Genomic DNA, 72,089 nt, shown 5'->3' with positions numbered 1-72,089 from the left:
GCGGGACATATACTCACAAGCTAGGCACTTTACGGTGATGTAGTGCCCGATATCGTCGATTCTTCCCTTAATTCTGTCCCTTTCTATAAGCAATCGTTCTATTTGTTGATTCCGCGTCCCCAGCATCTGAGCGTTGTAAAGGAGTTGATCCTGAAACTCATTCATCTGTTTCTCCATTCGGTCCATTAGATCATAGTGGCGCTTCCTATCTGCTCTGGCATCTCGGGCTTGTCTGAAGATCCGTTCTTCGAGAGTGGATATTGTTTCTCTCAATAGAGCGATGCTCCTTTCGTAGTCCCTCTTCATTTGTTGCATAGACCGCGCTCGCTCTTCTGCCCTCTTTATCCATTTTACCTGGATTCTCGCTAGACCAGCTTTAGATTTTCCCAGGTCTTCTTGATACTCGAGGACTTTCTTCTTCAGACCGTTTACGAGCTTTTCATCAGCCCGACTTCTCTTCGGGTTTCTGGAAGCTATTTTCATTTCCCGGATTTGAGCTTTGAGGATCTTGCTTTCCCGAGCTAATTTGTTCTTCTCTCCTTCATCGACAGCAACTTGCACCTTGTTCTCAAATTTCAGATCCTTAATCTATTGTTTCAGCTTGCCTATTTCGGCCCGGTATTTGCGCTCTTTGGCCAACCAGTCCCATGGTTCTTGTGATGCCTCAACGAACTCTTGAATGTGAGGTTTTTTGGTTGGCCGTTCTGGCTCATCCCTTACAACGTCTGTCTTCCTGTACCAGGCGATATAAGCAGGTGAGACTTCGCTTCTGGATAGGTCGCGCACTCGAGTGTTTACCGTTAAATACTGGCATTCATTCCATATAGAACGAACGGTTTCTTCAGGGAATTGGCCGTTGGTGCTAACCTCGATTGCATAAGCACTGAGATCTTCATCTGGGTGTACCACATGACACCTCCCTAACTGTCTCATCACCCGGTAAGGCGCATAAGGCTGAATGCCTCGGAGTCCCATTAAGAGGAAGTAAGGACCCGTGGCGGGCATGTACACAATTTCTTCAACAGGAAGCCAACCCAATGTCCACCCTATTTGTGCTGCAGTGATAGCGCGAAGGCAAGATACCCAGTCTTCAGACCCTTCTGGAAGTTCGAACCCTGAAACCCTTGTGTTATATCCTTCAATACAACCTTCGTTTGTAGACCTATAGCTCATATACTGAGGATGATGACACAAGTGCTCGATCATCCACATCTGCAATAACAAATTGCCTCCTTCGAAAAAATTTGCCCCAACTTTACAGGTTGTGAGAGCTCGGTATATCTCGGACACTATCATAGGGGCAAGCGTGCTTTTGTTGTTGGTAATCAGGACCTTGACGACTCCAGCCACCTTCAAATCAATATTTCTGTCTTTCCGAGGAAACACCACAATGCCCAAGAACGCTACCATGAAGGCGAACCGCCTATGTTCATCCCATTTTGTCCGATTCCCTCTGCTGCAAACCCCGCTTTCCAGATCGTCGAACCCTCCTATATGCCCATACCTCTGGTATATGAACTGCAAAGTAGAAAAACCCCTATCCAATTCAGAGTACGGGACTCCCTTGCTTATCTTCAGCAGATCCATGAACTTGTGCGAATTGACGGCTCTTGGAGCAATCAGATATTTGAGCTTTAGCCCCTCAGTTATATCCATATAACCTGCTACCTCCTCTAAGGTTGGGGTGAGTTCAAAATCCGAGAAGTGGAGTTCGTTGTGGGCCAGGTCCCAAAATGTAACCAAAGCTTTTATGATGTCACATCTGGGTCTGACGTTCAACAAACTGGTGAGGCCTCCCAGATGTGATTTGATCTTATCTCGCTCTGACTTTTCCAAATCCTCCCACCACAAGCGCAACTCCAAAGGGATCTTGCTCCTAACTGTTACCGGTAAACTTGGACCCGGGCTCATTTTGCATGTTTGTTTGTGGTGATTGCCACTCATTGGACTCAAAGCAAGAATAAACTAAAATTGACACATATTTAAATAAAACTCCAGTCTTGTCAATACGGCCTTTCAGCACTTTGAAGAAGATTTAAAGGTTGTGTATTACCAACCGGACAAAACCTTGAAAATGACCAAAAGTGGCTATTTTCGCAAAAACAGCCTTCCGATGTCTTTTTAGGGACATTCGGCTATTTTTACAAGAATGAAATTACCCGACTTATTTATAACGAAAAATTAAAATTTTTGACATTTTTTGTCTATTTTTGCAAAAGGGGATGTCGGACCCGATGAGGGTTGCCTACGTATCTCACATCCTGTGAGAATCAAACCGGCGTAGTTTGGGCCACGACAATAAACTAATTCTGACAACAAGACTTGTTTAAACAAATTATCCTAATTTTTTTTTCATTTTCACAAAATTTTGGCAAAGTATGCCGGTAACTCAGAATTATCTCTCTACACCGCTATTTTTCCTTTTTTTCTTTCAATATTCCAGTATTTTTAGAAGCCGGTCAGTTTGCAAGTCTGCGGCAAATAATTGCATAAAACAAACAGGATGCAGCAGGATGGTCTTTTCATTTCAGGTTGCTTGTCCTAGACGGACCCAACACCTGTGTTGAGTCCCCTAAGTTAAGTGCACATGATGCAAATAAGCGTTCCTACTAGGGATCCGACATGAGGTTTTGTTATACTAGGTTTATCCAGGGTGTTTGTTCTAGACCTGGCTTACCCGAGCGGACAACTCGAGCCGAGGATGGGAACTGCGTACCGATAACCAAAAGATCATCCGATTTTGCTACTCCTCCGAATCCTCGTTCTATTTTGGGATATGACACTAACAAAAAGAAGTCACGACCAGTTTGCAATCCTCAAGAAAGAGAAGAGAGGGATTTCGTAGCAGTTTATATATACAGTTCAGATAATATCAAAGCGGTAAGAGCAACATTTTGCACATTTAGGCTAAAACATGTAATAAAATCAGATAATAAATAAAGCCAAATAATAACAATTATTCTAAGCTCAAATTTTTGAACCCTGAACCAAAGATTCTGGGTTAGGTCCCCAGCAAAGTCGCCAGATCTGTCACACCTCCTTTTTCAGCCGCGCTATCGCAAAGGGGCACAGAGGGAGTTTTTCCAATTAAAGGACAATCGAAACGGGATTTTATTTAAAGATTCAGAGTTGCCACTTGGGAGATTTATAGTGTCCCAAGTCACCGGTTGAATCCCGAATCGAGGAAAATATTGACTCTGTATTACAGTCCGCGAACCAAAAATCTGAGTAAGGAATTCTGTTAACCCGGGAGAAGGTGTTAGGCACTCCCGAGTTCCGTGGTTCTAGCACGGTCGTGAAAATACATCTCGAACCACGTCACATCAATGCACCGGTGGTTATTGACACATTTCAACTCTGTTGAGATTTAGATTTGGGTCACATAAATATGCACCCGAGTTTAAGAAGATAACATTATTAAATACGCGCCTAAAGCGACTAGCGTATCATTATTATGGGTAGGGCCGCGAAATTTTGCTAAACGGCCCATCCCGAAGTCTAAGTAATTTTACCAACACGTATAGAGGGCCCCGCAACTTGTGTATTTTTTGTTTGTCGAGACTCGTTTCATTCATTATTTTTAAAAAAAAATTTGAAACATCGTGGAAATACATCTCGAACCACGTCACAATCAATGTACCCGTGATTAGCGACACATTTCGACTTTGTTGAGGTTTGGATTCGGGTCACATAAATGTGCACCCAAGTTTATGAAAATAACTTTATTAAAATATCGCCCTTAAAAGCCACTACGCGTTTATAACTTTGCGCAGCCGTGGAAAATTCACTAAATGGTACACCTTGATTTCTAAAGGATTAAAGTTAATTAAGGGAGGGCCATAATTGTTGGCCTGGCTAATATGGCACATCTCAAACCAATTGAAAGAGTTTGATTAATTAAGGTGAGTTTAAAGGAATTCTAATTATTTTTAGGCTAATGTTCAAACTAACTTAATAACTATTGGGTTTGTGTTAAATTGAAGCTAAGCGTTCAGCTGAAATGGCATTGGGCTGGCAGCTGGCCCAAATGAGTTGCAAGGCTATACAGTCCTTATTTCATAATGGCCTTGTGGCTTAAACAATTATCGAAACGGCTCATTAACAGAATAATTCAGAACCAATATCAGCACAACCAAACAAATATTATATGACATCATTCAAAATCTCAAGTTCGTTCGCCTCTGTTTTCATCGCTTTAGACATAAGCTTTTTTGGTAATAATAATCAACTAGTATTCAAGCATGAAGAAATGGGTTGTTATATTTCCTTTTAATGGATTTTGTTGCCTGGACTCCTGAAAAGAACATGTTATAGACATAAAAAATAATAATAGAGTGTACCCTTTGTCAATTAGCAGTAAACAATAAATCACAAACATATTTCAATCAGTCACCAAGATGGAGCCATAATAGGAATCAAACTTCCAACTAATCCAGAAGGCCAACAAAACCTTATAACAATTGAGTTCTACCTTAAGATCACCAACAAACAGATATGCTAACCAATGGCTGAATACGTTCTAATGCCAACAATCACAAAATCATCCTTTAAGTAAGCTCACTCCTAAAATACCGGTGCAGCAGTTATAACCACAAACTCTAGCTCAAATCATGTTTAGGTAAGGCATACTGACAACCTAGCAGCTCAAAGTTGTAAACTAATAGCATGTCAACATGAGCCTAGCAGTTCAAATTTATAAATTAAAAACATGTCAACATGAACATAGCAGTTTAGTTAGCTCTTAATTACAATCCGTATGTCTCCACTGTTCATATAATACAAAACACATAGCCAATATTGACTAGTTATAAGTGACTAACAATTCATCCAATTATAAACAACAGACAACCTACTAATGAATAGAAATCTGTGAATATTTCCATTTTTTGTGAACTTCAAGGAACTACATCAAAGGAGTTCGAAATATGCACCTGGTATTGACAACACAAGAAGAAGAAGAAGAAGAAGAAGAAGAGAGTTAGCAGTAGCAGTAGTAGCAAACAGAAGTGGCAACAGCAGTGCAGCAACAAATAACCAGCAACTATAAACTTCCCCGAGTATAGAGCATAAGCAAAAGGAAGAAGGTTCTAGCTATTTCAGATTCTAAACCAGGCAATAAAAAATAGCTATTCTTTTTCAACTTTTTCAGCTTTCAGAATTCAATTCCCCCCTTCTACAGACCTCCCTCTGCCTTCTTATACTTATTGCCTTACCCCCCTTTTCTCACTAAAAATCTGAATTTTTCCACTTTAAAACCCACTAAGGAAAACTTTTCCTTATTTTCAGCCCCCCATTCCCTTTTGTTCCCCATTACCATATTAATTTAAAGACACTAATATCCCACTAACAAAAACACTAACATTAAAATATTATCCTAACTGTTTCATTCCCAAATCACCCCTGAAACCCCTTAATATTACTGCCCCTAATACAATTATTCAACTGTATTAAAACTTTTAATTTTGAAATCTTTTCAAGCTAACAAAGATTTAAAAACTAAATCTGACTAACAGCTATAACCAAACTTATTGACAGTTAAATGACTAAGGTCGAATCCCAATTGAAACAAAAATGAACTGAATTTAAATTACCATACAGAACTCAACAAAATCATTTAAACTGAAATTGAAAATTGAATCAATATGCACATGAATGCAGGTAACATGAATGCAGGTTCATTGTCAGCCTATTGACAATGCCCTGAAGCTAAGTGTCCATAGATCAAGCATACACAACAACCATTTGACGAGCTTATTGGTTTACAAACAAGAATGAGCTAATCGACGAAACTATTTATAACCTATGTTATTAATCGACAGAACATAAACTGATGGAGAAGAGAGAAAATAACGGACAATAGACGAATTACAATGAACCTAATCTAGGTAAACCAAGAGTTAATTGAACTACTCAAACAACATTGGAATATTTAATTTAACCAAAATCAGAAAAAAAGAAACAAAATATATAGACTGGATTAACTTAAACTAAAAACCCTAAAGAAACGACTAATCACACAGACAAACAAACACATAGAAAAAAGAAAAGAAGTTTAAGAAGAACTCACTGTTCTTTTCTCGGATTTCAACCATATGCGCTTTCGAACTTGATTTCTAGTTAGTATTATACATCTATTTCATCAGAAATAGACTTATAATACTAACCAGAAACCGTTCGACCCTGACAGCTTCGAAACAATCTCGAACTGTTGAGCCCTAGATCCTCCATTCGATGAGTTTTTTACTCGGATTTGAACCAATCTGGTTAGGGATTAGCAACGAGGAGGTCAAGGGGATTATTGGGTGTGATTTTGGGGTTAAGTGGACCAGCTAGGGTTTGGGACGGGGTCTTTGATCGAAGATTCGAGAAGCTGGGATATGATTCGAGGACAACAGAGTGGGGATTCAAGTTGAGGGTAGTTAGAAGGCTCAAGGGTGTTAATTTCATGGCCATCGGAGCTGGCGCCGCCGGGTTTACGATGAAGGGATAAGGTGGCGGCTACTAGGGTTCCTCGTCTCTGAAAGAGACGAGGTTTGGGAGAGAATGAGAGGGGGGCTTGGTTTGGGGGGCGGGGTTCGTTTTGAGGTCTTATATACGTACGTGGGGATTGGATCCAAGCCATTCGATCAGATGAGATCAACGACTTGGATTGCTTCATTTAAGAGGAACGACGTCGCTTCGTCTACCCTTGAGACCGGATCGGTCTTGGATGGGAACGGGTCGGGTGACGGAGGAATTGATCTGGACCGTCAATCAGCTAAGATCAACGACCCCGATTTTTCATGCCCAAACGGCGTCGTTCCATTCGTTCCCTAGGCTGGCTGGGTTGGACCGGACACGAGGGTGTTTGGACTGGTCCTGGACTCTCTTTTACAATTGGCCCAGTCCGATTTTCTCTTATTTTCCTCTTTTTCTTCTATTTTCTTAATTCAAAATTCCTAAATTGAATTGAAAAACCAAGATTATTTAAAAAGATATTAATTAACCCTTAATAACAATTAACACACAAGATCGAAAAAAATAAAATCGCACAATTAAACAATAAAATGACAAACTACCGGAATTCATATTTTTTCACGATTTTCATTCTTTAAAATAGGACGTGGTTTAATTAATTCCAAAATACATAATTAAACCCTAAATGCACATGCAACACATATTTTTTGTACTTTTTCATTTAAAGTAGAAACAAACATGTGCAGACAAAATACAAATAAATCGCAAACAACACAAAACCATTTTATTTTGAATTTTAAGGAGTAGTTCTCATAGAGCAAAAATCGCGTGCTCACAGTGATGATCACCTTCGGGATTCCAAATCGACAGATGATATGTGAGTGAACAAAATCGACCACTGCTTTCTTGGTCACATATTTGAAGGTTTTGGCCTCAACCCATTTGGTGAAATAATCAATGGCTACCAGACCTATGCCCGTTGGATGCCGCTGCTCAATTGGTCCAATAATATCCATGCCCCAAGCAACAAATGGCCATGGTGCTGACATTGTATGCAATTCTGTCGGCGGAGAATGAATCAGATCTCTGTGTATCTGACACTGATGGCACTTCCGTACGAAACTGATACAATCACGCTCCATAGTGAGCCAATAGTACCCTGCTCGAAGAATCTTCTTTGCCAATACATATCCGCTCATATGTGGCCCACAAACTCCAGCATGTACCTCTGTCATAACTGTCATGGCTTGACCAGCATCTATACATCTCAGCAATCCTAAATCTGGTGTTCTTTTGTACAACACTCCTCCACTGAGGAAAAATCCATTTGCCAATCGCCGAATGACTCTCTTTTGATATCTGGTGGCCTGCTACGGGTATATCCCCATCCTGATGTATTCCTTGACATCATAAAACCATGGCTCGCCATCCATTTCTTCCTCTATCATGTTGCAATAAGCATGCTGATCATGAACCTGGATATGCAATGGGTCAACATAAATTTTGTCTGGGTGGTGCAACATCGATGCTAAAGTGGCCAAAGCATCAGCGACCTCATTATGAACTCTTGGGATGTGTCTGAACTCCACTGATAGAAATAGTTTACTCAGATCAAGCAAGCATTATCGATATGGTATGAGCTTCAAATCCCTTGTTTCCCATTCACCCTAAATCTGATGCACCAGGAGGTCCGAGTCTCCCAAGACCAAGACGTCCTAGACATCCATGTCCGCAGCTAACCTTAAACCCAAAATGCATACTTCGTACTCAGCCATATTGTTGGTACAATAAAAACAAAGCTGAGCCGTAACAGGATAGTGATGCCCTATTTCAGAAATAAGCACAGCTCCTATTCCGACTCCTTTCATTTTAGCAGCCCCATCAAAGAAAAGTTTCCAGCTTGGTTTTTTGGCTTGTTCTAGTTCATCAATATGTATCACCTCTTCATCAGGAAAATAAGTCCTCAGTGGCTCATACTCTTCATCGACCGAGTTCTCGGCCAAATGATCGGTCAATGCCTGGGCCTTCATCGCAGTCCGAGTCACATAGATTATGTCAAACTATGTGAGCAGAATCTGCCATTTTGCAAGTCTTCCTGTCGGCATAGGCTTTTGAAAGATATACTTCAATGGATCCAAGCGTGAAATAAGGTAAGTAGTGTAGGATGACAAATAATGTTTCAACTTCTGTGCCACCCAAGTTAAGGCGCAATATATCCTTTCCAGGTGAGTGTACTTAACCTCATAGGCTGTGAACTTCTTGCTAAGATAATAGATGGCTTGCTCCTTCCTGCCGGTGACATCATGCTGCCCCAGTACACATCCAAATGAATTTTCCAAGACTATCAAGTAAAGAATCAAAGGTCTCCCCGGTTCTGGCGGAACCAGCACAAGTGGGTTTGTCAAGTAACCTTTTATCTTGTCAAACGCTTCTTGACACTCATTAGTCCACTTGATTGCAGCGTCCTTCCTCAACAACTTGAAAATAGGCTCACAAGTCGTCGTGAGCTGAGTGATAAACCTGCTGATATAGTTCAACCTTCCTAACAGACTCATCACTTCAGTCTTGCTCCTTGGAGGGGGCAATTCTTGTATGTCTTTGATCTTTGATGGGTCCAACTCGATGCCTCGCCAACTGACTATGAATCCCAACAGTTTTTCGGATGGAACACCAAATGCACACTTGGCGAGGTTTAGCTTGAGGTTGTACCTGCGAAGCCTCTGGAAGAATTTCCTCAAATCCCTAACGTGGTCGGCCTGATGCTTTGATTTTATGATCACATCATCTACATATACCTCAATCTCCTTGTGTATCATGTCATGAAACACAGTAGTCATTGCCATCATATAGGTTGCCCTAGCATTCTTTAAACCAAATGGCATTACCCGGTAGCAATAAGTTCCCCAGGGTGTGATGAATGCCGTCTTTTCTACATCTTCTTCATCCATTAGAATTTGATGATACCCGGCATAGCAATCCACAAAAGATCCGATCTCACGCTTGGCACAATTATCGATCAAAATGTGGATATTGGGCAGTGGGAAGTTATCCTTCGAACTTGCTTTGTTGATATTGCGGTAATCGACGCATACTCTGATCTTGCCATCCTTCTTCGGAATAGGCACGACATTAGCCAACCAAACAGGATATCGGGTGACCCGGATAACCTTTGCATCCAACTGTTTGGTAACTTCTTCTTTAATCTTCACACTCATATCAGTTTTGAATTTCCTCAACTTTTGCTTGACGGGAGGGAACGTTGGATCAGTGGGAAATTTATGGACCACTAAATCAGTGCTTAACCCTGGCATGTCATCATACGACCATGCAAAAACATCTTTAAACTCAATAAGTGCTTTGATTAGTTCTTCCCTGATATTCGGTGCAATGTAGATGCTTATTTTAGTTTCCCGGATATCATCTGCATCCCCTAAATTGATGTCTTCTGTGTCATTTAAGTTGGGCTTGGATTTCTCTTCAAACTGGCTTAACTCTCTGTTTATCTCTTCGAAGGCTTCATCCTCATCGTATTCCAATTCATTATCATAATCGACCTCCCGTACAATTAGTTAGGAATCAGATTGATTTTTTAGACTGGGTTGAAGATCCGTTGTGCATGCCATGTCATTAGAACCAATATAAAGAGAACAAGACTCCCTCCGGGTAGGAAGGGGAGTAGCCGTCCAATTGTTGATATTGGCCCTAGGCCCCACAAACTGTATATCTAACCTACTGGACCCTTCTCCAGTTTCTATCATGTTGACATCACTGAACAGCCTTTCCAAGCCCTCATTCAAATCTCCATCTGGCCCAATCAGTGGTCCGAGAATTTTCGGGACCGACAACTTTCTGATACCTACTCTGACAAATGATCTGGATAGGCGCGGGATTGGCTTGGGAAGGACCCAGACTCTTTTCTTCAACTTGCGGGCCCGCCTTACGTCTGCTACCATAGGCTTGAACGCCAACCCAAAGGTATCCAGATTTTTGGGCAAAGAAACCGGCTGAACAATACCCTGAAGATCAGCCCCTAAACCTTTGCCTAGCACAAACCCGTTCTTCAACATCTCCGAGGCTACCATGACAGCTGCAGCTGCGATCCTGTGAAGTGGAAGGTCCTCGCCTTCAGAAATTTTATCCACTGAAACCGTATCGAAAACCTGGTAAACCCACGGTCCCTTATCATCATCAGTCTCTATGAAGGGCACGATGGCATCACTTACGGCGCTTGCATTGTCTTCCCCATGTACTACGGTCTCTTGACTATCCCACTCGAATTTGACCATCTGATGTAAGGTATAAGGCACTGCTTTGGTGGTGTGGATCCAGGGTCGCCCCAACAGAAGATTATATGACTCTGCCATGTCTAACACTTGAAACTCCATGGTGAACTCGACCGGACCAATTGTTAATTCAAGTATGATGTCACCCACTGTGTCTGTACCACCACTATCAAACACTCGAACATAGATGTTGTTCTTGGGAATCCTGTCACCATCGACCTTCAGTTTGTTCAATGTGGCCAAAGGACAGATATTGGCACTGGACCCATTATCAATCAGTACTCGAGTGACTACCGAGTCTTCGCACTTCACGGTCAAATAAAGGGCTCTATTATGTTCTGTCCCCTCCATAGGCAACTCATCGTCTGAAAAAGTGGCCCTGTTGACCTCGAAAATCTTGTTTGCTACTTTCTCCAGATGGTTCACAGAGATCTTATCCGGAACATGGGCTTCGTTCAGAATTTTCATCAATACCTGGCGATGATCATCTGAATGGATCAACAAGGATAACAATGAGATCTGTGTCGAGGTCTTCCTCAACTGCTCCACAATGGAGTAATCTTGCGCCTTCATTTTCTTTAAAAATTCTTCCGCCTCTTCCTCGGTAACTGAATTCTTTGTTGCTATAGGATTGGCCCTTCTTAACTCTGAGGGAGCAAAACACCTTCCCGAATGAGTTAGACCCTAGGCTTTACACACTTCTCATTTGACTTCTTTCCCTTTGTAAATCACCGTCACCCGTTCATAATTCCAAGGAACAGCCTTGTTGTTGATCACTGGAAGCTGAGTTACCGGTTTTATAATGACCGGCTCTGTGCGAGCACCCTTCACGATCATAACAGGTTTACTTGCAACCCATGGCACTACCACTTTAGCTTTCTCGGTTTTCACTGCAACAATGCTTGACGACCCTCTCTCGGCTACCACAGCTAACTTATCATCTACCCCTCTCAACTGGGCCACTGATTTCCCACAGGTTACTTTTTCCTTTGAGTTGGTTTCGCTGGAACGGATCATCATTACCGTTTGTGAGGGCTTCATGGGCTCCCCCTCTTTGTGTATCAACTCAATCATGTGTGTCTCATGGTGAGCTGGCAGTGGATTCTGATTAATATTTGGTGCTTCTGGCGCTTGAACCTCGATCCGATGAGTATCGATAAGCTCTTGCACAGCTGTTTTCAGCTTCCAACATTTCTCTGTATCGTGCCCTGGTCCCCCTGAACAATACTCACAACTCACCGAATGGTCAAGATTTCTAGGGGGAGGATTTGGCATTTTAGGCTCAATTGGATTCAACATGCCCAACTGTCTTACTCTGTGAAAAAGACTGGTGTATAATTCCCCCAGTGGAGTGAAAGTCTTTTGCTTCTGTGACCTCTCATTCTTGAGGGCTGGGTTTGGTCGGAAACCTATCCCGGGGGGATTTCTGTAGGCCCTTGGGGGTGAATATGTGTTTTGTGGAGCTGGGTAGGGATTTTGTGGAGATGGTGCACGCCATTGTGCGTGTGCCGGAGTTTGGGTATAGGTTTGTGCGTGATGGACGGAAAAATGGGGATCTGGCGGTGGGTGGTATGGTTGTGGATGGATATATGGAGTATGGGGGTAATTTTGGTGGTAGGGTCGTGGTTGGCTATAGTAGGGCGACGGGCCTCTAGATCCGAACCAGGCTTCGGACTCAACAGTCGTGACATCTTCTTTCTTCTTCTTCCCAAGTATACCCCCAGTGTTGCTTTGGATGGCCTGAGTGGTCGCCTTGATCGCTGAATAGCTCATGATTTTGTTGGACTTAAGCCCCTCCTCGACCATGTCCCCCATTTTTACAACCTCGTTAAAAGACTTGCCAATTGCGGATACCAAATGACCAAAGTAAGTTGGCTCCAAAGCCTGCAAAAAGTAATCAACGATCTCGCTTTCCTTCATTGGGGGATCTACCCTTGCTGCTTGCTCCCTCCACCGAAACCCATACTCTCTAAAACTTTCACTATGCTTCTTTTCCAGTTTGGTCAGGGACAGTCGGTCTGGAATAATCTCAAGATTATATTGAAAGTGACAAGCGAATACTTGGGCAAAATCGTCCCAGGTGTACCACCTGTTATGATCTTGCCTGGTGTACCATTCTAGCGCCGATCCACTCAAACTTTGGCTGAAATATGCCATTAGTAATTCATCTCTTCCGCCCGTTCCCCTCATCTTGCTACAAAAACCTCTCAGATGAGCCACCGGATCGCCGTGTCCATTGTACAAGTCGAACTTGGGCATTTTGAACCCTGCGGGTAGTTGTACATTTGGGAATAAACACAGGTCTTTGTAAGCCACGCTTACTTGACCTCCTAGACCTCTCATATCCCTGAAGGATTGCTCTATGCTTTTCATTTTTCTGAACATCTCTTCCTGTTCAGGATTTTTGGTAAGTTTTTCTGCTTCTCCGGTAGGTCAGGATGTGGATCATATGGATAGGCTTCGGGTGCTTTGAAGGTGAGCTCCGGGGGACAATACTGGTTGTCCTGAGCTTGGAACACAGGTTCACTCGGGGATTTATGGAGTGCAGCTGGTGGAGATGCCACAAAAACAGGGGTGATTGGCGAAGGAAGGTATGGAATTGATTTTGATGGTGGAGCTTGCGGCGTATGAGAAGTAGTGCCATGGTAGTGTTGATAAATGGGAAAACCCGGATCGGTGGCGGGATGATCCTGAGACTGAGCTAATGGTGGGTAAAAGCAGGGTTAGCAGGGTAAGCTGGCAATAATTGCCCTTTGGACCAGGCTTGGTACATTTCGGCCATCTGTTGCTTAAGCTTGAGCATCTCCTCTTTCATTTTGTAGACGTCCAACTCTTCTACCTCAACACTAGTGTCGACATCTGGAATAGACATGATTTCCGGTATTGGTCCCTTCGATCTGGTTTGGTAATGGTAATGTGCCAGTATCCTCTAAATAAACTAACTGCTTGAATTCTCTGGAAATCAACAAACTTGTTAGTTTTTAGAGTTCAACATATATGCAATTACATGTTGGGATGCAATGCACCTAGGCAATTAACCATTTCTATCATGCATTTGCTTCGGTTGCGTGCGTCATTTCGACCTCTCATAATTGTGCCCCTTTTTTAAGCTTCCTTTATTCTATCCTTCTTTATTTATTTTTCATTTTCCCTTATTTTTCTTTTTAGTGGTGGTCGAATCCTATAGAGATTGCCTACGTATCATGTCTCCGCATGAATCAGACCAGGCGTAGTTCTGTCCTATAAGTGTGAAAAGCAAAGAGATAAATTTTTGGAAATTTTCGATTTTTCTTTAATAAACATTCTATTACAAACCATACGCTTTTTGGAAAGGAAAATAATAGACTCGAAACCAAACCAAGTACGAATTCGATAACTACTGACAGACTCTGATGGGAAAGAAAGACAGACTCTAATAGACAACAGACTCTAGGAAAGAAAGAAAAATGCAGATTCAAACTATGAACACATTAAAGTCTTAAATTTGGGTTCCCGCGGGGCGTCATTCGGCCTCGCTGCGGGTTTAGGTGTGAGGTTCCTTTCCAGCCGTTCCAATTCACACATGATTTGCTTCACAAATATCATCACCGCCGAGAAGAAGCTAGTGCGCTTCATGTTTTCACACTCCCGACATCTCCTGGTAATAGCACGAGCAATAGTCAGAATCTTGTTCCTGGTTCGGTCTTTCTCTAGGAGTAAGCGTCCTATCTGATCTCCTCTAGCCTTCAAAACCCGAGAATCATGTAGACGTTGTTTCCGTAACTGCTGTATTTCTTCTTCCATTGAGGCCATCAGATTATGGCAGTGTTTACTCTTGGTTTCAAAATCCTTGGCTTGTTTAGCCGCCTCGCTCTCTAGGGTGGTCACCTTCCATTTTAGACTGACAAGGGTCTTTTCATGATCTTTCCTTGCCTGCTATAAGTACTGTGCGCACTCTGTCGTTCTTTTTGCCCATTGTGTTCGGAGTTGAGCTATGGTATCCTTATATCTCTTCAAATCATCCCGGCACTCACCGATTTCCTTTTTCAAACCTTTTAGTAACCGCTCATCCAACCGACTTCTTTGTTGTTCGCCAGCATCTCTTCTCATCTGTCGGATTTGGGCTTTCAGCACCTTGTTTTCTTGGGCCAATTTGCTCTTTTCTCCCCAGTCAGCATCGACCTGCAGACTATTTTCAAATTCCAGGTCTCTAATCTGTTGCCTCAGCTTGCGTATTTCTGCCCTGTAACTCTCTTCTTTAGCCAACCAATCCCACTGTTCTTGCGAAGCCTGAACAAACTCCTGGAGATGGGGCCTTTTGGCCGGTCTCCCAAACTCGATTTCTTTCATAAACCAAGCAAGGTATCTCAGCGAAACTTCACCCTTGGACTGATCGCGTACACATGTATTGGCTGTTAAGTATTGACACTCGCTCCAAATTTATCGGACTGCCGCTTCAGGAAACTATCCGTTGGGCCCGATCTCGACTACTTGACCACTAAGATCTTCATCTTTCGGAACTATTTGGCATCTCCCCAACTGTCTCAAGACTCGATACGGGGCATAGGGCTGAATACTCCGGAGTCCCATCAAAAGGAAATGGGGTCCAGTGGCTGGCATATATATGATTTCATCCACGGGCAACCATCCTAGTGTCCACTGCATTTGGCTGGCGGTGAGGGTTCGAAAGAATGATGTCCACGCCGTAACTCCCTCGGGCAGACTGACCCCCTTGATTTTTGTGTAGAACTCTTCTATGCAAGTTTTCTTCGAGGAACCATAACTCAAGAGCTGGGAACGGTGGCAGAGATGCTCAGTCATCCATATTTGTAGCAACAAGTTACACCCCTCGAAAAAGTTCTCTCCGGCTTTGCAGGCTGTGAGAGCTCAGAAGATATCAAATACTATCATAGGCGCAAGAGTGCTTTTATCTTGAGTGAGCAATGTACTAAGACCCCGACTATTTTCAGATCAATGTTTCCGTCTTTCCTTGGAAATACCAAAAGGCCCAAAAAGGTTATCATAAAAGCCACTCGTCTATGCTCGTCCTACTTCTGACGGTTACTTTTGCTGCATAACTTGTTACCCGGGTTGTTGAATCCTCCGACATGACCGTATCTGTCGTATATGAAGCGCGGATTACAAAAACCTGCGGCCAAATCTGGGTTATGGATCGTCCTGGGTATCTTTAACGAATCTAAAAACCGATACACAGTGACAGCTCTTAGAGCAACCAGGTACTTTTGCCTCAACGGAACTTCAGCATTTCCGATGTACCCGGCTATTTCCTCCAAAGTCGGAGTGAGTTCGAAATCGGAGAAGTGGAAGACATTGTGTGTCGGGTCCTAGCAGGTGATCAAAGCTCTTATGATATCCCCCCGAGGCTGGATTTCCAATAAACCCGTAAGACCTTTTAGATATTTCTTGACCTCATATTGCCCTTCGCCACCTAAATCATCCCACCATAGCCGCAACTTGGAAGGGATTTTAGTCATTATTGAAAAAGGTTCATTTTGCATCGTGCTCATCCTGCACATTTATTAAGGTGATTTAAGAATTAAAATTTATTTGACTCAACAAATTGACTATTTTTAATTTTCACAGCTTAAAAGGAAGATCCGGTTTTGCACACGGCTTTTCAGCACTTCGGGAACGAAGATTTTAAAGCTGGGTGAGTCAACCGGTCAAAAAATCAAAAAATGACTAAAAGTGGCCGTTTATGCAAAGTCAGCTTTCCGGCGTCCCTTTCGAGAACATTCGAATATTCTTGCCAAAAACGGTATCACCCGACTTATTTATGCTGCCAATTAAAATTTGACATTTTTTGGCTATTTTTGTAAAAGGGGAGGTTGGACCCGATGAGGGTTGCCTACGTATCCCGCACCTTGTGAGAATCAAACCGGCGTAGTTTGGGCAGATAAAACGAACTTCTTTTGAAAACAAGACTCTTTTTAACGGCAAATAAAACCATTTTCATAAACAAAACCCCCTTTCTTTTCTTTTTTCATTTTCTCAAAAATTCGACAGAGTTTCGACACTATTGATTTTTCAAAATAGGCGATTAACCATCTCTATCTCTCTTTCCTCAAAGTATTCAAAAGCCTGTCAGCATGCAAGTCCGAAGCAAATAAATGCACAGGTAGAAGCAAGTAAGATGCATCAGGATGGTCATTTTCATTTTTTGGTACACCTGTCCTAGACAGACCCAACCCCTGTGTTGAGCCTCCAAAGTCAAATGCACGTGATGCAAACAAACGTTCCTACTAGGGATCCATCATGAAGCTGAGTTATTCTAGGTTCATAACCTGGGTATTTGTTCTAGACTGTGTACCCGAGCGGACAACTCGAGTCGAGGAGGGGGCTACATACCGGGAACCAAAAGGCCATCCGGCTTAGTAACTTGTCCGGCCTCTTTCTTATTTCACGTATTGACACTAACAGAATAGGGAGTCTCGACCAGCAAGTTCATCCCCGGAGGTAAGAAGAGAAGGGTTTCGGCACAGTTTATATATATTTCAGATAATATCAAAGCGGTAAAAGCAACATTTAGCACATTAGGCCCAAACATGTAACAAAATCAGATAAAGCCAAATATAACAATTTATCTAAGCTCGAATTTTGAACCCTGAACCAGAGATTCTAGATTTCTTTTATCTCCCCAGCAGAGTCGCCAGAGCTGTCACACCTCCTTTTTCCCGCGCCCCCGCAAAGGGGCGTAGAGGGAGTTTTTCCAATTAAGGGACAATCGAAACGAGATTTATTATTTAATTCTGAGTCGCCACTTAGGAGATTTATGGTGTCCCAAGTCACCGGTTGAATCCCGAATCGAGGAAAAGATTGACTCTGTATTACAGTCCGCAAACCAGAAATCCGGATAAGGAATTCTGTTAACCCGGGAGAAGGTGTTAGGCATTCCCAAGTTCCGTGGTTCTAGCACGGTCGCACAACTGTCATATTCGGCTTAATTATCTGATTTTTATACAATTATGAACCTATGTGCAAATTTTAACTTTTAACCGCTTTTATTATTATCATCATTACTTTAACAGAGAATTGCAACGTTGTGAAAACGTATCTCGAACCACGTCACATCAATGTACCCGTGGTTATCGACACATTTCGACTCCGTTGAGATTTGGATTTGGGTCACATAAGTGGGCATCCGAGTTTAAGAGAGTAAATTATTAAAGGCGCGCCTAAAACGACTATCGTATTATCATTTTGGGAAAGGCCGTGAACTTTTGCTAAACGGCCCCACCCAAAGTCTAAGGAATTTTGCAAACTCTTATAGAGGGCCCCGCAGCTTATGTATTTTGTTTGTCGAGGCTCGTCTCATTCATTATTAAAAGGAATTGCAACGTCATGGAAATGCATCTCGAACCACGTCACAATCAATGTACCCGTGATTATCGACAGATTTCGACTTCGTTGGGATTTGTATTTGGGTCACATAAATGTACACCCAGGTTTAAGAAGGTAATATTATTTAAAGTACGCGCCTAAAGAGACTAACGCGTTTTTATTTTGGGAAATAGCCGTGAAACTCGCTAAACGGCCTGTCCCGAAGTCTAAGTATTTTAATATATACAATTGTCGAGGGCCCCGCAATCTAGGTGCTTTATTTGGCGAGGCTCGTCTCATTTCATTTATAGGTCATCCTCAAGCGAACTAAGATTTTCTAATTAATTTGTCTCTAAAACATGGAAAAATCCTAATCGATTTTGTCAAGGGCCTAAAACAGTACTTGCAAACCAAAATGTCTCAGGGCTCAAGGATAAGCCCGAAGAAATGTGAATTGGCACACCCAAAAGCTGGCCTGACGTAGTCTTCAGCCGAGGCCCATGCGAGTATACAAATAAGGTAAAACCCGGGCCATTTATTAAAGCACTAAGCTCAGGTGGCCTGGAATTAGGCTGACCACTAGACCGACGCAGCTTCAGCGGAATCAAATCGAGTACCCATCGGAATTACTGCGTCCTTTTACTCGAATGAACAGAACATGGTTTGAAGATTAAATTATTTCAACTACTTAACTACTGGTCCGTTTTTTACTAAAGGTGAAAGAGCAAATTAAGAGGTAGCTTTGAGTTCGACAACAAGATTGCGTATCAAGCCTTCAAGAATTAGCCTATTGGTCATACACTTCTACCAACGCTAGTTAACACCTATATAGTATGAACTAATTTGCATGATATGAGTTACTGCAATACAATACATGCTCAACTGGACATCAAACTCGATTTCAAATCCAACTGTTTCCAACTTTTCTTTTTGAACATAAATGAACACTAAACTACACATACACCAATTGTACTGAATTGCAGTAGATAATCACAAATTTGAATGGGTTCGAAGCAGTTCAAAGGCAGTTTATTACAAGCTGTAGATTCAGCCGTTCCAAATTACTTAAACAAACAGTCCTAATTACAATGCAAACCATTACATTCAATTATAAGGAAGATATAGTAGCTACTGAAGTTTTCCAATGAAGTTAGGTTTCCATTTCATTTTTATTTCAACCAAACTTTACATGATGTGGAGATTCAGCATGTACCTGGATTAGAAAACAGGACAAGAAGAAGGAGAAGTTAGCAGCAGGCAAGCAGCAGACAATACAACAGCAATGGGATTCAGAACAACTCCAAAACTAGTTTTTAAAAAAAAAACAGAACAACACTCAACCACAACCCAGAATGAGTTTGTCAACCAACAGCAATACAAACACCCAAGACAGAACAAACTGAGCTCAGATAAGTTCAGAAGCAGAATCAATAGACTGCCAAATAGATTCAACAATCAAAAGGGGCAAGAACCAGTGCTTGGAATCTGAATTCTGCCTAGAACTCAATGGAACAGTATCTTTTTCTTAAACTCTCTCTTAGAACTAATTCAAGACTCAAAAATATTCCTCTCAGATTCACTTTTTCCTCTCTTCAAGTCCCTCTCCAGATTTTCCAAAGATCCCCCTCCCTTCAGATTTTCAGCCCCCTTTCTTTGTCTAAAAATGACTCTATATATATCCAAAAACTGACCCCCAGCCCTCAAGGGCACTTAGGCAGAATTTTTTAAGCTAATTCTGCCCATGATCTCTTTTCAATTCCACTAGAATATGTTTTGTTCCCCACTAAACTTCTTTTTATTTGTTAATCTCACGCGGGTATGGGCAGCCTATTTTTCTATTCAAATTCCTTAAACCTTGTGAAATGGTGCCCATGCTCCCTTACACAGCCTTCAACCCCCCCCCCCACTAATGTTTTAAACTATTTCATTAGTTTAATGGTATTTTAGTACCCTACTGTTAGCCCATTTATCTTAAACCTTTTCCAAACCTCTTCATTCCCAAAATACCCCCTTAACCCTTGTGTATTATCCTACCTCAGCCCCTTTCAATTAAATTCATCAGCTATAACCAATTCAACTAAGTTAGAAATCCTAACAATTGACTAATTAAACAAATGAAACTAACTCCTAATCAACAACAATAGAACAGTTCAACAACCAGATTCATATCAGAATACACTTAACAAAACTAAAGAGTAGATCCGAGTCATTGAACTTAATCAGCATTTTAAGCTTGAAACTCAATTCAGACCAAATGCGATAAAAATAAAGATTCAGTGATTAAACTAACACACTTCTAGATTAAACCTAAACAACAATAAATGAACATTGTCAACATACTGAATGAACCAAAAATTAAACTATTATCATGCTAATCTAACACTCAAGCATACCAGACTAATCGACGACACTTATTCAAATCGATTATATAGTTTTATCACACTCATTAACCATGCCAGAAATAGTTTGACCAAATAAAGGGTCATTGAAGACGGGCAGAATCAATCAACAAAAGAAAATGAAAAATCAATAAAAGTAAACTAAAGTAAACAGAATAAACAAACACAAACTGGAACAAACAGGAAGGGAAAATACCTCAAGAACTCGGGACCTGGACGACCCTGATTCGAACTCAAACTCGAACTATTCGAGGTCGAACGGACCTTAATCGAGTGTTCTCAACTGAGAACGCTTCGACTAAAGTTGATTAGACCCCAAATCATCCTTTAGTTGGCACGGATTTCAACCTCTCGCTTTCTAGGGTTCTTGGGGGTTTGATTTGGGGTTCGAGTGGTTCTGGTCTGATTCGAATGGAACCAAGCGTGTTTTGGGCATGAGGGAGGTCAGGGGGTGCCAAGGTGTGAGTTCAGTGCGGATTGGGGTAGGTCCAGGTTTTGCTCGAATCTTCGAATGAAGATTCGAGAAGTTTGAGGATGATTCGAAGCAAACGGGTATTGGATTTGGATTGGGGGTGGTTAGATGTTCTAGGGGTCTTAATTTGGGGATCATTGGACGAACTAGGGTTCTAGACTGATTCTTCGATCTGATATTCGAAGTAGACGGTGATGATTCGAGGACAACGGAGGGTAGATTTGGAAAAGGGAGGGTGTGGTGGTTCAGGGGTGTGAATATGGGGGTCATTGGACCACCGGAACCCCCGTGAGGCGATTTCCGGTAGGCGATGCACGGTGGCAAGAGGCGGGGGGTATGTTTGGTCTCTGAAACTCAGAGACGAAGAGGTGAGGGGGGTTGGTTTAGGGGGGCGTGGGGGTAAGGAATCAAGGTTATATACAGGGGGAGGGGTGTTTTAATCCTAGCCGTTGGATCAAGCACGACCAACGGCTAGGATCAAGAAGCTAATCAAATACGGTGTCGTTTGGTTTAGTGTTGGGGTCGGGGTCGATCCGGGTAACGGGTCAGGTAATGGGGTTACGGGTTAGGGCGGAGTGATCTGGACCGTTGATCCCGTGAGATCAACGGCCCTGATCAGGGCTTCCCCAAAACGATGCCGTTTGGGTGTCTTTGAAACGGGCTGGTCCGGGTAAAAGGATATTTGGACTGGGCCTGAACTTTCTTTTAAAATTGGCCCAGTCCGATTTTTCTCTTGTTTTCTTCTTTTTCTTCTATTTTCTTTTTAATTCCTAAAACCAAAATTCCTAAATTGAATTGTAAAACCAAGATTATTTTAAAAAGATATTAATTAACCCTTAACAACAATTAACACACAAGATCGAAAAAAAATCGCACAATTAAACAATAAAAATGACAAAACTACCAAAATTCAAATTTTTTGTGATTTTCATTCTTTAAAATAGGACATGGTTCAATTAATTCCAAAATGCATAATTAAATCCTAAATGCACATGCGACACATATTTTTGTATTTTTCTCATTTAAAACATGCGCAGATAAAATACACATAAATTACAAACAACACAAAACTATTTTATTTTGAATTTTTAGGAGTAGTTCTCATAGGGCAAAAATCACGTGCTCACATATAGTGCCAACTTTTTGGGCGCTATATATATATAAAAAAAATCCCGGCTAGCCATTCCCTATATAAAGAGGTTAGGATTGTATAGAAATTCATTCAAAAAAAATTTTAACTCTTGTTGAAACGTTTATTGTTGTTAAATTCTCCATTTTTTTCATTATGTTTGAAGAGCGTAGAATAAAAGTTTCATTATATTGGGGAGGGGTGAGGTTGTGATGGAGAATAACTACGTGGGCTACAGTTTACCTCCTCAGTGTCATGTTAAATTGCCACTTACAATGGAGTACGATAAATTGATATCTTTGTTATGCAAAAAAATGAGTGTGAGGAAACGTTCAGTGATACTTAAAGTAACCGGAAGATATCCGTATTCCGTCACTCCACAAGGGGTTGCTTTTTACTCGGAGTTTAACATCGACGATGATGAAACTTTGAGTAATTTTCTGAGGACTCCGGATGAATGCCGGGAATTTCTTGTAATCACAATATTGGAGATGTACGCGAAGGTCGAAGACGTTCCAAAAAACGAGGTTGTGCATAGTAGAGATAACTCCCAGTCATCGGGTGGTTATTTTGGAGCAGTTTTTGCTAGACAGGTTCTGGATGAAAGAGTTTTCCTTGATTTAAACTTATCACCGCTGGCAAATGAGCAGCGAGAAAATAATTTATACCCTGCTTTCCATAATTCACAAGACGAGTGGTAAACTTCAATTTTTATTTGTGTTAATTATGTATATTTTTGGCCTATTGAATTTGTATTAACGCTCATATATTTAATAGGGGATACCGGCCGGATATGAATTTTACAAGTGCCCCATCCGGTAGTCATCACCTAATTGAAAACGTCCATCATGGAATTTCATCACATTACGACTTGTAAGTGAAGCGATATAGCCATATGGAAAGCATTTATTAATTCAGTAGCTTATATTTTTGTTGGTTGTGTAGTGAAAACGAGCAAGTTGAACCACCCGTACTCACTCAATTGACCGAAAATGACGCATTACATCGGGATTTGGAAGATGCACAGAATGAGGAACAGAACAGTGATTACGATAACAATGCCTATGAATCCGGAGACGAGACACCCTTTCCTCGTGAGGATGGTGATGAGCAGGATGAGGAGGAAGGACCTGATTTGAAGAGAGACCCCCCTAGACGAAGAGTGTACGAGTCTGAAGTGCCGTTTCATTCAAAGGAGATTCCTTACATTGATAACTTGCCAACCGTGCCGGATGTGGAAGCTCTCACAAGGGATTTTGATGAAATCCGGACAGCAATGTGGGATGAGTCTAGACCAACGGTGCTTGCAAAGTGGATGCTTTTTCCTGATAAAGCGCGCTTAAGTAGGGCTTGTAAAATGCACAATGTAAAAGAGTGTCGTGAAATGCAAGTATGGGAGTCAAGTCCGATGGTATACAAGGTTGTTTGCCGCAAGTGGTTTTGGCCATGTAATTGGATGTTGCGTGCGACCAAGAAGAAGACAAGTATGTGGAACGTGGGTAAATACATTCCCACCCACACATGCGAAATGGACACATTCAACGGGAATCACTTCAACTTGGATATTTACTTGATTTCTCTTGTACTTATTCCGCACCTCGAAGCATCCACAAGGTATGCAATCAAAGAGTTCATTACATCAGTCTACCAGGAATATGGACATACCATTACGAAAAAGGCATTTCTCGGGCGCAAACGAGCGTTTGAAATTGTCTACGGTAATTGGGATAAGTCATTTGCATCTCTGCCAAAGTACATGGCTGCACTGCAACACTTTAACCCCGGGACAGTTGTTGAATAGAAGCTTGAGCAGAGTCCGGGAACACCAGAATACATATTCAATTACGTGTTCTGGGCGTTTAAGCCAGCAATTGATGGTTTTTCGCATTGCCGGCCCGTAATATCCATAGGCGGAACTCATGTCTATAGAAAGTACGATATCAAGCTATTGATAGCCGTGGCAGTGGATGCTAATGGACAGATATTTCCTCTAGCTTTTGCTGTTTGTGCCAATGAAAGCACAGAGACGTGGACGCTATTTTTGAACCACATGAAAGAGCACGTTGTCAAATAGTGTTCAGTTATTTGTCTAATATCTGATCGGCACGGTGGTATATTAAGTTCTGTGGAGAACTTGCCTACATGGCAAGAACCTTATGCATACCACCGTTACTGTGTGAGGCACTTGAAGGCCAATTTCTAGAAGGAACATCCCAATAAGGATCTACATGATTTGATGTGGATGGCAGCAATAGACCACCAACAACATAAATTCCCGAGGCATATGGATTCTATCAGGCAAGAAGACAAGGCAGCCTATCATTGGTTAATGCGACACGACCCTGAAAAGTGGACGTTGCATGCAGATGGCGGCAGACGATGAGGAATTCTTACTACAAACGTGTCAGAGTCCTTCAACGGGTTATTGAAGTTGGCAAGAGGATTGTCCGTTATAGCCATGGTGCGGATGTCGTTCAAGCAGATGGCGGAAAGGTTTGTTGAACGGTCTGCAACTGCAACAGAATTGATGGAGAGGGGTGTTGAATTTATGTCAGTGCCTATAAAGAGATTTGAGAAATACAGACGGCGAGCACATTGACATTCATTTTTGCAGTATGATAACGAAAGAGGTGTTTTTGAAGTTCGCACTGCTATCCATAATAATCGGGGTAATAATGTACATACTGTATATGAATTTGCAAGGTTATGCTCCTGTGGGAAATGGTCCATCTACCACATGCCTTGTTCGCATGCCATCAAGTGTTTTCAACGTGTTGGTTATGCGGAGACCAACTATGTTGATCAACAATATAGTGTTTCCAAGTACCTAAACACATATAGTGGTCAGTTGCAGCCAGTGGGTGCTGAGCATTATTGACCTTCGAAACCATTTAAAATGGTGTGTAACAAGTCCTATTTGCGTAAAAGACAGTTGCAGAAGAGAACGCGTATACGAAACCAAATGGATGTTAGTGACACCGTTTATGCACGCAAATGTGGTATGTGCTCGCAAACAGGACACGACCATAGAAAATGTCCTTTGGGTGGCAACAGTAATCAAGCTCGGGGTGGGTGTTCTTCTAGTGTACCTAACTACCCATGAGTTGATGTTGTAATAATTAGTTGTTATGTCTATGTTGCAAGATTTATGAAATAAAATTATGCTTGTTAATTATGATTTGTACTTTCCCATTTTACCTATTTAAATAATAATTTAATAAAATTATCTGTATTATTATGTGTGTGTTGTCTTGTCGAACTGAAAAAGCTGACCAGCTGACATAAAGTTGTCTTGTCAACATCATGATATTTAACACGCAAAACATAGCGCCATTAGATAGTACGTTATGTGTATGTTGTCTTGTCGAACTGAAAAAGTTGACCAGCTGGCATAAAGTTGTCTTGTCAATATCATGATATTTAACACGCAAAATATAGCGCCATTAGATAGTACATTATATGTGTGTTGTCTCACCTATAAATAACGGGCTCATTGTAGTTATTTTGTGTGCTCAAAATTTACTAAAAACCAATATTTCATTAAAAGTAAGGTTTTTTTTTACTAAAAGCAAATATTTCACAAATGGATCAACCTCTTCGTCCACCAAAGTGCAACTGTGGAAAAGCATGCTTGATGCAAAATTGTTGGGACGGTGGTGAAGTTGGACGCCGCTACTGGCACTGTATGAACCAGTTTTACAAGGTTCCCGGCGAACCTATTTGTGATTTTGAGGAATGGGTTGATGAACCATGTTATCAGGAATGTTACAGAGAACAACTGCAGATTCTTCATAATATGTGTTTAAGACAACAGGAACATGAAAAAGAAAGCAATAGAATTATTGCAGACTTGAGGGCGAAACTGAAGGAGGTGGGAGAAGAAAAATGAAAAACACAATGGAATTGTGAAGCACAAAAGGAACGTAAAAAAAATATAAACTGGAACTTGCGGAGGTGAAGGCGAAACTGAAAGAGGTAGAAGAAGAAAAAGAACAACTGGAAGAACGATTTAAGTGGTTGGAGCGGAGATTAAATGGCAACCGGGGCTAAACATTGGCATGTATGTGTTTAGTGTATTTTTCATATTTCATGTATTTTTATTATGTTGGCCTGCTATGTTTGTGTTTGTGCTTGTGTTTGTGTTGTAGTAATGTTTTCCTTGTTTGTTGTACTAAATTTTATTTTAATTGAAGTGAAAGTTAAGTTTAAGTGCTTGTGTTAAGTTTAAGTTTAAGTGCTTGTGTTGTACTAAATTTTATTTTAATTGAAGTGGAAGTTAAGTTTAAGTGCTTGTGTTGTTATATGAAACTATCAAACGAATGGAGAACTAAATAAAGTAATGGGCATATTCGATTAAATATTATTTTTAATGTATACAAAAATATTATTTACAACAAATAAAAAAAAGGAAGGCCGAATCAATGTGTCCCGCATCCGGTGTGTCTCAATGCAGCCGCTGGCCTGAGGCACATCCCCTCCCGCCCAGGTACGCTATCAGGATCATCATCATTAAGTCGTCTCTTTATCGCCGGATGCGGCGCAGGATGACATGCATTGGTGGCGCTGTCAGGTCCAGTAGAAGGCTACATAATAATATGAAACTTAGTATAGAAAAATAGATAACAATTCACAACAATTTATATTGTCTTACCATAATCGGTTTGGATCCTGAATGTAGTCATCTGTTGCAGCATCGCATGAAGCCTTAAAAAGGAAATTAATAAAGTTAAAAAAAATAAATAAGTTACAGTTAAAACAAATTCAAATTCAATACTAATAAACTTATATCTGCGCATGTGATGAGGAGCCATAACTCAATCGGCGCCCACCGGTAAAATCTCGGGTCGGTCGATCCTCATCAGTGGTATACGAGCCTGGGAAGTATCTACCCAATGCGCTCCTTGAATATCCGAGCCCGTGATCAATAATTGACCCGATAGGGTCACCTGCGAAGGCACTGGAGGAGGATAAATTCCAAGGCTGTAAGACGGCATGTTGGTCTCATGCATGCCACCTGCCATATCAGCAGCAACATCATCAGCAGGAGCCTCAACGTCCCGTTGCTGGGGACCACCTCCTCTCCGCCCACAACTACGTCGTCCGGCAGTACCAGCTCGTCGGGCACCGCCAGCTCGTCGGGCACCACCAGCTCGTGGGATACCACGACCTCGCTGGTACGTGGTTGGGTCCATATAATCAGCCTCGTGTGCCAAACACTGATCCGATCGGGCTCGCTGCAGTGTCTGGGCAGCCACATCCATGAATCGACGACTATACTCCTGCATGACCACAGGATCGTGGACATAACTCTGCATCTGCTGCCCCATACGATAGATAGTATGCAATCCAATCGCCTGCACAAAGTAAAAAATATAAACTACGTATTTGGCACTAAATTACAGGTATATAATTAATAATAACAGAAAATATACCAGGGCCTCGTGTCTCCCGACGTATGGGACGTACCGACCGTGTGCCTGATGAACTGGGTTCTCGATAAAAAGTTGGGAAACAGTGCGGTACCATGCCATATAATGTTGAATAGGAAAGTGCTGCGGAGGTGGGGTCAAGTCCCCTCGCCTGTCCCAAATACCCAACTGGTCATTAAGCCATGTCATAAATGTGTCGTCCGCCTTGGACTGGTCATCCCTCTCATAATGTAAAGCATGCCATGCAGGCGGATCAGGTATAAGGGTAGGCCAAACTGACGAAATACCTGCTCGAAGGCATGATGCTCGACAATATTGAGGCATGTGAGCGGGACAGAAGCTCTCCAAATATGTCGGCCGAACGTGCAGTACGCTGGCAGGGTACCTATCACCTCATCGTTGTACGACGTCCAGATGAACTATCAAATAAGAACACAAACCGTTAGAATGCGCAACACTAAGTTAATCAACAACAGGTAAGTTTAGTTAGATATTCACTTGTGCGTCCTCCAGCAAATCCAACACATCCCTGCAGAGGGGGAGATTATGATGGGCATCATACTCTCGTGCAAGTCTACGACGCATAACCCACCTATGTGCTAGAGGGAGATTCGGAATTTCTACATTAGCCGGTAGCTGTGGTAGAGGTGGTCGAAACTGTAGAAATCGCTCCCAGACCCAAATCTAACATATAAAGTTGACATAAAGTATAAGATTAACTATAACTTGGTAGAATTGTAACTAATGGACATATTATTTGAATATGTTGTCAGTGTAGAAGCGGCAGAAAGCCACCAACGTCTCTCTGTGTGCCGATGCAAGCCCGACACATCTGCTTGTACAAAAATGAGATGACAGCACCACCCCAGCTGTAGCTGGCTGTATCCTCGAACCGGGTAATATGATGCAGAAAACGGAGGCTCACTAGGTTCCCCGAAGTGTTCGGGAAAAAGACCCCCCAAATAGAAGGAGCAACATCAGCCTCGTATATCGTTGTACATCCACCTTCGCTGACTCGTCGGTGATAGTATGGTGGATCTGCACCAGGTGGTCTCTAGTGGGGACCAACTGCATACGACTGGCCCCAGATGCTACCTCCTCGTCCTCCGGCATGAAATCCGTGAGCATGTGCAGCATACTCCAATATGCCTGGCACGAATAATATCTCATCGTCGCAGGCAGTAAAACTGACAAGCCATCAGCGGACAGGCCGTATAAAATCTCAGCGTCCTGGAGTGTGATGGTGGCCTCGCCGATGGGCAGATGGAAAGTGTGCGTCTCCGGTCGCCACCGCTCAATCAAGGTCGTGATCAAAACATAGTCGAGTTGTATGCGGCCAATCCTAATAATCTTGTATAATCTCATCTCCTCCAGGTAATGGACCACGCGGGGAGGACTCAAAAACTCCCACAATAGATCCACTCTCCTACCCTGGAAAGTCTGCAGAAGCAACTGTCCGTCCCATATATACTCGGATATATGTTGGGGCTGTAGGGCTAATAAATTCGACGTCCGAGGGCCGGGATGTATAGTAGCGTCCATATTTGTCAACTGTAAATTCATATTTTTAATAACTTAATTGTATAAATTATATATATATATATATACCTATGGGTTCCGGGCTCGATATTTTGATGCCCAATGACACCAAACTATCATTAATAATTATGTGTTTTTTTATAATTTAAATTCATATTTTTAATAACTTAATTGTATAAATTATATATATATACCTATAGGTTCCGGGCTCGATATTTTGAGGCCCAATGGCACCAAACTATCATTAATAATTATGTGTCTTTTTATAGTTTAAATTCATATTTTTAATAACTTAATTGTACAAAGTTTGCATTTTCAACAACCAGTATAAGATACTTAAACAAAAGGAATTCTAAGCTAAAATACTACACATTACTACGCTAAAAGGCTCTAAATTTTACTACGCTAAAAGGGTCTACGTTTTACTACGCTAAAAAGGTCTAGATTTTACTACTCTAAAAAATAATCTAAACTAAACATAAACAACAAATAAATTTAATTGCAAATAAAACACAAAACGGCATGAAAACACATATATATAAATCAGGATATTAACAGACAAATTTATTTTACAAATTTATATTTTTTTAGAAAACACTAATATTAAATCCAGATAAATTGAACATGCTAGTTTCGAAAAAAAAACACAAACTGAAATAGAACACATACAAATCAAATAATATGCATTATTATAAATATTTCAACTTAAAATAAATCGAAATACCTTGATTTAGAATTTTCGGAAAGCAAAAAGATTGAAATTTTGACTCCGAAAGTGTGAATCAACAATAACACGAAGCTCTACTCGAATGTGGGACCTACGTTCTTCAAATTTTATGTGCCGGGAGGACCCAAAATTTTATTTTTAATTTAAATGGAGGGCAGCAACGGGTGTAAGGGGGACCAAAAAAAGAAGAGGGGTTAAATAATGGAGGAAGAAACGATGAAGAAGATGGATGAAATTTTAAAAAAGGGGTATAGCGCCAGTTATTGTGGCGCTATACCTGCGCCATGTCAGCTTTTGCAGTATAGCGCCACAATATCTGGCACTATACATTAACGGTGCGGTTACCGTTAATGTATAGCGCTAGGTATTGTGACACTATACATAAAAATGTAACATTTTTTTTTTACCACCTATTTGTGTACTTTGAGCCCAAAAGAACCACATTTTGGTTTCCTACTCAAAAATACCAGCAGTCATTAAGATTGTACGACATACATTATCCATCATGGAAAACGATGTTGTACTTAAACGTGTCTCGGTTTTGAACGTCAATTAGAAAATATTCTGACATATAAATCTTACTAATTAATAGATTATAGATGAATTTAATTCATCATGTGTGGAAGAAGAGAGGATTTTGTAGATTTACCTTGTCGTTGTCTCATGGATTACGTAGTACAAAAATCGTTCACCATTTGAATTCCAATTTCCGTAACCCTAACACGAAAACGATGATGATGATCAAACAAAGAAGAAAGCGGGTGGAAGTAATATTTTTTCTTATAATTGTGGCGACAGGATCACCTTGTGCCCATATGGATTATTTACTAAGTACTAACTTTCACTAGCACATGTGTCAAGTAATTTTTTTCACCAAAATTTAGGCATATGATAATAAATCACGCATTGTTTTTTGTCCTTAGTTGATGTTGCCCCTTAATTTTTCACGTTTACCCATGTTATTAGCACAGTCTGTTATGCCATGCCCTTGAACGTGGGAGCAACAACAATAACAACAACATACCCAATATGATTCACAAGTAGGGTTTAGGGAGAGTTGAGACTTGAGTGTAAGCAGATCTTATCCCAACTTTGTGGGATATTGAAAGACTGTTTTCAATAGAGCACCGACTCACAAAAAAAAAAAGAAAAAATAAATAAATAAATAAATATATATATAGAGAGAGAGAGAGAGTAAAACAAGGCTATTATGAAAATACTAAAGAAAAGAAAGGTATTGACAACAAAAAAAATAAAAATAACCAAAGTAAAAGAAACAACAGTAGTAATAAAACTGAATGATGATGATGAGGAGGAGGAGTTGGAGGAAAGGGAGGTAACAACTACGATGCTCTAAACTAGAATCATGCTCACCCACAGAAAAGAAAAAACACTCGACTATAATCCTCGACCTTCATACTCTCCTATCTATGGTTATGTCCTCGGTGAGCTGGAGATGTGTCATGTCATGTCTAATCAGCTCTCCCTAATTCTTCCTCGGTCTACCTCTACCTCTCCTTAGACCTATTACTACCAACCTCTCGCACCTCCTCACTAGTATATGTGCTCATCCTCTTTATAGGCCCGAACCATCTCAGCCTCGCTTGCCGCATCTTGTCCACCATGAAGGTACTTCCACCTTGCCCCGTATATCTTTGTTTCTAATCATATCTCTCCTAAATGCAGGACTAAAATAATAACATCACATACTAGTTCGAAAGTGCCTTGGACGGAAGTCTCATTCTCAAATGAGACATCAATCCAAATTTGTGGAATGATACCCGAGAGGCAGCTAAGAGTTCAATCGACAACAGTGTTCAAGGCGCTTTAAGTTTCATGATTGGCGCATTATGCTCTGATATGTTGGATCATTTTCACTTTTGGCAGTCACCTTTTAAAATTGTCCTATGACCCATGCCTGTGTTCTTCCATGTGTTTTTCCCTTCTTCCAAGATCATTATACCACGGATAAATCTTTAGTTCGTATTGTGGGAAGCAGTACTCTTCAAGATTTTGAGCTGGCATCTAAGAATTATTTGTATCTGCCAGAGAAGAACTATGACCTACATGTGTGCTTGTGGGACTAAATATTTGAACATCCTTCATCAATAATGAGGAGCGACACGTATACTTTGATATTTTTTATTACCGTGGTATGATCAGCTTGCATGTACCGCAACTAATTCCACGAAATACTTGTTATCTCCCACCAGCACAAATACTGAATAATTCTATACTAAGGCTTGGATAGATGGAAAGAACCTAGTGTTTTTGCCTCAGCTGAAATTTGAACCTACGACCTCCTAATACTCTGTGCGATCTCTTTGCATAGTTGGGGAAAAACACTTTTCCTGCTGAACGTTCCATCAACTCAACTTTTCTGGTGGAATAATCGCAAATATAAGTTGGACCATTAAAGTAGCAAGGTATCTATCTTCTCTTGTATCAAGTATTTACATCAAAAATAAAAATATTCTGTTAACTAAGAGAGAAAATACACCTACAATACTTGTAATTAAATTGGTGTTATTCCCCGAATATATTTTTGAGTGTTATGCCTGGACACCCTTTAACTATTTTTTACACGTGTTTTTGCGACTTGTTATAGAATTAGAAAAAACTAATAATCGATGACATGAGTCACTGCTAGTCACAGTTTTCAAATGTACATGATCCTTACTGTTCACAGTTTTCAGATTACATTCCTAGCACGTCTTAATTGCTAGAATGTCACATTGTTTCCTCACCTTCCAACAATGGTAGTAGGCATTGTAGTTGAGTTTTCTTGTTTCGTGACAAGTCTTAAAAGTGGAAGGTCTTAAAAACAATTAGTAGGATATTGGAGACTAGGAATAGGATAAGAAACTAAAGCAAATACTCAAAATGCTCCATGACTATTTAGCGCTCGCATTTGGTGCCATATTATCCTTAAAATGTGGGAACGAAAACCCCAAATTTATCCAGCAAAAAGGAATTATCATATAACATTGAAAGTCATTTACCTTTTCTTTATGATTCTATGCTTGAATGAGTAATGCACGTCATTAAAGTAATGAGAATAGACAGTTCTAAGTCTATTATCTTTCCATTTACAGAACAAAATATAAAATTAGGAAGGGTTTATGCAATGCACCAAAAAAATTGAACATCAAAATAAAGTAATGAAAGTAAAAAGTTCCCCCTCCTCCCACGGAGGGCTTGCGAAAAGGTAATACCCAGACGAGCTAGCATTTTTTTGAATGGCTTTTAGTGGGGTGAAAGTGGAGCACACAGAAGGGCTTTCAATGTCAGGTAGTACAAAAGAAAGCAAAATATGAATCCACATTGAGGGCCCTCAATTCAATTATCTGATAACATCCAACACACAGTAATCCAAAAGTGAACAATTTTAAATTCCATCATCATTGTTTTAGGAGTAAGACACATGTCTAACCCCACACCCCCAATCTCAACTTTTAAACTATATATTTGAGTACCACTCATTTCCTATTTTATTATACAAAAAATTAACAGAGAGAGGAAGACGAAAAAGTGCAATGATGGATAAAGAATTTAAAACAAGAATGAAGAGAGGATTTTGGAAACCTGAAGAGGACTTGATATTGAAAAATTGTGTGGAGATTCATGGAGAGGGAAACTGGGCCACCATTTCTGAGAAGTCAGGTATACTTGTAATCACTTAGCCTATAGCTAGTTGTAACATTGTAATATTTGGGCAATAGTCTACAAGAATTCCGACATCAAAGAGTTTAACGTTTCGATATCTGTCTTAGGCTTAATGAGGAGTGGTAAGAGCTGCAGACTAAGGTGGAAAAATTACCTGAGGCCAAACATCAAGCGAGGAATGATGTCTGAAGATGAAAAGGACCTCATCATCAGACTCCATAAGCTCCTTGGAAACCGGTCACTGTTTTCCCCTCTGCACCTGATTTCCTGTGATACAATAAGAATGGTGAATTGATTCTTCTAGCTACGCTTACTTACCTCAAATCTTCTTTGGTACAGATGGTCGCTCATTGCAGGTAGGCTTCCTGGAAGAACAGACAATGAAGTAAAGAACTTCTGGAACACACATTTGAGCAAGAGGTCTTGTAGAGGCAAAAAGAAACATGTCAAGTCCAAGGAGGCGAACAGTCGCAGCCCACTGGGGAAAGAGAGTCAAGAATTTCCTGCTGAGACAGTAAGCAATAAAGAAGTGGCGGCCAATTCAGTTTTAGATTCATGGATAGAAGAAATGCAGGATTTCAACTGCAGCTTACTATCACCTCTGTCAATGAATAACGTGCCATTCCTTGAAGACGAGCCTTTTATCCCCATACTGGATGACATTGTCTTGCTTGATACATTTACAAGCACTGGCAAAGAAGTGTGGAATGAGATTCAGCCATTCCTTTAGAAATTTGTGGTAGTTACTCTATTGCATCCTTCACATAAGAGCACAATTTCCAGTAGTGCCAAAACAAGGTAACAACTCCCATGCTAGGGGTTTCGGATCTGAGCTTGTGCTTCATCCTCTAGGAAAAGTGCATGAGCTTGCTTGCGAAACCAATTTATGCATGTATCAAGAGTTCAAAACGATAAATCTCCCTTTTTCTAGGTATCAGCTTCCTCTAGTACTGGCAATTCCAACAAGTGAAAGAAAAGTAATGAACTAGCTATCAGCATTCCTAATTCAAAAGATAGCTATCTGGTTTACAATTCTTATTCGCATTGGTGAAGCAACAAAACTTTTTACAAAAAAATCAATTTAAAAAAACCATGAAATAAGATTTCAATGTAAGGGTCTAAACATGGTGAAAATGTGAGAGGAGCTAGTGAGTGCTAGCAAAAGAAATTTAATTCTGATTATCTGAATCCATATATACTCTGGAAAGAATATCACACTGATAACCAAGGTCATATGTCAATCTAAGAAATTTGAATCCATAAGAAGCGGTTACAATACATCATCATCGTCCTGTTGGTAACACATTGAAGTACCCTCAAATGGAAATGAAGGTGGAGTTCCAGGAGGAATGCAAGCTTCACCATTTTCACCGGCACATATAAACAAAGCCTCAGCTTCCCTGAGGGTAGCATCCAGGTCAATATGACCACTTAACTCATTGATGAATTTCAGCAGTGTGTCGAAATCCATCTCTTCTCCTATTATTTTACTGCGATATCTTCTCAGAATTGCAACACAGACATACAGATGTAGATGCTCACTCAAATAATGTGTCCATAAGACTTCCCACAACCGCATTGTCTTCTCCAAGTCAAATTCCCTGCAAAAGACAAGGTATCAACTAAAATGAAATCGAAGTGTCCGTTTAGTGCAATTTGAAGTAAGACGGTCTAAACAGAAAGTAACACAAGAATTGAGAAAGGATAGCTGCATCAACGACATTCAAATTACTAAAACATGCTAAAACTATAACATTTTTGCCAATGTGCAATCAAGCATTCTTTTCTCTCTATCTTCTCTTTTCTCCCCATCCACAGAGAGAGGGATGCTGGGAAGAAACGGTGCACATCCATAAAGATTAATGCTTTATGGGACCATATATCGTGCTTTCTTCAGAGAGAAATGTAAATATGGATTTATACAAGTCAACAAAGGAACCTAGCGATGCCATTGTCTTGTAGTTCTGAGAAATATTCACAAATGGAGGCCTTCTTTTTGGGAGGCTTTAAATGAACGGACGATATCTAATAAAGTTAACTTAGTTGAACCTCTAGACATGTTTCTTTAATAATCGTGAAATCCCGGGTCACTAGCGCACGGTTCACAGCTCCGTGGATAATGAGTCTGGCCATCTACCCTTCTTCACTTAAATACCATGGCATTGGCTGCAACAGAGTTTGAACCCATGACGTGAACCTAACATCACATGTTACGCTCTTACCACTAGATCAAAGCTCTAGATAATAATAGGTGCAATAGAACATTCATATGTATGATTAAGGTCCAAGAAGAAGTGATTATCCAGGTGAACAAGAGAAGGGATATTTCACTTCAGCTCCCTAGGTGTCAAGTGGATGGTTGAAGGATCAATGGACAAAAAGAACAAGCGGTCATGTACACACATAAGTTGCTCCGACATGGCAATTTAGGTGCCGCACCCGTGTCGACAAGCCATTAGTATGGGTGTGGGTATGGGATCCGTACCGAATCCGATCAAACAATTTTGGGTACATTAACCATGACGGATAGAAAAATTTGAGATGAGATACAATTTGATTCCCGAAAACAGAACCAAAACTAGGGTAAATTTGAAGAAAAGAGCATACCTTATCTAGGAAATCAATCATTTACTTATTTACAACTTGAGAATAAAAAAAAAATCTACACTTTACAAGCTATACGTAAGCATTCCACAAAATTTCTCATAATTTAGAGATATTTTTCTTATTTTGAATTATTTTTAGCCGGATTCCTGCACCCGTATCCGTACTAGGATCCGTATCCCCGAATCTTAGAATTTATATCTCGAAGGATCCGACCTCTAGATCCGCACCCGTGTCCGAGCAACTTAGGTATACGCTACACCAACACCATAATATACTAGCATGGGAGTAAGCACTCAACAGGGAGACGAGAGCTCATACTTCCCAGCATGAAATAAAAGAGAATTAAGTTGGATTTGGCTTTTATTCCACGTATCTCAAAATATTTCACCAGTATTAATCATATTCATCAGCAAAATCTAACTCTTTTTTTCTTATAAGTGCATTAGCATAGTCTAACAGAAAAATGAAAATAGTACAAGTTTGTTTATAAGTAGGACGCAGAGAAAATCTTTCATACACAAGCGCATCATATGCTGGATGCAATCAGGGCACAAAATTTTCAGGAGTAGAACTGCTTGCCTTTTGAATTGTATAAGAACCCAGCGAAAGCAAAAGAAATAATTCAAGCAGTCCTTCTGTTTGAAGTAATCATGCAAAGGGTTGTCCAATAACTCCACCAACTGCATAGCCCAGTAATTTTGCATTAGACTTTTGACAGCAGACATATGCTTATCAACCAGATACTGTGAAATTTACAAATAAAAAATCTCTTACAACAGAAAAAAGGGTATGAAGGGATGGAAACATCAGAGGTTTTAAGGAAAACATTATGCAGCACTGTCACACATTAGCCATAAAATGATTCATTTCTTAAATAGTCAGGCATGTTTAGGTGGTCACTGGAAGGATAGTATTTGTCCGACACCTAATTCTTCAATACCGAAATTTTTCCTGCCCCAAAAGGAGTCTTACATTGCTTCATGGCCTACCATAGAGGTTATAGCAACAGTATGGATTTCATCAGCAGTTAACGGTGGATCATTTGATGTTCTATTCGCAACAAGAAAGAGCTTTTTCTGTTTAGCATGTATCATGGCATGCTATAGTTGTGTTAATAACCTCAGAATAAGGAAGGAAACAAAAACTAGGATACTTTTATGCAGAAACAACGTCCTCTCTTGCATTGTCCCATTACAAGTGAGTTGTGGTCATGTATTCAATTGAATTCTTATTCTGCATATTTTTGGTGTTCATTTTTTAATTGACTTCTTCGAGCATTTTAAGCCTTGTGTAGCTTTTATTTTTTGAGCACCTTAATGTAGCTACTAATAGACGGTTTTATCCATGAAACAATAATAAAAGAAAAATATTGAAGAAAGGCAGTGTATTCTATACCCAAGAAGGCAAGAACGAAGCATCGCTGAGGTACACAAAGTACAAAACTGAATAGTGAATACACAAAAGCTGGGGATGCGATGGGAGTTGAGAAAATGGCAAGGGAAACGATGGAACCACACACACACACACACACACAGAGAGAGAACCTTTGACAATGCAAAAAGCTGAGAATGCACTCCGTTCTGGTCACGGTTAAAATTTGGTCCAAGCCGCTCCATCAATACCACAGCACCAAAATGATTCTGGTTCATTTTCCATCACATACAATATTGGTGAAAGAAAATCACTCATACCCTACAAGTCAATTGAAAAAAGGTTCATCTAAAGTGAGAAACCAAGAAAGGAAAGGAACTGACACTAAGTTATAAAGAGAACAATGGAGCATAAAGGTAACAAGAACATGGATCAAAAGCGTGTTTCCACCAATATCATCCACCAAAATTTGAATTCTCCATAGAGATATGACAGTCAAATGGGAAACTGAGTAATCTCAGGCTGGTAATATTAGATATTGTGATTTATACTAAATGAGATCATTTGTTCACTGATAGTGTGACAATCCCTTCCAAAAAGATCCAATTGAAGGTAAACTATCAGGACATTGGATAGTAATAACGTTAGGTACCAAAAACGACATGCATAAAAGCAGCATTATTACGTTGCTACCTTTTTTTAAAAATAACTGTGGTGCCCCGACCAACTCTCACGCGCCTCAACTTATCTAGCGGGTATCTACTACCTCCCACCAACATATGTACTGGGTAACTCTGTGCAACATGGCTTAGGCAGATGAGGTGAGATAACCTAGAGTAGAGTTTTTTTTGTCTCTACTGGGATTTGAAGCCTGGTCTTCTAGGGCCTTTCCACTTCCATGACCGCTAGATCACAACCTTGAATGCTTTTATTATCTTGCTACTTTATTATGCCAAAACTCTATCCTGGTTATAGTAAAAGCTTCAGATTGGAGAAAGGTTAAATCTTGAAGCAGATTTTTGCAATGAAGAAAAAAAAGTTTCTCAGTAAGAATGAAGAATCTGTTAAAATATTCAAGCTTCTGAATCTTATTTTTTTATTTCACAAAATTACACTACCAAAAAGTTGGGATTTATTTCTGCAGAAAAGTAACATTAATATTGAACACAGTGCTGCCTAGATATACATTGTTTCAAGTTCAAGTCTCTCTATGGTGAAACAACAGATAATAATTTCAATGTTTAGAAATCTGGAAATCATGCATTTAGCAGATTTGCACGAGCGTATTATTAGAAAAAACACACCAATTAACTTATTGCAGTTACCTGGCAGTAACCCAGGTCAAAGTTGTAGAATGAGTAAGTGAGCAGTATGTCACGCAAACACTTCACATTAGAATTATCATCCCCCTCGTAGAATGGAATCGACCTATCAGTCCTGACCTTCAAGATCAATTCAAAAAAGAATAAGGAAAGAAGAACAATATGAAGAACCAAAATAATACTATGTTATAGCAGTAACACTGGTAGTTAATGGCTCGGATGTGAAGAACTGCATATTGCCTCTCAACCTCTCATATACAAATCATTTGTAGGCCAAAAAGGCTGGACTAATAAAATACTTACCACATCTTTTTCAATAAGACCCTTTCTTTCTCGAAATTTTGTAAATCTTTTAGCCTGCTCTTTAGAGATGCTCTGCATAAAAAGATCCAATATGAACATTAAATTTGAAAGCTTAATTTTACCAAAAAGGATCTCAAAGCCATTGTCTCATCATTGGTCCTCTCTGGAGGAAAGAAATATAGGGGAGTTGATTTCCCTCATAGAACATGAAAAGCATAACGCCCCATCAAAAATGCTTAATTCTTTTAACCCTGAAAATGCTTTTGTCCTCTTTGGAGGAAAGAAAAATAGGAGGTTGACTTCCCTAGTTCATCACAAGTCAAAGTCCCAAAGAGATGTGAATATTTCCTAGCTCCTCAGTGTCCTATTTCATGAAAACAAAAGGAAACACATAAAAAATGACTATTACTATCTCTATGAATATGCATTCCTCCTTTCAATATTTAATTTACCATTGGCATCATTTAATCTAGTAGAGAGAGAGGAATGGAGTAATGACATGAAAATCTGAGATGATATCATACTGGGTCAATTGAAACACAAAGCGTGAGATACTCAAAGAGAAAACAGAGACATCGCAATCCAGCAGCATCATAATGATGGTCACAAGAATCTCACCAGATTGCAAGTGAATTGAACATAAGACGCAGCTTATTCAACGATACTAGTCATGAAAGACATTTTAGCAATTAAACGAAATATACTAACAGGGTTTTAGAAAGAATCAGAAACTCCTCCCCCCCCCCCCCACACACACCCCACACACACACACAAGAAAGGGTCTAGAGAGAGCTAGACAAACCTTCCACTGGTTCTTTAATGTTTCATACTCCGACTTTTTTATAGATGCAATGTATTTCCTCTCAGCATACGTTGAATCATACGAATGATATCCCAGTAGAAATCTCCAGACCTGGAAGCACAATGACCAATGGAAGTACATTATGCCCGCTTAGACAGACAGTGAGAAGGACAAATCTCCACAAGAACATACCTCTTTCCTCAGACCTTTCTCCACTCCTCCATAAAAGATCCTCTTTCTTAGTGCCTGCGAGTCTATGATCCTCCCTTCAGAGTCCAAAAAGGTGGACCACTGAGGAAAAACTTAATGAAGTAAGGAATGAGGAACTTAACTGCGAATGCCAGACACAACATTACACTATATAACCCTAGAATGTTAAATTGGGATAATTATGTACACACACACACGTATGTTACGTGCATGTATTTATGTATGTATACACACACAGACACACTCATAATGTAGGAATTTCTCATCCAAGGCCAACCAGATGTGCAGTATTTTGACAAATAACTTTTTGAACTAAAGTTGTTAAATCTACAAGTTGGATTATGTGGCATACTCAGAATGTCATGCTAATCAAATTACCTTAAACATAATAACAAAATCATATTGGGGCATATAAATGATCTAATAAAAAAAATCTTGGCCATTATAGTCTTCATGGAAATGGTATTTGGTCTTCAGAAACTAATTTAACTCAAAAAAGTAACAATGCGTGAACTATTTGGAAGGATCACAAATCATAGAAAAGAAGACATTGACTCGCCACTAGGCGCTAATTAATTATCTTACTCAACTTTAGTCAAGTACTCCTTATCTACATTTGAAACACAAATGTTGAATATGGAAAACGTTGCCTCATCAGATTTCATCAAGTATAACAGATTACAAACTCACTATTCACTCCACTTATGTTCAAGAGCACAGCCAGTTTTGTGTCTAAATGTGGGAATCACTGTAGGTTGATAAAGAGCGTAAAAATAGTAAAATTATGATAAATCCTTTTAGTAACAATTTCTTGATGCTCTCTCAGGTACATGCTACAATATCACCTCGCTGTAGTATTAAATAGGTAACGGTTTCCCCCATAAAGGAACTTGGGTGAGAGGGACCCTAATAAAGCTGAATGGTACAGAAGATTAATATAGCCAACCCTAATAGACATCATGGTATAGAGGACTCATTAACCAACCCAACTAATCTAGGATTGAGATGCAGTTGGTTGATTAATTTATTGATAAATATTAGGCACTAATGAAACAACAATATTAGGGCTTCCAATGTAGGAATACATTCTCTCAAGAGAAATTTAACTTGAAGAAGTTAATATTCAAATGCAGAGTATTTAACGCCAATTACTTACTAACTCTCACAAAAACAAAATTGAAGTGGTATGCAAAAGCGAGCAAGTCTATGATAATTGGGACAGACAATGTCCCTGAACCTATTCGTGAGACGTTTTATGTTGGGAACTGCAACATTCTTTCTTTCAATTAAATGTCCCTCAAAGAAGTTCCAAAAAGCAACATTTAGTTAAGTTATAGAGCACCTTAAATAAAAATTTCTGGGACATCCATAAACATAGTTGACTTCCACTTAACAAATAATTTCTGATCTGAGACACTTTCACTGCGATAAATAGAAAAAGCTAAACATGGAGTAGCTTGCAACTGATTCAGCAAACCAAATAAAACCTCTTCTAATACAATGATAACAACAACGATGTAGAACTGGAGAATGAGTGGCCTTGAGATTTATTGTATGTTTTGACATGTGCATCAATACTCTTTGACTAAACAAATGAACCCAATGACACATTTAACGAAGTGTACGAAGCCTCTGCTTACCCCTAAACGATTTAGTTGTTTTGACAACAGATACAAATGATAATTATCACAATTACAACTATGAATCATCGGAAAGTTTAAATTTTTTACAGAATGGACATTTTATTTGTATTTAGGTCTGCAATACACCTCCACATGTACAGCCTAATTCTTTTCTTGAGTCAAGTGCGTGGTAATTTGATAATAGGTTGCGGTGAAACTCAAAATCAGGACCCCTGCCTACTATGTTGCCGTGTTGGAATTATGTGACAACCTCATTTCCAAACATAAGTTTTTAAAAAGGAGGCAATTTTATTTAGTTATTTACGTCTGCAACAACAATCGAATGAGACGGACCTGAGCTTCTGGCCGAAAAAACTTACTCTTGACCTAGAACTTGCATGATGCCAATTGCCAAAGTTCAAAAAATGCTACCTTACAATTACACAGATAGACAAGCCTTATACCTCTTTTGATCCCAACGGAGGCTGGCGTGGTTTTCCCCATACTAATGACAATTTGTCATACTGCATCATAAAGAAAAGACGTAGATGAATCACAGAAAAACCACTACATGCACTTATTAACTTCAAGGAGGCGGTAAAGAGAGAGGGGGGGGGGGGTCCAGAATAACTCATGCTACCAAGCTAGGTATGAATAAGTAGCCTAGATAATAAGTGGTAATTTGAAAAACTTTTCTCAAGCATACTAGTTCATTGATTTTCCTCTAAATTTCAACTGTTAATGAGGACATCTGTCATTACAGCTGCTGAAGGGAAAGTAGCTCTGCAATAAAGATCATTAATCAGTAACCATGTCAAATACTTCATCCACCCATACAATCTGAACTGGGTTTCAATAAAAATTAATTTCTCCGCTTTTACCTTTAAGTAAAAATAAATTAATGTGCAGCTGAAATAATAAGGAAGTGTACTTTGAACTTTATAACAATATAAAGAAAAGATGATACAGTCCAGGTCCAGTCTCCATCTATAGGTAGGATTTGGATAGTGCAACTTTATTCATTGTTTCTCAAATTGATTTGTCTCCAAAAATTTAGTCTTCAGTTGCATGGAGTAACCCCTTTATCTCCTTTCCAACAAAAGAAAAAAATTAACTTTTTGACCAACAAAAAGGGAAAAGAAAAGGTAAAAACTTCAGTTTATCCATGAACTGGAGCAACTAGATAACTATAATCATATTATTGGAGGGATTATTTTATATCACCAGAAAGCTGAAAACTAAAACAGGTTTTTATTTACTAGTAGGTTTTTATTTACATGCTCAGCAAGTCAAACGGCTCCTCAAGTATGTACATACCTCAAAAGTTTCATCACGCAATGCCGCTTCTTCATTGTGACTATGTTTCTCATTAGAACGTTTCTGTTCAAGGATAAAGAAATACATCAGAACAGTCCTGTTTATGGAGTTGATATTATATCTGCCATTTTGCAGGATCATTCTTATAGTTTTCAGTACAGTAGATAATAAACTGAAGCGGTACATTCATTCTTCGGACCCCAGGATAAATCATGTTTACAGCCTTGCCACTTCTCCATCGGAGCATCAGCAGTATTAAACCAAGAAATTGTCCGACTTCTTATTAACTTGTCGTTTTTCGTATATTACTAAATCTTCTTAAGCATAAGTGCAGAATTCTCGTTGTTGACTAACCAAATCAAATTCCCAGTTCCAAAAAAATTAAAAGCACAAATAACAACGGAAGTCATGAACAGCATTCTTGTAAGCAAGGAGCTGTAAAGGCAATGAAACTAAGAAGAGAAGTGGAGTACATGAGAGGTCATGAACAGCATTCTTGTAAGCCAGGAGCTGTAAAGGCAATGAAACTAAGAAGAGAAGTGGAGTACATGAGAGGTTCTTACCTCCAAAGAATCTGCAGGCACAGGAACATCTTCAAGCGGCTCATGAACATCACTAGATTCAACAACAAAAGAATAATTATTTGGCTTTTTGTCATGCTTCCTCCTTGCATTAGAAATGAAACCATCACCATGAGCTTCACGAAGAAGTTGAGATTTTGTTTCACGAGCAAATCTGGTGACAAGAGAAAATTTCTCCAGTACTTGAATAGAAAAATGTCGAGGATCATTATGTTTTTGTCTTTGACTGCCATTTTGCTGAACATATGTGGAGCTCATATCAGGGGCTCCTCCATCTGTCCAACTGGGAGAAGATTCACTGGGTGCAACGGATGAAAGTGGACTGTTTGCAACAGAAACAGCCCCCGGAAGCTCCAAGGAAGAGAGAGTTCTCTTAAAAAATCATATCAAAGTATGAAGTGGAAGTGTGAATTTGTGAAAGAGCAATAGATGAATTGTTAAAAAGTTAAAAAGAACTTTAAATGACATTAGCCGCACCTGGAGCGGATCTTGGAAGTCATTGACAAGAAATATATTTGCATCTTCAGCAGACCTGAAAATACCCTTGACTAGTGAGTGACAGGAAATCCTCCAGTAATCTAGTTACTCTGTCAGTACTAGGTCAATGCACGACAAATTAGATACCAAGATCAACCAATATCCCAACTTTCCAGTACTACAAGTATCTTTGCCTTCTGAAACGTGAAAAAATAGTTCGTAGCTATCCATAAAGAAGGTGAACCAGCCACAACTTCCAGTACAATTAGTTACTATACCAGAATTTCAGCTAGCAAAAACATCATATATCAATTGATAGGTGGAACTCAAACTAGTATTTGCTAGTAACTTACACTCATATCTGCCACTTCCAGAGATCATGTTCTTTCAAATTATCTCCCATCCACCAAAGAACCTCCCTATGTTTTCAAATAATATTACTGATAATTTGTTTATCGTTATTTGTATGTTACACTAGTATCAAACAGCAATCTATGTGTGAGCTGTCTTGTTCTAATTTCTACTTTCTCATTCTTTCCATCTCAAAATAAAAGGTAAAACGGAAACATAAAGGGATTTTGGTCCCAAACTGCAACGAAGAATCAAGAAGAAAGAAAAAGAAAAGGAAAACACATAAATCTGTGATTTTTTTTTAATATTCCATTTAGCTAGTTATAGAGGAAACAGCCTCTCTACCTCTCCAGGTAGGGGTAAGGTCTGCGTACTCACTACCCTCCCCAAACCCTACCCGTGGAATTATACTGGGTATGTTGTTGTTGTTAGCTAGTTATAGAATCATAAAAAGCCGATGCCCAAAAGAAGATTAAGTAACCAATTTACCTCACAAGAAAGGCATGTTGCTTAATCGTTGCAAGAAATTCCTTGAGACCACCATTGTAAAAATAAAGTGGAGGAAATGCTAGTCCTGCATAAGACATGACAGTTGCACAATCAACAAATTGGTACTGTGGGAAGTATGAAAAAGACCTACCAAAAATGGCACGGAAAATGAAGCCAGAATGTAACTTATCAAAAAAATATACAAACTTTTGATAAGGAGGGATAATTTAGTAAATACAAATTTTTGACAAGGATGTTTTCTTAATAACAAATTTTATGTTTCGGATTCTACTTCTGAGGAGATGCTACAAATTTCTACTTTCTTTCACAGTAGAAAACTGCTTCTCATGATGCTCAATCACGTTTTTCCCCACAGGCTCAGCCAAATAACTTAACTCTCCAAAATAAGAAAAAAGAAAAAGAGCTTTCCAAACAGTTGACCAAATAGGCTATTGATCATGCCAAATGAAGAACATAGATAGATTATCTCAGAAAACAATAGCATTGGACTTTCTACTTCCTAAATTCTCAAGAAATTATATCAAGTGACATCTGAGAAATTGAGTACTGAAGCCACACCAGGCATGCAAGGAATAATAACACTGATAATTTAGAAAGTAAATGTGATCTATTTCCAACAGAGACAAATAGAGTAGCAAGTAAACTAACTTCTCACAACAGAAAAGGTTAAACCATTCTATGGAAACAACAGTTAAAAAATCACTGGTATAGAACAGAAAGGTTTGGGAAACTATAGTACATGACCACGTACCTGACGACAAAACTATAATAGCATACTGCCAACCCAATGTAGGAGTGTGTCTACGGATTGACCTAATATCCGAGAAAGGCACTGCTCTTAGTGTATAGAGACACTTGTCTGAACCAAGATATAGAAAAGATAACATTATGGAACAGCTAACAGAACTTTTTATGTGCATAAAATCACTAATCTTTTTTGAGTCACAATACAGATAACCTAAGTCCAACCTTTTTCAGACAGCCTTGCACTTGAGCTTTGCCCTTTATATGGAATCCAAGTCTGTCACAAAAGCACTTCGATGGCTCAGTTAAATAGGCAGAACCAATTGATATTTGCAACAAAAGTGAGCCACCACCACCACCACCACCAAAAAATAAACACACACACACACAACATAAGCATCATCCTTGTTTAATGGGAAGGATAGGGAGAAAACCAAATTTAAGTTAGAAAGAGGAAGGCAAAGGGGGTACTTGGTTAATGTACTAGACTGTGTTAGTTTGAACTTTGAAAGGAGTTCCGTTTTCACCCATTACTCCAAGAGGTTATCAGTATATACTACAAGCCAAAAAATAAGGGACACCTCATATATTTAACCCCTTATATTTATTGTTTTAATAAATTATATTAAGCCTGTTATGCATACTCGTCTTTCACTCTTTGAACCAACTGTTATATAAAGAAATTTCCAAACAGTAGGAGCTTTTGCAGATCCAGTTACATTTGAACTTTAACACCACCTCACACCTATACTTTGGTACGAAAATTATGGGAGGCAGGGATGTAGCAAACTTCAAAAATCATGTATGCCACAAAAGAGCAAATGATCCAATAGCAATTATGAAAGACTATATTTGAAATTGGTCATACATAAAAATGAGTCTAACGAAGCATGAAATCAACTTACCATTAACAGAGAACTTCCTTGCTTGATCAGCTTCAGCCGACCTCTGATCCTCTCCCATGCATGTTGAGTCGGGTGTATTGCCACATTATCTTTCAAATACACTATTTCAACACCAACTTGTTCACTGGATGAACTCGGTTTACTGCCCCCACTCGTAGTCATGCTTGTCGAACCCTAGTACACGCCACAAACATAAAAAACTTTAAATCCATTTTACCAAATCACAACAAAGCAGGACAATAATCAGCTTCATATACTTCTGGAGAAGTAACTAAAATACTCCCTCTGTCACAATTAATATGACACTTTCCTCTTCAGTCTATCCCAAAAAGAATGATCATTTCTATATTTAAAAACTATTTAACTTTAAACTTCTCATTTTAACCATAATGAGATTATTTATACCCACAGAAATGTCTATGACTGATTTTAGACCACAAACGTCAAACTTCATTCTTCCTTAAGCTCCTTGCTCAGTCAAGCACTTCCACATAAATTGGGAGAAACTCCAAATCGAGTATATTAACAAAATCAACAAGCTCAATGGCTAGAATCAAGCTCCGTAGTAAATCACACATCATAAGCACAAATTAACTTCATCAAAATATACAGTAAATTCTTCTATTTAAGCTCGAGATAATTACGTATAATTCCGAAATTTATAAAAATAAATAGATAATTACTCAATATAGTAGCTATATTTGTGTGTGTGTGTGTTTGTCGTAATTTGTGTATGCTGATAAGATAATTCGCGATAAAATTTGCTCAACAATATACATAAATTCGCGAATCAATAATTAGCATATACTATTAAATAAAAGCAAGGATCACAAAAATTATAATCAAGCATCGAAAAATCATAAAATCAAAAGCACAAATTAAGCTAACCTAATATACATTAACACTCCGCTTTCAAGAGATGAATCAATAAATAAACGGAGAAAATAGGAGCAATTGAATCAAAATGCGAAGAAACGGTGATCATAAAAAATTGTGAAAATGACAAAGAGGTAAATGTGGAGAGGAAATTAATGCTGACTTGATGCATAGAAGCAGCGTAATCGGCGTCGTCGGAGAGATCGTGGAGGTCTATTTCGTGCATCTATGGCGAATGACTGCTGCTGAAGTAGACAAGCTGCTAGTCTTGGTGACTAAGGAAGAAGAAGATTCAATAGACGGAGCAAGTAACGGTCTACGTGTTTCCGTGTGTATTTTGACCCTTTTTGAAACAAATCGTTTGCTCTTTATATTTTTTTTCTTTTTTTATAAATAAAAATATTTACGCCTTGTTTGACTTCGGATGGTTGTTACCTATTGTATTGTATTATTTTAAATGTTAGATTTGTTTGGTATAACGGAAAATATTTTGCGTGGAAAATATTTTCTTGAAAAATAAGTAGTAATTTTATTCATTTTCTGATGTTTGGTACGCAAATTAAGGAAAACAACTTCTCAAGAGAATTCATAAATAATTTAGATACAATAAAAATGAAGCCATAAACTTTCGAATCAACAACCTTCCGAACTCACAAATTTCACAAACTTTCGAACCGCTAAACTTTCAAAACCGCGAACTTTTGAACCCGTAAATTTCCAAACACATAAACCTCTGAACTCATAACTTTGGAACTTGTAAAATTTTGAACCTGTAAACCGAAAGATGAAAAAACTAAAACTGAAAATATATAAAAAAAAATATTTTTTCTCGGAGTAGGGGAGTGTGAGGGGGTTGGGGGGTACAGAAAAACTAAAAAAAAATAGAAATTTGAAATTATAAAAAAAAAAAACGATGCGGGGGGGGGGGGGGGTGGGGGGCGGTGCAGAAAAACGAAAAAATAAAAATTTGATATTACAGAAAAAAAGTAAAAAAAGATAATTTTTTTTTGCGCGGGGAGGGGTTAGCAGGGTGGGTGGTGATGGAAAAAATTGAAATTGAAGAAAAAAAAACCTTTTTGGAGAAAGGGTGGGGTGGGTAGGTGTGGGGTTGGGTGGGTGGGGGTGGAGGTGGGTTGGTAAGGTTGAGAAGAAGTTTTGGAAAATGTTTTTTCCCTACTCTTGATAAGGAAAATATTTTCCTCCAATTGGAGGAAAATGAGTTCATAAGGAAAATATTTTCCAAAACTTTTACGCCAACCAAACATGGAAAAATTGAAAAATATTTTCCTTCATACCAAAAACACCCATAATCTTTATTTTGATTGTTACTTAAATTTTATTGTATCGTATCGTTAAATCTATCCTTACGTAGCGACGAAAAATGTCACTTTATGGAACGACCGATTTCGTGTGGTCACACTATTACCTTATTTTTTTCTCTCATCTTGTCCATCCTTATAATTAAATAATTCTATTTTATCTTTTACCCTACCTTTTTATATAATAATTTAACTTTGTATTTTACTTTTTTCTTTATAATATTGCAAATTCTTTATATTATTGGTGCATGACGTTATGAAACGACGACAAATGATACAATCTATCCAAACTTTGTATACATTAAAATAACACAGTACAATACAATACAATGGTATACAATACATTATAAAACAATACACAATAACCATCCAAACAAGCTGTTAAATGACCATATTAATCAATCATAGTGTTTCAATTCCAATCCTAAATTAGGTACCAATGCTTATTCTCTATATGATTGGCAGATCTGTAGATAATAATCTATATCTATATTTATATTAAAAGCACGAAGGTCCTTAGCGAAAAGTCGTTCGCCTGTTTTACCCTTCTAAAATAGAGTTCATATTGGACAAAATAGACATTTGATTATCTCCTCAGGAATAGTCATTTAATTATATCCCTACTATTTAGGATAAGTCATGTAATTAATTTCCTACTATTTAGATATAATTATTTAATAATTCTCCTAATATTTAAAACTTTGACATTTTTATTTTTTTAATTATAGAAATATGAGATTTCAGAAGAAAGAAGAACCTATGAAATATAACAAAATATTGAGAAAAAGACCCTATCGAGTAGTTACCCTCCAATTGCTCCAAGAAGAATGCATTAAATTTTTCCGCAGAATTGAGAGTCTCATCATGCAATGGCACTCCTACGGCATCCAAGGCAGCCCCTCCCACATCCTTCCTACGGATTTCTTTTAGTTCTTATTTGGACTAAGTAAGAACTCCTAAATATAACCGTTTTAATTAATAAAACAATGTTACTATATTAGTTTATAGTCACTTTATGGTGTTATGAATTTAGTGATAATAATTGCTTCTTTTCATGTTTACTATATTATTTTTAATAATCTCATAAACTAAAATTAATCGATTAATTTTAGTATATATATATATATATGGCCGGCTATTTGTGCAACAATCCCAAAAAATTATTATTAAAATTAATATTCCAAAATCGGGATGAGCTAATATTACGAATTTGAATTAACAAAAAATATGTTATTTTCTTTAATATTGAGAACAAATAATTAAGTCTTTGAATTAACTAATAGCATAATAATTTAATTTAATTATTTTTCAAATTCGTCATATAAGTAAATTTATTTATCAAGTTGATAAAACTCTTAAGGTACACAAATTAATTTTGGTAAAAAGAACATTAATGGTGAAAAAACTTAAAAATAGGTTATAATAAAAAATTAATGTAACGACCCGACCGGTCGTTTTGAGCTTTTACACTTTGCTCCCCAATTCTCGGGCATGACTAGCCCCGCGTGATGTATTATGACTTATGTAAATCGTTGGCTTTGATTTTCAGGGTAATCGGAATGAATTTGGAAGAACAGTTCTCAATTTGAAACTTAAAATTTGAAAGGTTTGACCAAGTTTTTGACTTGTTAGTAGATGACCTCGGATTGGAATTTATATGATTTGGTTAGCTCCGTTAGGTGATTTGGGACTTAGGAGCGTGATCGGAATGCATTTTGGAAGTCCCTGGAAGGTTTAGGCTTGAATTGGTGAAATTGAGATTTTGGCGTTTTCCGGTTGATATGTGAGATTTTGATATAGGGGTTGGAATGGAATTCCAGAAGTTGCAGTAGCTTCGTTGTGTCATTTATGACGTGTGTGAAAAATTCCAGGTCATTCGGACGTGGTTTGGTTGGGTTTTTTTATCGAAAGCATAATTTGGAAGTTCTTGAAATTCTTAAGCTTGAATCCGATGCAAACTTGGTGTTTTAAGGTTGTTTTGAGCGTTCTAAAGGTTGGAACAAGTTTGAATGATGTGATGGGATATGTTGGCATGTTTGGTTGAGGTCCCGAGGGCCTCAGGTGAGTTTCGGATGATCAATCGGACCATTTCATGTTGTGAAAAATTACAGAATTGTTGTTGTTGGTGTTGTAGGTTTTTGACATTCGCGTTAGCGATGCATGTACCACGTTTGCAAAGGGTTAAGGTGCGAGACTGTGGAGTTGGCCTTCGTGTTCGCGAAGATGGTTCCGCGATCACAAAGGTGTGAGGTCATTGGTCATCACGTTCGCGAGGTTCAGGTCGGGTTCGCATAGAGGAAGAAGGATAGCTAGGTCCTCAGTGCATTTGTTCTACGCGTTCGCGTAGTTGGGGTCGCGATCACGAGGTGTTGAGTGTGTTGTGCATCGCGTTCGCGAGAGCTTTCTCGCGTTCGCGAAAGCTTTCTCGCATTCGCGTAGAAGAGATTCCGTTCAGTGAAGTAGTGTGCTTTGCGAACACGAGGGATATGCCACGTTCGCGATGAAGTAATGTCTGGGCAGACGGTTCATATTTTTAAATCGAGGGTTTAAGTCCAATTTCATAAAAACCATTGGAGAGCTCGGGAGAAGGTGGAATTTGAGGAGATTTTCAGTAGAGCTATTGGGGTAAGCATTCTTCACTAATATTTGGTTTAATTCCATGATTTGGTCTTGAATTTCATCATTTAATTTGAGAAATTAGGATGAAAATTGGAGAAAAATGGAAGAAAAGTTTGAGATTTCTTTTGGGGATTTGAATGGGCAATTGGGATCGGATTTTGACGAATTTGATATGGGTAGACTCGTGAGTGAACGAAGATTTAATTGATATAATTTTTATCGGATTCCGAGACGTGGGCCCAGGGGCCGGGTTTGAGCAATTTCGTGATTTTTATGCAAATTGGATATTTTCGAGTGGGCTTGGTTTTCTTAGCATATTTTAATAGTTATTTACTGATTGTGGCTAGATTTGGAGCATCCGGAGGTCGGTTCGTGAGGAAAAAGGCATCGCGGGCTAGAGTTTAGACCAGATCGAGGTAAGTAATGATTGTAAATACTATCATGAGGGCTTGAAACCCCAGATTTCACATCGTTGTACTACTTTGAGGTGACACATATGCTAGATGACGAGCGTGGAGTCATGCACCGTTGGGGATTGAGACTTGGTCCGTCCCGTACGACTGTTAAGTCGCGTATTTGATTTGAAATCTTATGATATTCCATATTTTAGAGATTGATATTATATTTTGGGTTGTATGTCATGTTTGGGGCCTTATGCCGACCTGTTGAGACTCTTAGGGGGCACTTTCACTATTTTTCCTCACTCTATTTGTTTTGAAAGCATATCCTCAGTCATCTTTACCTAATCTGGTTTTATCACTTTACTTCTTAAAATGTGAAAACTGTTTGGGCTGAGTTCTCTGTTTTACTGATGGTCCGAGTGATCGTGAGGTTGATGGCTGAGATAGACCGAGGATATGATTGTGAGGTTGATGATAGACCTTAATTACTCTTACCTTATGTTTTGATGATCTAACAAACTTACTGATAAGAACCAGATAGGGCACCTAACCTACTTGGATTGCTGCAAATTGCAACGGATCCCAGCTAAGGATGAACTGCTACAGATTCAAGAGCTAGGAACCAAACAAGGACCTGATGCTCCTGTGGTTCCTATGTAGCAGTACAGAGTCATTTGGACACAGCTGGAACTGAAGTGAATGATGGCACTATTTCTGCCGCACTACAATATATTGTCAGCCCACTCACTCTCTAACCAAACAAAGCACTCACATCATTTCAAGTGGTATGATCAAGATGTACCCGATGAAGCCTTATACAAAGAGATCACTGGAAGGTTTCTGTTTTCTCATTCAAGCCTTTTGCAAAAATAGAAAAATCATCCTCTCAAGCTTGAAGAACAAGATTGAACGCCACTACGGACCAGTTCCTAAAAGATTGATTGTTGCTATCTTAGTTGAGTTGTAACCTTGTTATTGTACTTACTATATCTCCTAAATCGCTTACTTAGAAGCATACTAATTAGAAATCCTCTTGTAAATCCTTAAACTTTCTGAGTTTAGGTTGTGAATAGATTTAGTCATAAAGAAAAGTCTTTGTAATTGTAGAATTACAAAATGGCTTGTGGTGATAGCATCACAAGTTAGAAAAAGCCTTTGTAACTAGGATAGTCACAAAGTAGCTTGTGGTAAAGGTACCACAAGTTAGTTGAGTAAATCCTTTGCAATAGGAAGTATTGTAAAGTGGCTTGTAATAGGTAAGATTACAAGTTAGTAAAATTAAAAGCCTACAGGTGTAGGTCGTGGTTTTTTTATCCCCTTGTGCGGGATTTTTCCACGTAAAAATCCTCTGCCTCATTTACTTACTGCTTTACTAAGCGCTCTCAGCAGAAACTTGTAGAGGACCAGGTACTCTACGATTTGGTGGACCCATATAAGCTAACAATTGGTATCAGAGCAAGTTCCTCCTATCAGGTTAACACTTAGGATGGATCCTCATGACGGCTACACTAAATCTTGAAGAAGGTCAATCCATATACCACCCACCCAAGTTTGATGGAAAATGCTATTGGTGGTGGAAAGCTAGAATGCATGATTTCATCATGGCTAAAGATTGCAAGTTTTGGGATGTTATCTGCGATGGTCCGTTTGTTCCAATCAAGGTACTAAATGAATTTCCATTTTCAATAAAAAAGACTCAGCGGAGAATACACCGAAGTAGACAAGAAAGCAATGGAGAAGAATTTTCGTGCCAAGAAAATTCTGGTATATGGTTTGGAACCTAAAGAGTACGACAGAGTATCTACATGCGACACTGCCAAGGAAATATGGGAGGTTTTGCAAATAGCCTATGAGGGAACTACACAAGTAAAGCAAGATAAATCTAATACTGATGATAGTTCTACAATGGCAGTTGAAGGCGAGGAGATTGGATATGACTCAACACTTGCTTTGATGGCTCAATCATACAATGACAAAGACAATGGCAACGAAGAGGTAAACTTCAGGGATGTTCAAAAAAATCTGAAATCCTATTCTCCAAAAAACTCTTGTGTTTAGCTGATGTTTTAATTATTGTCTTTTGTAGTCTTGCGGAGGATATGGATTCCTTGTTCTTAGAACTAGAAGAATATGAACATATTAGAAAAGACTTAGTGGCTGCAATTACTAATCAAAAGAAGGTCATTGAAATTCTTAGAAAAGAAAAAACTGATCTCTTGGCAGAAACTGCTGACCACAGGAAACTAATAGCAAAGCCCTTGACTGAGTCAAATCCTGAAAGCTCTGAAAGAGGAAAGGAGATAGTAAGTGAGGAATATTCTAGGCTTGAAGATGAGATGAAAGCCTTGAGATGTAGGATGAGTGCTGAAATTGAGAAAAACGAGCTCCTACAAGCCAATCTAGAAAAAGTAATGAATGATCTTGAAAAGTCTCTAAAGTGGACCTGGTCCGTAGAGGCTACCACTACCTTGCTCACTAATAACAGTGAAAAAGGGCGGAGAGCAGGGTTTTCCAAGGAAGAAAGATCCTTACAACTGTTACAGTAAGAGCGCCACTGCATCTGACAACTGGCCTCGTACCCAATGTGGGAACACTGGGCACTCCAAGGAAGGTGTCCAGGCTAAGAATCAATCAGTCCCAAATGACAAAGTGGCTACTGAAACTGTGATCACAAAAGAGGGACCAGCTTCCACTCATAGAAAATGCACATTACCTGCTTGGACTAAGAGAGCTCTTATTCATCCTCTTGGTTACTACAAGGGACCCAAACTTGTTTGGGTTACTAAAACTAACTCCCAATTTCTTGTGTAGGGAACAATAAAGGGAAGTGGTCAATAATGGTTCATGGATAGTGGATGTTCGAAACACATGACTGGGAACACCACAAACTTTCTTTCACTAAAAGCCCTGCAATGAGGGAGTGTATTCTTTGGCAATGGCAAAAGGGGTGCATTCTTGGAGTTGGAAAAGTTGGGAAGTCACTCACTCACTCTATTGAAAATGTGTACTGTGTCAATGGACAAAGTACAGTCTCCTGAGTGTCTCTCAAATTTGCGATAAGGGAAACAAAGTGGAGTTCTTGTCCAAAATATGTACAGTCACTGAACTTGTGACTGGTGAAATAGTCCTGGTGGCCAAAAGATACAAGAACATCTATGTTGCTGATTTTGAATCCTTACAGAGTGGTGATCTAAGTTGTCTGAAGGTTGTTAACAATTATGCTGAATTATGGCACAGAAGACTGGGCCATGCAAGCTTCTCCCTTCTGAACAAACTAATTCGAAAGGACCTGGTCCATGGTTTGCCTATGTCACAATTCAAAACTCAAAAGGTCTGTGATGCATGTGCTAGAGGAAAACATGTAAAATCCTCCTTTAAGTCAAAAAGAGATGTGAGCACCTCAAAACCGCTTGAGCTCCTGCATATGGATCTGTGTGGACCTATGAGAGTGCAAAGCAGAGGAGGAAAGAGATACATTTTCGTGATAGTGGATGACTATTCCAAATTCACATGGACTCTGTTTCTCAAAATAAAAGATAAAACGGTTGAAGTATTTGTGGCCTTTGTGAAGAAAATCCAAGTGAAGATGAAGTCTAGAGTTGTATGAATTAGATCAGATCATGGGACAGAATTTGACAATGTCAAATTTGATGATTTCTGCAATGAAAATGGCATCTCTCACAACTTCTCAGCTCCCAAAACTCCACAGCAAAATGGAGTAGTAGAAAGAAAGAACAGAACTCTAGAAGAAATGGCAAGAACAATGCTGATTGACAATGGACTTACAAAGAACTTTTGGGCTGAAGCTGTCAACACTGCCTTCTGCTTAGTGAAAAAGTGCATGATCAGATCAATTCTGAACAAAACCCCGTATGAATTGTTGAATGGAAGAAAACCCAAGATGACTTACCTAAGAACATTTGGATGCAAATGCTATGTTCTCAACAATGGAAAAGATCAGCTTGGTAAGTTCGATGCCAAAAGTGACGAAGGGATATTTCTTGGCTACTCTTTTCAAAGTAAGGCTTACAAGATATATAATAAGAGAACTCAATGTGTTGAAGAAAGCGTCCATGTTATTTTTGATGAATCTCATCCATCATTTGAGAAGAATACTGAGGAAGATTAAGATGGAGAACCCTTACTTGTTCCTGGTGAAGTCATTAACATGACAAACAGAAAAGTAGATATGATGAGTCAAGTGAAGGAGGTAAATGAGGACAACGCTGCCTCATCATCAACAGAAAACACTTCAACTACAACCACTGAAGCTGAAGAAAGAGTGGTTGATGCAGTTTAGGGAACTCCACTGGCATCTGAGAAAAGGATAGAGAAAAATTAGCCAAACATACTCTCTTCCTCTCAAAATGAGCCCCAGACATCTAACTGGAGACATCAAAGTTCTCACCCCATAGACAACATAATCACTCCTCTAGATTCCGGAGTCCAAACCAGGTCAAGAGCTAGAAATTCACTTGCCTTTTCAGCCTTTCTCTCCCAGATAAAACCCAAGAACATCAAGGAATCCTTAAAAGATGCAGATTGGATTACAGCCATGCAAGACGAGCTGCATCAGTTTGAGAGAAATAGTATTTGGCACCTGGTACCCAGACCCCCAGATAGAACCATTATAGGAACCAGGTGGGTATTCAGAAATAAGCTCGATGAGCATGGAATTACCACAAGAAATAAGGCCAGACTAGTAGTTCAAGGTTACAATCAGGAGGAAGGGATTGACTATGATGAAACTTTTGCTCCAGTGGCTCGCATGGAAGCCATCAGAATTCTGATCGCCTTTGCTTCTCATATGGAATTCACTTTGTTCCAAATGGATGTCAAAAGTGCATTCTTCAATGGACTACTTAAGGAAGAAGTCTCTGTGAAGCAACCCCCTTAGGTTTGAATGTCATGAGCACCCTGAATATGTGTTCAAATTGGACAAAGCCTTGTATGGGCTAAAGTAGGCTCCTTGATCATGGTATGAAAGATTGTCAAAATTTCTCTTAGAAATGGCTTTAAGAGAGGGAAAATTGACAACACTTTTTTCTTAAAGAAACGAGGAAGGAACCTGCTCATTGTTCAGGTCTATGTTGATGATATCATTTTTGGAGCAACAACTGACTCTCTGTGTGAAGAATTTGCAAAACTTATGGGAAGTGAATTTGAAATGAGCATGATGGGGGAATTAAACTTCTTCTTGGGTCTTCAAGTAAAACAGTCCCCAAAAGGTACCTCCATGGGGAACTTTTGAAGAGGTTCGACATGGAAGCATCAAAGGTGATAGACACTCCCATTGCAACTACCACTCGACTGGACATGAATGAAACTGGATCTCATGTGAATCAAACAATGTATAGAGGCATCATTGGGTCTCTTCTCTATCTCACTGCCAATCAACATGATATTTTTTTCAGCGTGGGGCTATGTGCGAGGTTTCAATCAAATCCCAATGAATCTCACTTGAAGGCTGCCAAAAGAATACTGAGATATCTCAAAGGCACGCAGGACCTGGTACTATACTATCCATCAGGTGACAATTTTAATCTAATTGGGTATGCTGATGCAGACTATGCAGGTTATCTTGTGGACAAAAAAAGCACTTCTGGGATGGCTCACTTCTTAGGATCATGTCTTATCTCTTGGGGTACAAGGAAGCAAAATTCAGTGGCTCTTTCAACAACTGAAGCTGAATATGTAGCTGCAGCATCCTGCTGTGCTCAACTTCTGTGGATCAAGCAATAACTAGAGGATTTTGGAGTTCTCATTGAGAGTGTGCCCCTTCTATGTGACAATACCAGTGCACTCAACATGGCAAAGAATCCAGTTCAACATAAAAGGACCAAACATATTGATGTGAGGCATCATTTTCTAAGAGATAATGTGGAGAAAGGGTTGATATGCATGAAGTTCTGCAGCACCGAAGATCAAATTGCAGACATTTTTACCAAGGCCCTAAGTAGGGAACAGTATGAAAGAAACAGAGTAAAGTTGGGACTATTGAGGCCAAATTAAGAACCTGATTCCTTTTTGAGTTGGCTCAAGTTATTAAGAAATAATAGGTTCAAAGTGATTTCTGGCCCTGTCTAACTCACTTTAATACCGTTGTAGGTAAACACACATGATGAGCATAGAAGCAGTAGATGTAGTACATGACTGATAAAAGAGGATTAATCCTTTTCAATAAAGGGGCTTAAAGAAAATGTTTTTCAAAGAACCAGGTTCTTGTACTAAAGGTTAGTAGTTCTGTACATCCTTTAACACACGTCTTAAAAGACACAAAATACAACTGCCATGTCATCAACTTTTCAGATCTGACTGTCACATCCTTTCAATTCAAAATGTTACATCTCACTCTGAAATGTCACAATTCTCCACGCCCAACTGCCATTTCAAAACCGGTGGCTATTCTTCTCCCTTCATAATTATCCTCTCCATTTTAAAAACCCCTCTCTTCTACCTTTCCTAACCATAAGACCTATTCTAGATTCACCTAAAAGGAAGGATCATCATACCACCTCTTCCAATGGCTGAGAAAACTTCCGACCCATCTATGGAACCTCTCTCTTTCACTGAGTCTGTGTCACCCTCTATCACTCCTACTGCTACAATCACACCTTCCCTAGTTTCCCAACCTCTTCCCGTCCTCTCTGTCGTCTGCTGCCCACACTAGTCAAGCCCTAAATGGAAAACAAGGTGAAAATACTGACTTCACAAAAGGCTCCGCCATCGTTGTCATTGACTCCATAGTTGTGGAAGCACCTGTTAAAGAAGAAAAGACTGTGTTTGTCGTATCTGCGGATGAAATATTGCATGAAGTTATTTCTCAGAGAAAAGAGTCATAAAGCGTGTGGGTAGAAGGGGCCTTTCTGGTTATTGAATGGGATGCAGCAGTATACACTACTAGGGTATCATATGAAGAACCTGATCCCTCTCCGGAGGACCCAGGTCAGGTCTCTCATCCCCAGGATGGTGCTGTACCTGTGTCCGATGATGTGCCCCTGAAAATTTAAGCACCAAAAATGCAATCTAGTGATGAAGAAGACCTGGACAACGTGGCCCTAGATGCATTCATAAGTAAGCGCAGGGTTGTCACCACCCATGAGTCTGAAAGTAAACGGCCTACTACCAGGCTTCAAGTCAAAGTAGCCTACGATTATGCACTCTAAAAATACAAGAAAAGTAGTAAGAAGAAAAGGAGAAAGTTGGTAAAGAATGGTGTCCCTGTGAGTGATGAAGTTATCCCAGTAGTTGTGGTGGAGGAAGGAACTCCTGAGGAACCTAGTTCCCTTGTAAGGTGGTCCTCGAAAAAGGCTGAGTCTGTTTCCATGGAAAAAGGATCTACTTCCAAGTCCAAGACAAAGGAGGGAGTGAGTGATGAAGATATTCTTGTCAAGTCAAAGGGGAAAGGTAAAGTTAGTGGAGAAAAGCATAGGAAATGCAAGTTTGAAACAGTTGAAGAACCCAGTTTTGGGAAGAAAGCCAGAAGTGACGTCTGTCTTGGCTTTGAGCGACTAAGGCATCAAAAGGTTTTGCTGGGTCGTATGTTTGACCCAACAATCTCTGAGATGGCAGGAATGCGTTAACTTCTAGAAATGGTAGAGGTTTAGCAATGGATGCATCTATTCTACATTGACGCTCCTAAAGTGTATGAGGAGGAGGTCAAGAGTTTCTTCGCGAGTCTCTTTCCAGTTGATGCTGACCATGTGTGTGCCTTAGTCACTGGGGTGGATATTCTCTTTGACGTGAAATTGCTTGGGGAAATTCTACAGGTTCCTACAGTTGGGGTGTCTGGTATACGAGATGTCTGTTAATACAACTTCCGCAATGCAGTCGTGAAAGATAATTCTAATCAGAAGGGGGATCAGGTCCATAAGAAAGCACTAATTTCTGTCTACTAGTTGTTGTTTGAGCTGGTTAACAAAGTTCTGTTACCTCGAGCAGAAAGGCGATCTGTCACTTCCAAATCTGATCTATTCTTAATGGAGCAATTGGACTATTTCAACCCTGTGAGTTTGCCTGCCATAATGATTGAGCACATGAAGAAAGTGGTTGATTTCAAGGATGGCAATCACGGGCTTCCCTATCGATTCTTGCTCACACAAGTGTTCAAATACTTTGAGGTTCCACTGGGAACAGGTAAAGTAGGGACCCGTAAGCATACATTCTCACAAACAACCTTGGAAGAGTGCGAGTGTATTGAGAAATATGGGGGTGTAGAAAGCACTTCAACTGTGTCTCAGCTCATCAATTCCCAAAACAGTGTAGTTGAGGAAATACCTCGATTGAAGGCCAGGAATGCTATCCTGGAAGGCCAGCAAGCCCGAGCGGTTCCCATTTCGAATGATGAGCTGATCCGTTTGACCCAAGAAAATGCTAACCTCAGGGCACAAGTTGAGAACCTGAGGGCTGAACTGCTCAACGAGCAAAAGTCGGGAAAAGCCCGAATAGACCTTGTTCTCCAAACACTTGCTGCAGCTTCCAAGACTTTTCCTTTTAGTGCCCCCTAAGTTTCCCCTCAGTGACCAGTTATTTGGATATGTTCCTATTCCTTTTTGTTTCCTTGTTGATGGTTGGTGAATGTTTTTGTTGTTTTTTTGTGGTTGAGATGTACTACTACTACTGCTCCCGTGATCAAGTCCAAATGCTGCCTCTTCCTTTTTCAAAGGAAGATGCATATTTAAAAAAAATTATTAATATAAATCCTCTTTTATTTTATCTAGTACTCTTTTTGTGTTCTATTTTTCCTCATGCTAGTGTGCATATATGTGGCATGAGTTAGCTTGGCTGGACTTCTTTGTGCTTTTATTCTTTTTAATGATGCCAAAAAGAGGGAAAAGTATCGGACTAAGGGGGAACCACATTGGGGAACTAGTTCTTATATATGAATTGAAAAATTGAAAGATTAAGGCATTGTCTCAGGGGGAACTCTTTGACACTGCTCTCTGCTGCCTTAATTCTGAACTTATAACTGTTTAAGTTTGTCATCATCAAAAAGGGGAAAATTGATAGATCTTAAATACTCTTACCTTATGTTTTGATAATCTAACAAACTTACTGATAAGAACCAGATAGGGCACCTAACCTACTTGGATTGCTGCAAACTGGAACGGATCCCAGCTAAGGATGAACTGCTACAGATTCAGGAGCTAGGAACCAAACAAGGACCTGATGCTCCTGTGGTTCCTATGTAGCAGTACAGAGTCATTTGGACACAGTTGGAACTGAAGTGAATGACGGCACTATTTCTGCCGCACTGCAATATACTGTCAGCCCACTCACTCTCTAACCAAACAAAGCACTCACATCACTTCAAGTGATATGATCAAGATGTACCCGATGAAGCCTTATACAAAGAGATCACTGGAAGGTTTCTGTTTTCTCATTCAAGCCTTTTGCAAAAATAGAAAAATCATCCTCTCAAGCTTGAAGAACAAGATTGAACACCACTACGGACCAGTTCCTAAAATATTGATTGTTGCTATCTTAGTTGAGTTGTAACCTTGTTATTGTACTTACTATATCTCCTAGATCGCTTACTTAGAAGCATACTAATTAGGAATCCTCTTGTAAATCCTTAAACTCGCTGAGTTTAGGTTGTGACTAGATTTTGTTAAAAAGAAAAGTCTTTGTAATTATAGAATTACAAAGTGGCTTGTGGTAATAGCTCCACGAGTTAGGAAAAGACTTTGTAACTAGGATAGTCCCAAAGTAGCTTGTGGTAAAGGTACCACAAGTTAGTTGAGTAAATCCTTTGCAATAGGAAGTATTGTAAAGTGGCTTGTAATAAGTAAGATTACAAGTTAGTAAAGTTAAAAGCCTACAGGTGTAGGTCGTGGTTTTTTGATCCTTTTATCACTAAATTCTTAAAATGTGAAAACTATTTGGACCGAGTTCCTTGTTTTACTGATGGTCCGAGTGATCGTAAGGTTGATGACTGAGATAGACCGAGGATCTAATTGTGAGGTTGATGACTGAGATAGACCGAGGGTCTGATTGTGAGGTTAATGACTGATAGAGGCCGAGGGCCTGGTTGTGAGGATTATATATCTATGGATCGGGCTGTACGCCGCAACAATATATATATATATATATGTATGGATCGGGCTTCACGCCACAGCGATATAGCGCTTGGGCTGTAGGAGCTCCTCCGGTGTTTGCACAACCCTAGTGAGCGCAATCGACTATATATATGGATCGGGCTGCACGCTGCAACGATATATGAATCGGGTTGCACGCCGCAACAATTACTATATGGTACTTATTGAGTGTGAGTGTTGAGTGTGAACGCTGATTGATGAGAGTTGAGTCTCGAGTGACTGAGAGGCTTGACCGAGGAGCTATAGATATACATGTACATGGGTGATGCTTTGCCTGAGGGGCCTATTTATGAGCTTACTGTTTTTCACTCCTCCTTAAAGTGAGTTTCTATCGAATATGTTGACATTACTGCTTTCACTCATCTTTAGACCAAGCCTCCATTGAAAATGTTGAACAAATTCTTTAAACAACTTTCATTCAAACTGAAGTTTTTAAGTTATGAAATGGGTATAAATTTCTGTTTTGCCCGAGGGAGGGGGGGCTGTATACGAACTATGTTTTGCCCGAGGGGCCTATTATGATTTTCATCTCTTTTATTATAAATGGTATTGAACCCCTACTGAAACTGTTGGAAAGCATTTTTAAATAATTTTTACCAAAAGCTGGATTTTAAATGAGACAATTGACTCGTATTCTGATTTGAAAGCCTATTGTGCTTATTGAGTTTATCATAAATGTGGATTCATCATTTCCTACTGCTCAGTCTTTATTTACTCTTATTACTTACTGGGTTGGAGTACTCACATTACTTTCTGCACCTCGTGTGCAGATTCAGGTATTTCGGAACTCGGTAGCGGGTGTTGATTGCTCAGAGGCGGAGTCATCGGAGTTAGCAAGGTGGCTGCACGACGTTCACAGCATTACTTTCGTTCCCCTCATTTTCATTACTGTATTTAGTATATTTTTAGACTCTTGTTGTATTCAGACCGTGGTAGATGCTCATGACTAGTGACACCCCGATGTCGGGCTTGTGTAATTATTCCGCACTTTTCTTTTAAATTTTCATTATGAGATTATTGGTTTATAAATGGTATAAAAATAACTTTTATTGGAAAATGGTTGATTAGGGAGTTGTGTCGGCTGGCCTAGTTTCACGATAGGTGCCATCATAACCGGGTCGGTTTTGGGTCGTGACAATTAAAAGCCAAAATAACAATGCGAACTTGAAGCAACAATGATGAAATAGTAGATTACAAAATATATTAGAAATGACTTATTATTTATTTTTTGATTTCTTGTATTCAGTCTAACATGTGATAATGTTTCGCTATTTTTTTAATATTAAGTTATTTATTGTAAAATGTTATTCAAAATGAGTTATTCTTTAAATTTTACATTGTCACAATCAATTTTTAAGAGGCATTGTGCCAATTTTGCATCCTAAATTTCTAAAAGACCAAATAAATAAATTTTTTATTTTAAAATTCTGATATAAGTCCTTTTAAATCACAAACAAGTCATCTGAAAACTTTTGTAGCATATGGCATCTTTATTTATTGCGCTAGATAAATGGAAATAACGTTTATCATTTTCAATATTTTTAACTTTTATTTTATAGTTTTATATAACTCAAATAAATTATCTAATAATATTTACGTAATTTTTTAAAAGTTATGTATTTATTGATATGAATACACGCACAAAGAGCGTAACCTAAAACTAGTATAAATAAAATAGAAAAAACTTTTATAAGATCATTTTCTTTATTTAAATTGTAACTAATATTACTAATCATGAAAAAGTGGTTTGCTTTGAAGCCGATTTGCAGCCATACCCTATATTTATGCCACCTTTTAACTTGTACCCTATTTTTAAAAATTATTTATTTGGTAGCCAGCTAACAAAAAATCCGTAATAATATGACCATTATATCCCTGACAAAACATAAAAGATGCATCACGCATAAATCAATTTACGGTTCTCCTCCATCACTCTGTCTCTCCTCAGATCTCCTCTCGCAAACCAGAAATTTGAACCAGATTCAAATTCCAAATTCAAAATTACAAAATACATTATAAGTATTCTAATTCATCTTTAGAATTCAAAATAGTTTTTGAAACTGATTGATTTCATAATATATTTTTTTATAATTATTTGCATGAAGTTGTTTGACGGATGAAACATGAACTTTTCACTGATAGATTTCATTGATGAATGAATTTGCATTCTGAATCTGTTTCATGTTGAATTCTAAAGTGAAGCAAAAGATTCTTCACGTTAAAGCTAATTTAACGTCAAATCTAAAAATTCAAATATTCTGAGGTTTTTCACAGCATAACATGCTGAAGTTTTTGTTTTATTTGCTAAATAAGCTGAGTTTTTACATAATTTTGTTTATTTTCAAAAATGCTGAAGTATTTGTCTTGCAGTGTAATCAAGCTGAAGTTTTTTAGTTCATATGTAAAAACTTCAGGACTAAATAAGTTGGAGTTTTTATTCTGGATTCAACTGTTTTGTCGTAAAGCTTTTTCAAACACTTCAGCATAAGATGCCGAAGTTGTTTAGTTCATTTTTAAAAACTTCAGGAAAACAAGCTGAAGTTTTCCTCCTGCACTATGTAATTTTGTTATGATTTTTTGGTAAAACTTCATACCAAAAAATGCTTAAGTTTTTTGGAATATGTAAAACATTTTTAGTATGCTGAAGTTTTTTAGTTCATTTGCTAATACATGCTTAATATTTTGTCCTTCAATATGTAATTTTCGGATGAGTTTTTGTTAATTCCTGGTGAAGTTATTTAGTTCATTTCCTCTGTTATTTTCCTAGTTTAAATAGAATTAATATTAAAAAAAATGCACAAAAATATTAAAACAAAACATAATTTTTCATTTAATAAAATAAAAGATAAATTAAAATTACATAAAAGGGAAATAACATAATAACAAAGATAAATTAAAATTACATAAAAGGGAAATAACATAATAACCCTTTAACTAAAAAGATTATCCAAAAAAAAACTAATCGTCCATATCGTCATCGTCGTCGTAATTGTCAGATGGACGAGCGTCTTCATCACCAAGACTATCAAATTTTGCCAGCATCTCAAGCCTATCAAGCTTGTTGTTAATTTCTTCCAGCTTCCTGTTGTACTTGTCTATCAGCTCATCCAGCTTCAGCAAAAACACCTCTATGATGTCTTGCTTAATTTCGTCAACTATTTGCCTGATGACAGCATCCATTTTTCTCCCTTTTATATTTTATCTGCTAAAATATACGTGTTTGAGTGAATAAACTCACAAGGCATAGAGAAAAAATATCTGCATGGTATATGAAAAGGCATAGAGGAATTTTAAACGTCTAATGAAAAGAGTGCATGAATGTGATAGGAATGTAATTATTACACTAACACATACCCCAACACAAAATAATTACTACTTTAATTGTGTGTTTTTTTATGTTTACTCATGTATACTATACAATTAATGCATTCTAAAACTTCATGCTGAAGTTTATGTCACGACCCAAAATCTACTAAGGGTCATGATGGCGGCCAACACCGTTGTCAGGCAAGCCAACGCGGAAGTATTAGTAAATTCTTATTTTACTTACCCAAATCGGTTACAACATTTCTTAATTTGCAATTAAAATAGGTGATGATAAGCAATATTTAATAATAATTATACAACCCAAAAGAATTGTCTACTAATGTGTGTGCCAAGACCTGGTGTCATAAGTAGTGGGCAACTAGTAGAATGTACAAAAGAATAATACTATCCTACTGTCTGGGATAGAATAGACAACAAAAGTAAAGAAAGACCCCATCAATCTGCTGAACGACATCGGAAGGGAGAAACTCACTGTGGAAGTATCGGTCTATGAATCAGAGGCGTGCACCAGTTTGATAGCCAGATATACCTGCCTCAGATCCTTTACAATTAAGTACAGAAGTGTAGTATGAGTACATAAACAATATGTACCCCATAAGTATCCCGTCTAATCTCGAAGAAGTAGAGACAAGAGGTCAATTTGATACTTATTAAGGTCAAATAATACAGTGAAGTGTTACACTAAGCATGAAAATCACAAATAATCAACAGTTTGTAGCAAGAGGTAATATGTCATGTTCTTAACAATTTTACAATTAGCCATTTACATTTCAAATATTTATCCGATCAAGTCATGGATAAGATTTTACATAGATATCATGCGCACACTATGCCGAGGTCGACGGCTCGATCCAACAGAAAATAAATTGTGCACCGCTAGAGAGTCGAATTGCGCGAACTATAGATGCATCTATTTCTACCGAGGCGATTGACCCGATCCACAAATATCAATTAATATCAAGAAAACACATGAATGCGCATTTAATTCCAAGTAAATTCATACAAGTTGTGAGCACGTGATTTTTGCCTTACGAAAACTATTCCAAAATAAATCAAAAATAAAATAAATTTCTTTTACTGTGCAATTTTTGAATTTGCGTGGTGTTTGTTAAATATTTGTCTTATATCCGTAAATGTTTACTTTGTCATAACAAAATGAAAATAAAAATAAAAATATATGTTGCATGCATATCTAGGATTTAATTATGCATTTAATAATTGATTCAAAAAATAAAATCACAAAAATATGTGTCTGTTCTAGTTTTAATATTTCACTGTGTGATTAATGTTTGGTCTGTGTGTTAAACAATTGTTAAAAGGTAATTAATATCTTTAGAAGGGTAATTTTTGTTTTTATAATTTTAATTAAGATTTTAATGATTAATAATAAAATTAGAAAATAAAAATACAAGTTGTAAAATGAAACTCGAACCTGCGTACGGGGGTTTGACGGTGGAACCCCCCCCCCCACAGCCCAATCCAAACAGCCCAGATCCGGTCTTATTCAAACGAGTCAAAACGACAGCGTTTGGTCGTAGTTTATCAGTGACCGTTGGATCAAAGCCAACCAACGGCTGAGATCCCACGAACCTAACCCGTAATCATTACCCGATCCGATACCCGGTTCAACCCGTGACCCCGAACTTCAACAAACGACAACGTTTGGTTAAGTGGATTGATCTCAACCGTGCATCTTAATTGATCCAACGGATGAGATCAATCCACCCCACCCCTATATAAAGCCCAAACCCCTATCCCGGCCCCTAACTTAACACCCCCTCTCCACTGTTCATCATCATCTTCCTCAAACCCACCCCTAACCCTAGCCGCCCTAACATCCCACCGCCTGAAACCCGGCGGCATCAACGCCGCCGGTCACCACCTTAACACCCCAGAACCCCCTGAACACCCTCTATCCGAATATGTTAGCCTCTTGGCTCGAATCTTCCTGAAGGTTCTCGAATCTTCATTTGAAGATTCGAGCCAAACTCAGATCTAAACCAAACAGCCCCAAATCGACACCATAGCTTCCCCTAACCACCCTAGGTATGGATCTATTGTTTGTTTGGTTCGAATCCCCTCAGAACTCTTCGAATCTTCTTTTGAAGGTTCGAACCAAACAAGAACTTACCCAGATTTGTTCTAAACTAACACCAAATCACCCCTAGGTTTCCCTCACCCTTGTGTCATTGTTGGTTCCCCTCGAATCTGACCAGAAATGGTTAAGTCCGAAATCGAACCTTCAAGAACCCTAGAAACACCAATTTTTGGATTCTGCCCAAATTAAATAGAAGATTGAGGTTTAATCGACCTTAGTCAAAGTATTTTCAGGTGAAAATACTTCGACTAAGGTCTGTTTAATTTCAAACAAAAAGTCCGAATCCAAATGGAGTTCTAGTCTGAATTGAATTTGAAGGTTCAGAGGTAATTTTTCTGTTTCTTATGTGTATTCTACATGTATTCTATGTTTGTTTCATTAGTCTGTTTAATTTTTCATAATTTTCTAGTCAATTCTGTTATACTGTCTCATACTCGTCTATTTGATCAGAATTATAATTGTTTCTGTTTGTTTATGATTGTTTATAATATGTGTAATCGACTCGATTAAGTTCGTCGATTAGTTGTGTTATAAATCCTGTTTCTGAAAATGCTGATTGAAACAGTCTGTTTCTATTTTTTTTAGACTGATTATTGACAAATGTTGTAAATAGTCAACTGATTAATATCGTCAATTAAATCATGTTTGTTTGCAAATCAGTAAGTTCAAATGAATGTTGTGTATATATTGTTTTCTGAACAGGGCATTGTCAGTATATTGACAATACTCCTTTGTTTGTTTGATTTTAATCCAATGTTGAAATGCAGTTGAATTATTAGGCTGAATTCAGTATAATATTGTTGTGATGTTAGTTTTGAATTCAAGTTTACAAAAGTTGGTTAAATACAATTGTATCAGGAGGTTAATCCTAGGATTGGTCATAGCTGCTCAAACAGATTTTAAAATATGTATTGTTAGATTCTGAATTTAGGGCAGTAATAACAGTAATTACAGTAGGATTTCTGGGGCATATCTGGGGTAAAACAGTGAAGGTAATCTGATAATATAGTGAGCTGAAAGTGGAATGTTAGTGGTTATAGTTTAAGATAATAATGGGGAACAAAGGGTAATGGGGCTGCTTAAAATCAGGATAAGATCATTTAAAGTATTCAAAAGCAGTTTTTAATGGAACTTTCTGATTTTTAAAAAGAGAAAAGGGTCCAGGCAACACTTAAAAAAAGATGGGGCAGACCTGTATAAAAGAGGGGGATTGGGACTGACTTGAGGAGAGCTTTCAGACAGAAAGGAAAGAGAGAAAGAAAAAAATCTGACCTGGAGGACAGATTTTAAAACTGAAGAAAGGAAAAATCAGAAGGAAATTAAGAGAAAAGATCTGATTTTAAGAGAATAAAACAGATTTTAGAGGAGGAGAAAGATCAGTTTTCAGAGAGATACATTTGAGAAAAACAGAAAGAAAGAAAGAGATAGAAATAGAATCAGAAACAGAAATTTGAAAAGAAAAAAAGAAACAAAAAAGGAACACACACACAGTGAAGCTGAAACAGAGAATAGAAAAGAAAAGAAAAATCCGAAACCTTGTTTTTTTCTTTTTGGAATCTGTCCGGATCTGTGTATTGATACTATTTGGTTTTAAAATCTGAAATTCTTTAAGAAGCTTTGCTCTTGTGAATCTGGGTTTCTCGGGTTCTGTATTATTGCTCAAATCTGTGGAGATACTGGTATTTTGTTGATTTTATTGCTGCTGCAACTGCTGAAATTTACTTCTTCTACCTTCATTTCCAGGTACTTATCTTTTAAATTCTATGTTGGAAAGAGATTCAACATGACAAATCGATGAAGCTTGAATTGCAATTCTATTTTTCCATTTATCTAAGTTTGTTATTATAAATTTCAGTTTTGTTTCATGTCGTTTAATATAGTAGTATGCTTGACATGTTAATATTCAGTTGATCATTCTCTTTTGAAATTCATATAAGTGTTGTAATAATATTATCTATTCTAGAATTTCATTAAAGTATATGATTGAATTGTCAAGGTAGGGAATAGGGCATGAATGTTGGTCATTATTTTTTTTTTTGTGTTGTTAGCTAAGTAAAGAGTAATGTAGAAATATCAAGAAAACTACACTAGTAACATCTATTGTTAAATAAGGTTAAAATGGTGTTGGTGGTGTTTTTCATGTATAAGATAATAGATGTGTGTATAACCATTAGCGAAAGGTGATATGATATAGCTTGTTGCGATGTTTACGACATACAGTTAGGTTGCATGTAAAGCAATTTTATTGAATCGGCTTGTATAATAATTCCTTTCTTATCAACTTGATGCCTATTTACCCTCATAAATAAATTAACCAAACAATTAGGCCTATTAGATTAAAAGCAAGTATATGAGAATGAAATGAGGTGTACAAGCATAAATTGCAATACTTTATATCAATGGTAAGTAAAAATAGAATTTGCACTAAATAAAAAATAATAAAAATTCTTCAAAAAATATTTCTTCCCTTCATAAATCATTCTTGTTAGTTTCATATACAATTCATTCTTTGGCATATATATATATATATATGTTGTATTTGCTAAAAACAGTATTAATCATATTTTTATTCTTTTCTTTGAATCAGAATAGTGTGGATGAATATAATTTATACTCGGAAATTATAATCGACGGGCAACATTTAATAAATTGTGATTTTTTTTAAAGAATTTAAAGGCATCCCTTAAATGAGAATTTCTCAGGATTTTCATATAAAAAGGTGTAGATATAATAAACAATTTGTGAAAGATCCATAACATTATTACAGATATTTTGCGCAATTAGGGATGCGTTTGCGTACCCTGATTATATTTTTAAAAGCAAATTCGGATTATGCGTACGTGCAATTTCGAACGAATATTTAATAAAAAAGATTTCTCCAAAAATGTTAAAATAATTTCATATAACCCGGGATGTGCAGTTCACTGTTTAAATATAAAGGGTGGTGACGTTCTTAATTCTATTTTAAAATCATTAACATATGAATTTGTAATAAGATGATCAATTATTTTGTGTACACGTATGCGTGACATGATCCCCGTAATTATGAAAGGAATATAATACGAATATACGTACGCGTAATTCGTTTATATAATTGTAAACAATAAGTAAAAGCGGTAGTAAAATCATGTAACAAAAACGTATTTAATAAAATCAAGATAATTAAGCCAATAATAAAAACAGTTGAGCGACCATGCTAGAACCACGGAATTCGGAAATGCCTAACACCTTCTTCCGGATTAACAGAATTCCTTACTCAGGATTTCTGGTTCGCAGAATAATAAACAGAGTCATATTCTCCTCGATTCAGGGATTAAAACTGGTGACTTGGGACGCCTTAAAATTCCCAGGTGGCGACTCTGAAATAATTAAATAAATCCCGTTTCGACTGTCCTTCAATTGGAGAAAACTCCCCACGCGCCTTGCGGGCGCGGTGAAAAGGAGGTGCGACAGCTCTGGCGACTTTGCTGGGGAGAATTTGCTACAGTATAAACTGTAACCCAGAACCATTGGTTCAGGGTTTAAAGAATTTGAGCTTAAAATATCTGCGTTAATTGGCTTTATTTACTATATGATTTTCACCTGTTTATATGCTAATATGCTAAATGTTGCTTTTTACTGCTTTAATATTATTTGAATTGTTCATATACAATTGCTACGAAACCCCCTTCTTTCTGAGTCTTCTGAATTTATGGTGCACACGTGCGCGTGGCCCACCTTTCTGTTAAAGGTCATACCAAATAAGACGAAGTTGGGACAAGTAACTAGGCCGGATAGACTTTCGTTCTCCCGGTACGTTGCCCCCGCTTCGGTTCAAACTGTCCGTTTGGGTAAGCCAGGTTTAGAACAATCAACCTCAGGTTTTTCACTTAGAATAACTCAGCCATGTACCGGATCCCTAGTAGGAACGTATATTTGCATCATGTACATTTGGCCTTGGAGACTCAACACAGAGGTTGGGTCTGTCTAGGACAGGTGAACCCGAAATAAAAAGACCATCCTGATGCATCCTACTTGCTACTTGTGCATTCATTTGCCTCGAACATGCTTGTTGACCAGCTTAAATGAAATCATGGTGAGAAGAGAGGAATAAAATGGGTTGTTTTAAATTTTTTTTTTTAAAAAAATAGTTTTAAATCTTGAAATAAAGGTATTTAATAAATAAAAAATTTTTGAAAATGATTTTTTAGTGTATATTTTCAAAATGAGTCTTGACTTTATTAAATTAAATTTCAGATACAAAATGAGCACCACGCAAAACCCCCCATCCACGAATACAGAAGAGTTTCTATTTCAGCTTCAAATGTGGTGGTATGATTTAGGCGAAGCTGGTCAAAAATGGGTCGTCAAGCATTTGGAAAATCTCACGGATATTATGAAAGTTAAACCCCGTGATGATCTGATTGCGGCGTTAGTAACTTTTTGGGACCCTGTTCACAATGTCTTTCGTTTCTCTGACTTCGAGCTTACTCCTACATTAGAGGAGATAGCTGGATATGCTGGTTTTGACGGAAGTCTAAGAAATCAAAGCCTGATATTCACAAAGGCTCCCTCGGTACATCGATTCTTCGGTCTTCTGAACATCAGCAGTCAAATCAGGAAAAGCAATGTCATCAATGGATGTTGTTCCTTCAACTTTTTGTATTCAAGGTTCGGAAAGTCAGATGGGTTCAAAATTCATGAGAAAGGCCTTACTAACAAGCAAAACAAAGACACCTGGCAGATTCACCGTCGCTTTGCCTTCATGGTGGCTTTTCTAGGAATCATGGTCTTCCCAAACAAAGAGCGAACAATTGATATTTGCACCGCG

At 38.6% G+C, this 72,089-nt stretch overlaps 2 protein-coding genes and 1 pseudogene across 6 annotated transcripts; 1 reads left to right on the top strand and 2 right to left on the bottom strand.

The window, feature by feature from the left end:
• Nucleotides 1-26,405: 26,405 nt before the first annotated feature.
• Nucleotides 26,406-33,703, bottom strand: LOC107768069 (uncharacterized). Of its 5 annotated transcripts, none has more exons than XM_016587180.2 (6): nucleotides 33,340-33,461; nucleotides 27,776-27,907; nucleotides 27,492-27,639; nucleotides 26,889-27,413; nucleotides 26,711-26,763; nucleotides 26,406-26,642 (listed from the first exon to the last, which is right to left on the bottom strand). In XM_016587180.2, the coding sequence occupies exons 2-6, from the start codon at nucleotides 27,787-27,789 to the stop codon at nucleotides 26,582-26,584; spliced, it is 801 nt and encodes a 266-aa protein (XP_016442666.2). In that variant the 5' UTR covers nucleotides 27,790-27,907; nucleotides 33,340-33,461; the 3' UTR covers nucleotides 26,406-26,581. The 5 variants fall into 5 exon arrangements, with proteins under 5 accessions (XP_016442666.2, XP_016442668.2, XP_075092761.1 ...); XM_016587182.2 differs by lacking the exon at nucleotides 33,340-33,461 and adding an exon at nucleotides 30,404-30,486; XM_075236660.1 differs by lacking the exon at nucleotides 33,340-33,461 and adding an exon at nucleotides 33,575-33,703 and having other exon boundaries at nucleotides 27,492-27,907.
• On the top strand, nucleotides 33,143-34,432 carry LOC107768067 (transcription factor MYB114-like). The gene is made up of 3 exons (XM_016587179.2): nucleotides 33,143-33,417; nucleotides 33,528-33,657; nucleotides 33,760-34,432. The coding sequence occupies exons 1-3, from the start codon at nucleotides 33,291-33,293 to the stop codon at nucleotides 34,148-34,150; spliced, it is 648 nt and encodes a 215-aa protein (XP_016442665.1). The 5' UTR covers nucleotides 33,143-33,290; the 3' UTR covers nucleotides 34,151-34,432.
• A 140-nt stretch (nucleotides 34,433-34,572) lies between these two features.
• On the bottom strand, nucleotides 34,573-47,761 carry LOC107768070 (uncharacterized; annotated as a pseudogene).
• Between the last annotated feature and the right edge of the window lie 24,328 nt (nucleotides 47,762-72,089).

The sequence above is a fragment of the Nicotiana tabacum genome, chromosome 18 (assembly GCF_000715075.1).
Source record: "Nicotiana tabacum cultivar K326 chromosome 18, ASM71507v2, whole genome shotgun sequence".
Taxonomy (NCBI): Eukaryota; Viridiplantae; Streptophyta; class Magnoliopsida; order Solanales; family Solanaceae; genus Nicotiana; species Nicotiana tabacum.
The sequence above is the reverse complement of the archived record's forward strand: the minus strand, read 5'-3'. Positions and strand labels throughout refer to the sequence as shown.

Coding starts and splice junctions, on each gene's coding strand:
- LOC107768069 (XM_075236660.1), bottom strand. CDS start 27,812: ATGCCTCAATATTGTCGAGCATCATGCCTTCGAGCAGGTATTTCGTCA. Junction 26,764..26,888: donor ACCGACCCGAGATTTTACCG/GTGGGCGCCGAT, acceptor TTCCTTTTTAAG/GCTTCATGCGATGCTGCAAC. Junction 26,643..26,710: donor CAGGATCCAAACCGATTATG/GTAAGACAATAT, acceptor ATTATTATGTAG/CCTTCTACTGGACCTGACAG.
- LOC107768067 (XM_016587179.2), top strand. CDS start 33,291: ATGATGGATAAAGAATTTAAAACAAGAATGAAGAGAGGATTTTGGAAA. Junction 33,418..33,527: donor CACCATTTCTGAGAAGTCAG/GTATACTTGTAA, acceptor TATCTGTCTTAG/GCTTAATGAGGAGTGGTAAG. Junction 33,658..33,759: donor CATAAGCTCCTTGGAAACCG/GTCACTGTTTTC, acceptor TCTTTGGTACAG/ATGGTCGCTCATTGCAGGTA.